At 36.9% G+C, this 60000-nt stretch overlaps 1 protein-coding gene across 1 annotated transcript; it reads left to right on the top strand.

The window, feature by feature from the left end:
* The first annotated feature begins 12961 nt into the window (after positions 1-12961).
* LOC135214753 (phospholipid phosphatase 2-like) lies at positions 12962-53766 on the top strand. The gene is made up of 6 exons (XM_064249102.1): positions 12962-13310; positions 17475-17626; positions 21103-21323; positions 28326-28455; positions 32724-32903; positions 51628-53766. Exons 1-6 carry the CDS (start codon positions 13217-13219, stop codon positions 51715-51717), a joined length of 867 nt encoding a protein of 288 aa, XP_064105172.1. The 5' UTR covers positions 12962-13216; the 3' UTR covers positions 51718-53766.
* Positions 53767-60000: the final 6234 nt, after the last annotated feature.

Below are 60000 nucleotides of genomic sequence, written 5' to 3'. Positions count from 1 at the left end.
GAAGATTGATTGATTTTGAGTGACTAGCGTTACTACTATTATTTAACAATCAACTATATTCAGTTAAAAAGGGTATTCCTGAAGATCAAGGGAAAGTTGAGTTGACAGAGGAGAATTCAAATAGAATATGACTTGCGGTACTATCACTGTCAACTTTCAACCGTCCTCTATGGAAAATGTTTTTCCAAAATACAGGGAAGATGACAGATGAGAATATAAACGGAAAGTGAAGAACTACAAGAGGGAATGACGACGATGATGAATTGGTGGAAAGGAAAACGAGGCAGCTATCAAATTGAATACATGTGAAGTGATGTCAAAGCAGGTCATTTGTATGGTAACTGCTAGGGGATCAAAATTTACAAGCGAGCCATACTCAAGTCTATCCAAGACGTGATCCAAGGATTGGCGTGTTATGTAAATGATGGATCAGCGCATTTCGAAATGGGTTGTTTATTTGGAAAGAATGACGGACGACGGGTTTGTAAAGAGAGCATTATTTAGACATGACGGTTGGAAGGAGGAGGTGACACCAGAAGCAATGTCGTGAAAGAGTTCTCAGAACAGGAGAGGCCTCAGCCTCCAGAAAATGTCAGTGTGTCTCGGTGTATGAGTGTATGCAAGGTACAGGTGCGTGGGACAGTTTGTGTAGAGACTGAAGAAGAGTGGATGACTAGGAGACAAGAAGCCAGTTGACTTACCTGCAGACAATCGTCGCCTTTTAGGGTTGGACGTGTTTTCAAAATATCGTGATTGTGCCCGTCTCGGTCGGTGGCCTAAAGCAAGAAGGAATACATCAAACAAAATTATTATAGACGATATTTTATGCATCAAAGATATTTCTAATGTTCAAGCAAGCTATGATAAAAAAAAAGACATTAACATAAGAACGACGCTACAAGCGTCAGTACGTATCCATATGCAAGCAATCATAACATATATAAAACTGCCTTAGAATGAGGCTAATCTGACAGCCAAAAATGATTGATATGACGGTTTACCTGGCGGGGAAGAACGACTGAGACTTGATTATGGGGCTTTGCTGAAGGCTGAGCAGGAGGCATCTGACCAAAGAGAGAGAGAGAGAGAGACGAGATTGGTCATGTTCCCTGACACAGATTGCTATCGTACATAATAAAATTTATGCTTTGCTTTCACTTGCAAAATATTCTAATAATATATATATATATATATATATATATATATATATATATATATATATATATATATATATATATATATATATATATATATATATATATATGAAAATATACGGAAAGATATGTAAAATCTACAGATAATGGGGATGTAGACAAGGGGTAATGAAAGAAAATAAATCTCAACATTTCATAAAGTGGACCAGTGCTACAAATCGAAAGAATCCAGGTGATAAAGATGATCAGTTATGGGAGAGGCGACGGAAGTAACCATGGGACGATATGAGGTCAGGTAAGTCAGGATTGATAGAGTACCCTATTAATCCTGGGTAAGGTGACCCGGCTACTTAGGATTACCATATATATATATATATATATATATATATATATATATATATATATATATATATATATATATATATATATATATATATATATATAGATATATATGCATATATAACTTTCACGGTACACACATACATATATCAATATTTATATATGTATACACATATGTGTAACACACAGCAGTAGTAGTAGTTGCTGTTGTTGTTGAAATAATCATTAACTAAGCAATTGTTTGCTACTAATATTGATGTATTGAAATAAAACAATGCTCTATTATCATATTCCATGGAGGCAGGGCACGTAACCAGGTGGCGCCCCTCTCTTTGAATTCGACACTGGCGCGAGGTACCGCTCTTAAAGGAGCCTTTGAGTGAAGTTTCAGTCCGTAGAAGAGAAATAAAAGTTTGACTTGAGAAACTGAAACCTTCTGAATGAGAAATAGTACGAGACTCTGCGGGACACTCCCTTCACATTTCACTTAATGGGTCGATAGTTAATTAGATCGATGGTTGTCATTTTCGGTAGTTCAGTCTTCCATACAAGACCTGAAGGGAAAGATTGTGAAGGAATGGAGTTGAATGGAAAGTGGGTGGAAATGGAAAGTCAATTCAATGACTGAACCTAAGGAGATGATGAAGGTAAAAGATGACGAGCTTCGGTCAGAGGAGTAGATGACTGAATTAGGGAAGGTAATGAAATAGAGTTGACGGGAAGAGCAAGATCAGTGATAATACTCACAAACAGCGAATAAAAGCACCTCAGTGGCGTGGTCGGTATGGTGTTTGCCTGCCACCTCGGTGGGGCCGCGATTTCGATTCTCGGGCATTCCATTGAGGTGTGAGAGATGTGTATTTCTAGTGATAGAAGTTCACTCTCGACGCGATTGGGAAGTCACGTAAAAGTCGTTGGTCCCCGTTGCTGAATAACCTCTGGTTCCATGCTACGTAAAAACACCATACAAACAAACAAACAGCGAATAAGATAATGGGATATTTTCGTGGAAAAAAAGCAGATGTTTTGAAGCAATATGAAACGGAAATAATAAAAACAAAGGTAATAAAGGACAAATTTATCAATAAGAATGATAAAGAACTTCATGAATTGGAGAAGTCTGGATCTACCCTTAGTGTGGGGCAAGAGCAACTGTCAGCAGAATATGAAGATATGGTTCAGGAAAAGGCTGCCTGAGGTCAGACGGGCGGAAGGTCATGATGACGTCACATTATGTCAGGGGTCAGTCTGTGACTTTTCTCTTGGCAAAGAAACTTTTGCTTCCAGCTTAATAAAATACAGTTATATATTAACTTTCTAATCAAGATTACGCAACAGAAATGCCCTTGTAATGCGGCAATGTTGCAACCAAACCAAGATTCGTCAGAAAGCAAAGCTATAGCTAAGGAAGGAATATAGAGTTTAGACCAAAGGCCAAGCACTGGGACGTATGAGGTCATTCAGCGCTGGAAAGGAAATTGAGAGTAGGTAGGTTTAGGGTGTAACAGGAGGAAAACCTCAAAGCTATTCCACTATGAAATCATTGTTAGGAGAGGGTGGATAGCAAGATGGAAGAAAGATAATATGAGTGGAGGTACAGTAAAAGGAATGAAAGGGGTTGCAGCTAGGGACCGAAGGGACACTGTAAAGAACCTTTAGTAATGCCCACAGTGCGCCGACGGCACTACCCGCCCCCGACAACCCCCACGGGGACTATAGCCTAAGGATTTGTTCATAAGCCAAACTGATCTTACTTTTGAACTGGACAAAACGTTACTTATTGTCCCACCAACGACAAATCAGCATTGCATTCGAAGTTGGAGAATATTGCTGATTTATACCCTTACGCTCGCATAATCAAAGCAATTTTGCCTTAATCCTCTTCATAATGTCGAATTAATGAACGGTATTTCTCAGTAATTATTACAGAAAATAAAAAGGACCGAAATTATTACCGAATTATAGCTATTTTCAAGTTGAATATAATTTTTAATTTTGTGTAATTCGTCTAAAATAAGATATATTATTCCAACATTTGCTGCTGTCATCACATAGTAACTTCAGCCCCTATGTGATAATATTATTCCTTATGCATTGTCTAATACTTTTCAGATGTTCTGGTACCACAATATTGTGATGAATTATTCATCAGTTTCAACAGATGAGTTTAGGAAGAATCTGTATTTAATCTGTTTTGATGAGTATTAGAATTACATCTTAAGCATCAATAATATGGTGTTATTCTTGCAGAATTTTGTGTATGTATTTATACATTAGTCCCTCTACTGATATGTTTATTTTTGTAGGATTCCCGCCCCCTCCCCAACTAACCCTCTACAAAAGTAATGAAAACTTTGGGGTTTTTTCTTTCTTACTTACATGGACAGTAACGGAAACATTGCCAATCTATGTTGCCTTTAAAGCTGATGGATTAAAGATAATTTACTGTTTAAAAGTAGTCTGTAGTAGGTTCAGAAATCTGAATTTACGTAAACACTTTTAATTCGATTATTCTGTTCTCAGAACTGCAGTATTCCTCTACAAAATACGTCATTAGATTTAATTTCGTTGGTATGCCTGGATTGTCGGAACTGCCAATTTATATTTAGCTTTCAGGGCTGATGAATTAAAGGTAGTTTGTTATTTAAAGTTGTGTATTAAGTTCAGAAACATGAAATTTAAGCAAATAACTTTTTATTTCATTATTTCAAGCTAAGAACTGCAGTATTTTAGTCGAAAATACGGTGTGAAATATGGTATGTTGCTATGCCCTGATCTTCATGTCGTCTATGAAGTGTCACGTCATTTTAGCTATGGGTGATAATTTTAGTGTAACTTTTCCTTTTTATGAATTAATTATTTCTAGTTGATGGTGTATTTAGTTATCTCAAAGCAATTAACACCTTGAATAGTGAAGGAAAGCTTGTAATAAAAATAGTCTAGCTAGCTCTCATGCCCATCTCTGTAGATGCAGTTGGTAAATTTCCTCTGGTTTTCTTAGGTGGCCAATAGATGGCGATAGTGACTTGTTTATAGTCGTAAAATCCTCTAAATTCTTCTGTGGAGAAAGGACTGACTACTTGGCCGCTTTAGACGATACGTAGAATTGAAGACATGATAATCAAAGTACGATTTCATTCATTGATCATTTTGATACTATTTCATAACATAATTAGTGGAAAAATTTCCATTAATCGTATTTCAATTTAGAAGGGTGAAAATGGACTCAAAATGAAACAAAGTATTTAGCCTTCGAAAACATGAGAACTCCCTATAATCACTTGATCTACAGTTTACTTTCCTATGTATAAGACTAAATTAAGACTATAAACAATTGCCATATCAGTACCCATTTCATTAACCTATAAGGATATGAAAATGGCATGCAACATTTCATTCAAGCATAAGTTCTCAGAGGGATATCATAATAAACAACAATAAACATCAAAATAACATGGTAAAATTACGCTATATTAATGGGATATTTATACGTGAACTGAGAGAGAGAGAGGCGGGCCATTTTTTCTGACAATATTGATAATATTTCGGCAAATACCCAGTATCCCATTAATGGCACAGAGATAATGGTCTTATTCATAATTTATATTATCAGTGTCGTAAATTTTTGATAAGTTAACCGGCCATGAAAATACTAAGCACAGATAATTTCCAGAATCACTGGTTACGTTATATTACGCAGTACTACACCATGAAAAACTGTTGTTTTTATGATGTTGTTGTCCTTAATAAGCCAAAAGTAGGCCATGAACATGCTAAACAACATTCAAACTATAACAAAAAGTAATTAAAAAGTGGTGGGATCTGGACTCATTTAAAATGAAAACCAGAATCGTTTGAATTTTGAGAAATTAATAACACAAACGTAAACTAAAAATGACAAAAAGGATATTGGATAAAGCACTGTGTAATTAGGTACCTTGGTAATGAAATGTGTAGCATTTTTAAGCCCTACTACTGTAGCACGCGCTGACAGTATTCAAATACGTAAAGTTGACAATAATTATTCATACTTCTACAAGTGAAATGTTTAACAGAAAATTGTGGTACTAGCCATAGAATAAAACAGAAATAAAACAGGTTTATGCATTAGAAACGAAATTAACTCATACTTAAATTCCGAGATAAATTCCACGATATCACACAATAGAAAACCAGATACTATAATTAGCAGTGTTCTAAAGCGCACGGCGATGACACTCAACTAAACATTTCACGGGGACCAACATTGACATGTGCCTTTTGTAATCTCCAAAGATATAAGGTTGATTTCCGCTAATTTTCTTTTGCTGCCTATCGAGATACACTTCCCAGGGGATAAACAGGATAAATATTTGATACCATCGAAACTGTTGCATTATTCTATCCTTCCAGCGTACAAACAAGATTTTGTGAATGCTGTCCACAACAACATCCATATTTCCCCGAGTAACCTTCTTCATTTAGTTAGTGGAGTTTATAGGGCAGGTTTTCGGAATTCTGTTGTCTCTTATTGTTCCCGTTGCTCCATAGTTGTCTCTGGTAGGTGATTTAATAAAAGGAAACTTGTGATGTAGTTGTCGAAGTAAAATCTCACTGGTATAAGTCTGATATGTCTTGCTAGTTTTTCAAATAAAATCATAAAAGTGCCACCACCTTTTCCAAACATTTCTTCATAGTGACGATTGAACCCGAAGGCTGTCTCTTGGTGTAGCCGTGTAGTACATCAAAAATAGCTAGATATCCAAGTGGAAAATTTAGGTACCAAACTTTGAATTCAAATCTCACAGGTTGATTCCGGATCCCACTGTTTGCATCCATGCCTACCTAAATATTCGAGCATTGTTTCGTCAAGTGATATATGTTGAGCCATAGGGTAGGCCACGGTAAATGTTGTGTTCAAATGGTTCATTAGAGGTCGAATTGTTGCCAGTATGTCATCCTTGTTTACTGCCTGATTATCAGTGAAATGTAGTATTTCTTCAAATCTGTCACGTGACATTGCCTTAGCAACGCGTTCAACTCCAACATCAACATCCAAAGACCAGTATAAATGGCGACTTGGTAAAGGGTGGTATCCTGATAGTATGAGAATGCCAGAGACCGTTCCAAGCTCCATAACAGAGATGGTAAAATGCATTTTTCCCGCAAACATCCTTGCACGATTCCTTCGCAATCATATTCATTATATCTTCGTCAAAGTAATATTCGAATTTCTCCACATGTGACTTTCCCGTCAAATCTATGACAGGTGGCAGTTATCATACTGTGTTTGATTGAATGAAAGTCAAGAATTACTTTCTTTTTTTTTTTTTCAGTTATATTCCAGAAACATCTTTGACTCTTTTTCTTTTCATCTTTGGTCGACTCCTTTCATTCCTTCCTCCAGCTGTACGAATATATATATATATATATATATATATATATATATATATATATATATATATATATATATATATATATATAGATATATATATATATGATATATATATATATATATATATATATATATATATATATATATATATATATATATATATATATATATATATATATATATATACATATATATATATATATATATATATAGATATATATATAGAGATATATATATATATATAGATATATATATATATATATATATATATATATATATATAGATATATCTATATATATATATATATATATATATATATATATATATATATCTATATATATATATATATATATATATATATATATATATATATATCTATATATATATACCATATAGATATAGATATATATAGATATATAATATATATATATATATATATATATACTCTATATCTATATATATATATATATATATATATATATATATATATATATATATATATATATATATTAAGTTGTACGTGATCTTGCACTTTTTCTTTAGACATTTGTATTTTTATGGTTTTTCAGCATGTCAGCTTACTGACCTAATGTTACATGTGTTGATTGCTATTTTTCATTATTTGTAACTAAAACTTCTATAAATTCGTAACTGGAAGGATTACTATGTTGTTTTGTGTCTGGAAGCAAATTAGAAATTTGAAGACTGGATTGCTAAGGAAGCTTTTGTTGTTTTGTATTGATTAAAGTTTAAGAAAAAATACAATTTAGTATTGAACCACAAGCAAAAGATTTGTGTTGGAATCAAAGGACTTCCTCATTCCTGGAGGAAAACCTAAAACCTAAAAATCATACGTCCAATGGTATGGTTGTAGTGTTGGAAATGACCAAATTTCTGGTTCTAAGGGTTACGTGAATGTTAGCGCGCAAGAGTTTTCATGTGCTTGAAGTAAAGTTTCAAGGCTGATGCTTGTATATTAGGATTTACTGGTAATCAAGCTGTACTTTACATGTATGTATATTTTATAGCGTTTGGAGGACCGTGTTTGTCACGAGAATCTTTACTGAAATCCTGTTTGACAAAAATACTTGATGTGTTAGATGGCATTCCAATCAGCCATGGTTCTAAATTTATACTATACGTGTATCAGTATGGTTTAACATCTTATTTTTGAGAATTAGTATATGTGTTTCTGAACACAATTCATGGAGCTGCTCATTAATGCAAAATCTTAGTATTAATTCTGTCAAAAGATATTAAGATTAACCATGGAATGTGTGTACTATAGTTGTGTAAATAAATAAATTGTATTTATAAGCATGCAATGTCTGGAGAAATATAGTTTGTCCTATTTTAGCTATGGCAATGTACATTTTTCAGATAGGTAATTGGTATACAGTACACAAGGTGCTACATTTTATTCTTTCTTTCATAATCTGTTTATATTGTATATTGATAATGTGGCTGTAAATTGGCTTATGAAAAATAAAGTTTATGAAATTTTAGATCGGCTGCTTTTCTTCCATGCTTTGCATGATGAAGTTTCTTGATGACACATATTTCATCAACAGAAGAATGAGTTGAAAGATGATAAGTTTTGATATATGTACTAAGTGATGATATGAGCGATCTAATGTATTTTTTGACCATGTACATATTTAAAATTGTTATAAACAAATGCGAAACCTATTTACAGATGAAGACACCATTATTCCTTATATATTGTCATTAGTAATAAAAAAGAATATCTTTGTTCAGTAGGAAGGTAATTGCTAATCAGTTTATCAGTTGGTGATAACATCAGTTATGGTACAGGTTTTCCTGGGTGCAGAAGCTGTCGTCAGGTAAAGTTTAACAGATGCACAAAAGACGCTGTGGAATTCCTTTGATTCCATAGTGCTTAAGTGTTATCAGGCATCTGCGTACGATTCTAAAGGTTAGTCCTTTAAGAGCAAAGATTGTTCAGCTCTGTAGTGTGGGTAAATTACTACAGTATATATTGATGGATAGCAAATGTATGTCTGGGAATCATATTCCTGTTCGAAGAAGCTGAGCAAAAGACTTGGATGGTTCATTCATCAATTCTGAGGATTTGTCTTAACCTTCATGTTCCCTTTTATGATCCTCAAATTTCATATTCTAAGTCACGCCGTCTTTCAATTGCTGTTACCTGTGAGTGTATGACTACGTCCACAATTACCCGGAATACTGTCGATTATTACTGCCTTTTAATTGGATGATATATACAAAAGCGTCACTCAAAGCATTACAGTTGTTAACAAAATATTGGATAATGTAATGTACATGACCTTGATTCCTGTAAAAATTGGCTCTTCAAGAGCTGAGGTTATTGAACAATGAGAGCATTTTCTTGGCTTATTGTGTTGCAATAGGGGACAGTTGCAGAGTTTCTGTCTTCAACCTTGCCACTGCTTTTTACATGTGCAAACGTTTTGCCCATGAAAACTCATTTTTACATGAATGCTGATATATATATATATATATATATAATATATATATATATATATATATATATATATATATATATATAAAAGATTAAGCCATGAATGCCGAATCGTATGTGAGTAATAACTATTGTAGAGTCTTAGCAGTAGTTATGAAAATGACTAGGAAAAATGTGGACAGATGAAGAGGGACATGTGGAAACAGACCTCAAAAGCACCTTTCAGTCGAGAGAAATGGTATCGTTCCCCCACGCGTTTCCCTCTGTCAGTTTCAGGTGTGCACACATTGGATCCATTTCAATTTTTGCATGCATGGAAGTGCCAGATAAGAAGCCTACTGTAACTGAATATTTGAGCACTGTTAAATAAGAAAAAAAAAATTATTTTCCAGCTCCTGATATTAAGCGCTCACTGGGATATTTACGAGAGGTCCTTGTTTTTGTTTTCTCAACATCTACAGAAGGTTACATTTGTTATTGTCATAGACTAGCAGTAGCTATGCTAAGCAGTAAAAGGGTCGGAGAGTGAGCCGTACCAACGCAAATTGGTCTACTCTGTTGACTGCGGCAGCTGGTTACACGACCCATACTCTAGGAGTCTAGTCACTCGTCCAATGCAGTGTGTCTGTGGCCAACTGCCAGTCTGCCAATGAATAACTCGTGTCGGGCGTTATACTCAGATACAACGGCATTATTCGTGCCGACCATCACATTGGCAGATCGAGTTACTCAGCTTACTAAGTATTATTTTAAATTTTACTCTTCTATCGCTGTTATTTTGAATTTCTGAAATACATGAATTAAAAACCAAAAGGATATAAGCTTATTTCTTCTCTACGCTGACCATTGCTTGTAAACAACTCGAGCTAAGTGTTGCCTTGGTCGTGGAGATTCTGCTATCTGGGAGGATATCCAGCAAACTTGAAAAATATCCATGAATACTTGGCTAAATATAACCATCCGTTACTGACGACCTGAAACATTTTAAAATGATTAAGTACCGATTTTTCATCGATATTTTGAGAGCGTAACTTAGGATACTTATCATCACGGTCTACGTATGTAATATACCTTGACCGTGCTTATCATTGGGGAGAAGGTGGAATTTAGCCTTAGAGGAATTATATAGTTAATATGAGAAAATTCATGTAGTTCATGTCATCACGTTACTGCTGCATAAGATTTAAGATACGCTTCAGGGTTTATGGTTACACTCAAAAAACTAGCACATGATAAATTAACCGAAATTTGGTGCGAAAGTTAATTTTACAAAAAGCAACCCAAGAGAGGTGACTCCTGATGGGTGAAGTGTTGGTTTGAGAGGAAGGGTTGTCGGGCAATTGGTAATACTTGGTTGTTGGCGAATAAAGAGGTGAAATGAGAAGGGAATTCAGCAGTCAATCTAATATTCCTTTTCGTCTTTTGGTAAAGAAGGCAGATAATGGAGCTTTAATCAGTAAAGCACTTACTGCGGGTACAGAAGCGAGGTCAAATGTTCATGCATGGAGATGACGCAATTTTTAAATTAACTGGCATGGGCACAATGCACTGCAATCATCTTGAACAATTATTTCACACTAAAGGAAAAGTTGCCTAATTCCTCAGACTTCAGTTCCAATGAACAAGGAACAAAATCAGTCACGTTTTTGCTAAAGAAATTCCAATATAAAAAAAAATACCCCCAAATAGCAGTTTAAAGGTAAAAGTTATAACTCCTCAGAATGATTTAAACAAATAATTCAGTTTATGGGCAGTGAAGTCTCGTGAATGGTTAAAATTTAGAAAGTTTTGCAACTGAAATGATGTCAAAGGAGAGTGCTGAACAGAAACAACTTTACGTATCTGGATGAAAGCTGAACTCTAAATTTACATTATCTTGTTAATAACTCCTCTCTCATTTTATCAGTATACCCCGTCCATTCACGTTATCCTTAATAAGTAGAGCGAAGTTCACGTGAACCTATATAAGACAAAAGAACACTTGCAGATTTCTAGTGTTAATCAGGATTCGATTCATTCGACATCATGCTGTGCATAGCCCTTACTTGGATGGCACGGCCTATTTTGTACTGAATAAATACTTCTCTAAAGTTTAGATGGCACTGGACACTTAACTCGACTCTCTGGGAACTCTTGGGTTTCAGGAAAGAGGAGTGAATTTATAAGAAACCTCACTTACCATTGATTCGTTTCTAAAGAGAAATCGTCTGCAGAGTACGAGAATTAAACATCTATTATACTACTGAAAAACATTTAACATTTGCTTTGAATGAACTACAAAGAAGAGAAAACACAATGCGCACAGTCAAGTCCTTATGTGAATTTTATAAATCGGTCTATAAAAAAAAAAAAAAAAACTTATTAGCGTTTTAAATCACAAGGAAATCACTATTTACTGTTTATTGTTTTATTATGGTCCCACTCGAAGTCACGGTCTGATTGAATGAGTAAGATCGCCTGGCGTTACAACGTGTAAGTCAACTCCATGGTCAATATGTATACACAGCAGATTGTAGCTATTTGACAGTGTGTATCCTGGAGCAGTGTGTATGACAAGGTGATTTTCAAGAAGTCTGAAGTATGGTGTGAAGCAGATTTATTACCAGAAAATAATAGCGTTGAGTGTTAACCAGACCGGAAAGTGAGTTGTATTCAGTCAACTAAATATCTCATGCAGCTAAATTGTCCATTTATCTATAACGCTTAACCTACTATTAAAACATTGGTGATAAAATTCTTATATGTCAACAAAGCACTTTAAACCATGAAGACATGACCTAGTTTTACGAGAAAATGTTTTAACTTTTTGCACTGTTTTGTCTTAGTCATCTTCCGTTATCAGGTGATAGCATTAGTCTTCTGACTGCTCGAACGGAAAGATAGATGTTTTTGAGTGTCTTTAGGAGTTATGACTGATGAGCATTAAGGATCTCAAAACAATTATAGTATCAAAAAATATATGCTGAACAATCTAACATAGACTTATGAGTTGTTTGTTTCGGAGCTTTAACTGTAACAATTTAGAAGTTTAGACAGTGTTGTTTGTGTTCCACAAAACAACACTGTCAAGAGTTAAACAGATTTATCTAATGGCAGTAACGACTTGGACGAGGCTGGTTCAAAGTCTGAAGTGCCAGAAGATGGGTGCGTCAAGTATTATCGTAACCTGTGTTATCGTGGTTTTGTTGTTGTATCACAACATTGCGTAATCGACAGAACTCCACTTTCTTGCTTCAATGTTTTAACTTCTATTAAATGTGAAAATCTTTCCTTTAATAATTCACTTTAGCAATATCATAAACTTCCTAAGTTTTGTCACTAGCAATGAGCCCTGGTTATCGTACCGTGAAATATGAGAGCCACTTCCAAAGATAATAGTTTATACCTTCTTCATAAGCGGCGGCTACTAAAGTGTGAACTGGCAACTAGCCTGTATTATTGGATCCATTCAGATTTACATGGATTCTACATTCAAGAATTTAATAGTTCCTTAAGGCAATTAATATGTTGAAAACTTACATTTTAACACTCGTAATTTTAAATACGAAACTGGTCTTACCTAATGCAAGAAAAGCCAAGGCCAAGAAATTTATAGTAACTTGCAACTCGGCTTTAGCTTCTCATGATAATCGCTGTATGTAACTCAGTTGGGTTTGGACATTCCCTGCAGAGTTTGTTCTGCCGTTGCCAGATTACTTATCAACGCCTGTTATAGTTTGTCGGTTTTCAATCTATACGATTGTTAGCGAGAGTTGTTTCGGTGGAAGTCATAACTCGCATGACAAGCTACAGGCCGTTATACTTGCGTTAACGTCATTCCGTTCATGATACTAAAGCGTCGAAAGCCAAAGGATATTCACGAGTAAACAATCGCCATCTACCAACATGACGAGTGAAAGCATGGAAGACGAACAAAAGAAAAGGTCCATGTGGATACAACGTCACATTCAGCGGTACAAAGCGAAGCTTGGATTCTTTCGTAAGTATCTTTTTGGTCAGTGATGTTGTTTTGGGCTCATTTTGGGATCAGCTGATTTGACTTACTTGACCCGCACCGCTCCTCCTCAGGAGTTTGCCAACGAGTAAATTTCATCTGGAGGGAAATGCAAAATTGGGAAATTGCATTGAATCCTTTATTTCAGCTGTATGTCATATATACATTAGTAATGAATATGTTACATTTAATTTTACAGGGAATATTGCACGATTAGTGTTTCCTTCACAAAATGTAATTTCACATTTTTTCCTAAATAGTACCTACCTATCGCACGAATAGGTAGGTAGTGTTACCTTCACAGAATTTTCACTTTTCCAAATGTAATAAATTACGTAATTTTTTAAACTAGATATCTAGATATGAATGGTACACTGCTGCAGTTTTATATATTTTGGGGAGTCAAGTGCCAATTGTACCTGGATTGTTATGCGATAAAAAATAAAAAAAAAAAGCCAAGTGGTCGTCAAGACCTTGGTCTATTTTTCTTATCTCGGGATACCACTTCTCTCTCCAATTCCAAGCCATGAATCTAATTGTCTGTGATGAAAACCTTTTATAGTCTCTATTTACTTGTTATTGCCCATGTTCCAGCTGCTCTGAATAGTTTAGGCAATATATTAGATAAATTTTTTAAGTTTTTGCTCTCACTGTAATGTCATTAGTTTAACTTTCTCTCAACATTGTATCCATGTTGGAGTATAATTTTTCCGCACTCTGCTGTCAACTCCTGTTTCACAGAAGCCAGTGCCTCCAAAATAAAGTATATTTCTTCCTAGAACTAACTATCACAACTCTCTCTTCCCCATTTGCTGTGTAATAGGCTACATGTTTGCCATTGAAATCTTATTCTATGCATATTTTGAAGTTTGATAATGTTATTGCTTTAGACATACTATTATAAAACATGTTATTAAAGAGATTTGGTGAATTGGGCTGATGTAGATTTGGTGAGATGAAATTTGAAGTATTCAACAGTTCAGCTTGTAAGGATACGCTATATGGATAATTTTTTTTTTTTTACCCACTGGTAAGTGCAGTATAAACTGTAGTAACGACATTCATGGGGAAAATGGAAATGATGTAGCATACGGCAAATTCAGATTATACTACACTAAGTTTACAGTGAAGGAGCCAGACAACACATGATCAGAAGTGTTGGTAATGTTTACAATAGTTTGCAGTGCCGTGTCATTAGCAGTGAAGGATCCAGAACAATACATGACCACAAGCATTGATGATGTGCTGACACCAGACATATACAAAGTATTTTTTTTTTTTAACTATATAGCCCATATACATATATATGGGACAAGGGCTGCATCACAAGATAGTGTAGCATTAGCAGTTATGACAATTTAAAATTGGGTAAGAATTTTTTTAAAAATGTGAGCGGAAGAAATTTTTACTAATTGCTATAGTATTACATTATGGAAGGCTGTGATTATGTACTTTTAGAATAACAGTTATGGGGCACCAGGTCAGAACTTGTGTGAGGTTCCTTATGACTGTTAAGGGCTCATTGGGTTAGAGAAAAAAAAAACCAAGACGATTGCAGTTCATCCCTGGGTGAATATAGTGTAGATTCTGTAAGTATTATGGCATTAGTATTATTGCTGTTAAGTAGTTTATTCCAGACCACTGAGCTAATTTAGTAGCTCAGACAGGGCTGATCCAAAGGATTTGTATCTATTGTTAAAGTTTAGGTTTTGTGTAATCACAGCATATTACAGTTTTTTATTTGTTTTTGTTTTTTATTTGGTAATGTAAGAACAGTAAGCGCCTCCATGGTGATCACGTTCAGCGATAGATGCAGAAAACATGAGATATAAGAATGACCATTTAGTAACAAACAAGCAGGGACTTTAGCCTTTTTTCTCTTCCTAAAGTGTGCAGGTATTCTCCAAGAATCACAATTGGAGCCTAAAAAGTCATGGTTTGTGCATGGTGCCTTCAGCATTATTACAGATCTTAAATCTGTAAGTGACTGTAACTCAGGTGGGGTTGTAGGTTTTGTAGAATGAAAATCATGGCACACAATTGTAGGGTGGACAGGATGTATTGGTTGCCCAGCATTGAGAAAAATGCACTAATCAACGGGAACCAAGAAAGATGTTTGAATTAGCATTTAAATAAGTTGTCTACAGGAATGTTGATTGTGTGGGTTAATCAGTTGTTGTTTTTGTCTGTTTATAATACTTCATAGTAACAATATAATATCAGTTTTATGGTACATGATGGAAGAGAAAGTTCATTATTTATTATTTTGATATAAGTAATCTTGAGACCACTGAGAGGAGTTTTGTTTTATTTTAAATGAGAACTGAAAAGTAAGAGGAAGGTTAAGATATATATAAAGGAATTGGTTAGGTAGATGGAAAAGGCTGAAGAGAATGAATGGATGCAAAGTAAAATGTGAAAAGAATGCAGATGATGTCCAAAGAGTAAATGCAAGGTTTGTTGTTTACAAAGTTTTTCAGTCACTGGTTATTTTTATAAGGTTTGACACTAATAGCTTTTGGTGACTCCACCCAACCTACCCATTGTTTCGCTTGTGGATAATAAAGCAATGCATTGTAGACATTGTGATTGCAGGCCTCCATCAGCCTTTTACATTTGTTTTAAGTTGTTAAGTACTGAAGCTATTACATTTAGGAGAAAGTAAGCCTGTTTTCAAAAAATCATTGAATATAAGCCAAATTTATTTGTTTGTCTATTGGAAATACAGTCATTGCACACAGGCCAAGAGGAGTTTTACTTTAATACTATACAACGTATGAAGCCATGATAGTTATTTTTTTTTATTGAGAAAATTTAGTATATACTCTATATGGAGAGGGGTTCCCATCTTCTTTTGACATTTACTTTTAGAGTTCTTTATGGTGATGCTATTTTAAGGTAACAGTGATATTATTATTTTTTTTTTGTGGGTCTTCAACTGAAAACCTCTATGGATAATATAAAACCTAATACTACATCAGCATCCAGATTAAACCCTGTTTGTATATCTTGTTGGTTTTCATATGAAGTTTTTTTTATAGGGATTGTCTTGGAAAGGATAATACAACATAATGTGCCGTCTCAGAACAAAATATGCAGTGTGATTCCAAAAATTTACTCTCAGGTGACTGTAAATTGAATCAAATATCAAATATGGTTTAGATTAGTGCATGATGATTGATTTATTTTCTTGTATGTAATAAGAGTAGGATGAACTTTCCAACACTCACCAAGGTGTCCAGTTTGTGGCAACACTGATATGAATAAGTTCTTAGTGTAGGAACACTTTTCAAATGTTACTGACATACGAATTGTTCAGGAAGCAAGTACTTCTTGTACATTTATTTTAGTAATTTCTATTTTGGATTATAGTATTTTATAATAACAGTGTGCTTGGTGATACATGGACCCTAGGAATGTGTGTGCCAAGGCATAGCCTAGTTTACATTATAGACAGAGCCTGGTGACAAGTATTATCCTACTGAGCTTCAAAACAAAGGCTTGGAGAGTGTTAACCTAAATTTCTTCAGTTTGTTTACCAATGCTTTACATAGGTATGTAGGTGTAAGTTACTTCTAAAATTTTATATGGTAGGAAGAGTTACAGGCCCAAGTTAGTGAGTTCCTCTTAGGTTTGTTTAAACAACAGATGAACATGGTTTGCTGTTCTTTTAGGTTAGTCATAACTTGCATCCATAACAAAGACTCGGTTAGCCCACTTGACTCCTCACCGGTCAAGCATGAGTTTAGATGTTTTAAAGCTTCAGTGCCTCAGGTTAGGCCTTTTTACCATTTCCTCAGTGGTTTTTTTTCTGTGTGAAAGAAATCTCTGGAGTTTTCTGTTAATTGAATAAGGGATGTGAATTCTCCAACTCCTCATATATGAGTGGTTGTTTATATTTGTGCAGTAACTCTTCTAAATTTTCTAAACTGATTTAATGTCTAAAGGGTCCCCAATTTCTGTCACTGGTTGTTAAATGATTTTATTTTGCCTTACCCTCTATTCAGTGGCTGATTTACTGATTTGAAATGGGTGTTTGTATGCTAGGAAATTTAATGTTTATAAGGTTCTTATATTTTATGTGTAGTCACAGAAATGTGAAATATAGTATATGATTCACCTTTTATAAAATGTTCATTTCTATTTTAGTGGGAGCTGCCTTAATTACAACAGTATGCTACATACCACCTGACTACACCAGCGTTTCATGTGATGATCCATCTATACGAAGGCCTTATTACCCTGACACAGTTTCTGTTCCAGTACTTCTGTCTGTTGGACTATTTGGTCCATTTTTTATGGTTAGTATGTAGTGTGTAGTCTTAAAGAATTATTGGATGTCATATTTTGTGATGGAAACCTTGTAGATAAGTTGTGCTCATTTAGGAATGTTTTCTCATCCTTTAAATGCCGCTTTGAATGCCACTTTGGTATTCCAGTTTTTGGTTTGGTATATATGTGGTACTTGTGATGGTGCACTACCCCGGAGATCAGTGGGAGATAATTGCCTTAGTTCTTCAGGTTGTATATTATGAATATGTTGACTAAATATTCAAACCTGTGAATCTGTTTCCTTATGATACTAGAATAGTACTTTCTGTGGTTTCCAGTTTCTAGATCTTTCTTGTCTTCAGATTGTATTGATCCAGTCCTGCACTTTGACAGAGATATTCTTTTATAATTAATACAGCATAACCATGTGGATCATTTCCTTGTACTTTATATATACATATTTGAATAATTGTATGGTACTGTATTAATTTATGTTCTCTCTCCTTAAGGGTTTTCTGTTCTTTTGATATTTACTATTCTTGGTAGTTTGGTTTCTCTGCTTTCATTCAGTGTACTGTGTGTGTGTACTATTCTTTATTTTGTAGTTGTAGCATACTTTGCATGTAAGCCAGATTTTGTGTATTATGTGTTTTGTTTGAAGACTGATACAGGCAATGCTGGCCAAGTCAAGTTTGGGTATGGCAGGAACTGTTTTTTTGTTATGGACTTTTTGTGTCAAAATATTAAACCTGCTTTCATTTTCTAGAAGCAAATGGCAATTGCTGCCTTGAATTTTGGTTTGTAACATTCACAAATGTATGTAAGATTTTTCATGTGGATATGACAAAGGAAGGGTACTGTATCTGTATTTAGTGAAAAACATATGAGCATTGTTCAAAATTAGTGTGATGCCTCAGTATTATGCCTTATCACTAATTTTGGGGGTAAACAAATATTTTTTTGGAGGGTGGAGGATATGGCTATCTTATTTTAGCCTCAACAAATCCATTATGTGACCACTTCAGTTGTTTACCTTCAAAACAAATTCAGATCCCCATTCAGTATTATTGCCTACAAGAATGAGTTAATGTGTAAGCTTTTCACAAGTATTGTTCATGTAGTAAATGTCATTGGATTTTGATGAAAATAATTTTTGAGGTTTTTATAATGTTACCGAAACATAAGTCTGCAAAAAACTAGATCCTTTCATATTTAAAACAAGTAGTAATAATACTCAAGCTTTAGTCCTATTGTGTGAACTGTTAATAAAATTAATTGAAAAATAAAGTATAAATTTGTAATTTTGTTCCAACAAAGGGGTTTTAAAATTGATCTGCTTGACCTGGGGATGTGTAACATTGTTATATGGACCAAGGCTTCTGAGCTGCTGTTATTCTTTGTTGTGTAGTATCAGAGGGTCAAAGATGCAATATATATTCTTGCCAAATAAAATCATGCACTTATATTTTGGGTTGTCAGTAGGTATGGGAATTTTTCGTAAACTACAAAACTACCAAATCATGGTATACGTATAGTAATTCACTTTCTCATTTCTACATGTTACATCCTATGTTTTGTGTGTAGGAGAGTTACATGCCTAACTTGTGAGTTCTGATTTGTTTAACAACTGATGAACATGGTTTGTTGTTCTTTTAGTTTGGTCATAATCTGATCCTAAAAAAGACTGTTAACCCACTTGACCCCTTGGTGGTCAAGCATGAACTTAAATGTTTTAAAGCTTCAATGCCTCAGGTTAGGCCTTTTTACCATTTTGTCAGAAGGGTTTTTCTCAGTGTTAAAGATATCTCTGGAGTTTTCTGTTAATTTATTAAGAATTATGGACTCTCCAACTCTTCATATGTGAGTGATTGTTTATATTGAGTTGAATGCAAAATGTGGGTTACTGATGCAATTACAATTTTATATTTTTTATTACAAATAAAGGTATGGAATACAAATCGAGACATTTTATTTACGTAACAAAAGTTCTTCCATTGCTATTTCAGACTATACAGGTACCATAGATTCTTGGCTCTGTATAGAGTATAAGAGATGCTTTATAACGATTGTCATTGCATCTTGTGCTGAAGTATTTAAATAGCCTAGAGAATATACTCTCAATGTATGAAAACTAGGACAGTAAAGGTTCTTGACTTGGCAGTTCTATAACTTTCACAGACATGGGTTTCTATCTGAATTAGCCATGTGTACTTATTCAGTTTCAATGCTTGAATATTTTTAATGACTGTAGGGCATATGATATGACTCATTACTTCTGTCAACGTGAGTAGTCTTCATTGAACTTTTGAGTCTTCATTGAACTTTAGTTAGTTTTAGCCAGATCTAGCTTGATACATTGCATTTGGCTCCTTTGAATCCAAGTTAGTATTCTCTGATACGCTTTAGGAAATACCACTTATTTGAGTGTGTGCCTTATCTAGCAAATTGTAGAGACTAATAACATTCTCTGCAGCAGCCCTTTGATTCTGAGCTTTAATGCCCAGAGGTCTTATGATCTGACTCATTATTATCTCTGTCAGCATGAGTACACCCTATTTTTACATAGTGGTGCAATACTTTTAATGTTTTCTCAAAATGTAAATGTTGACAAGATAATGGTCTTAAAATTTAGGGTAGTCTGGATCAGTTCCTGTCTCCACATTACACCATTTTTGTCATAAACCATTCAAGAAATTGTGGAAAGATGTGCAAGATATTTTGCAAGGGGGTAGAAAATTAATAAGTTTTTTTTATAGCATAGGCACTGTTCATCCCACAGGAGTTACACTCTCATGGTCCTCCCAGCGCTAGGGCTGCATAAGATAGACCAACCAATTACAAAGATTTCTCTTATAGTTGGTCTCATTATTGTTATGTCTAACATCATACATATTTTTCTAGAATATATCAAACTTCTTACATAGTTTTGTAAAATGTATCAGGCTGTACTAATATTCTGCTCTGAGCATGTTCAACAAGTTCTTAAGTAAGTTGCCTAATTTGTTGAAAATTTAAAACTATTGCATTGCATCTGATATGAAGGGGAGATGCCTACTTGACCCAAGGTTTTCTTACATGCAAATTTGGTGAGCTCTTAGCCATTAGCAGTGGAAGAAAAATTGTAAATATACAGTGTCTCTCTTCTCATTGAGGGTTTACCTGGATGTTTTCCATCTACATTGTGTAAATTTAATGGTTTGACTAGAGAAAAATTCTTTATTACAATTTGCAATGAACCATAGTGCAAGTGATTGTCAAGAGATGTGGTACTTTTTAAACAACTTATGGCATATCCTAAGCTGTTCATTTTGTAGAGATATACAGGGCTGTAAATTCACAGACTAGATTTTAAGGTTTGAAATAAAAAAAAATATTTGATTGAAAAGATAAATACATTGATAGTATTTGGTTAACAAGATTTTCATATTTTTTTGTAGTTATTTATTGACTTGTTAGGCACTTCAAGTTTCTCTTAGTAATTTGCATAAACCTTTCAACATTACAGATGATTGTCTTTGAATGGGCTTTCCCACCAGAGGTCAAAGAGCAGGACTGTTCATTTCGTAGGTGTCTTCATAGGTGCTGGTCTTATGTTGGTGACCTTTTTGTTGGAGGCCTACTTATGTTTTTCTTTAATGATCTTGCCAAGATTGCCACTAGTGAACCAAGGCCATCATTTCGGAGCTTGTGTGTGCCAAACATTACTGAAGAACAGTGTCAACAGCCTTGAGTGAATACAAGCAGTTTTTAAAACTTAATGGTAATAATATTGAAGATATTATATTAAATAAAATTTGTTTTACAGAAGCCAATTTTTAGTCTGGGTAAGTTTGACAACCATTTGAGAATGTTTTTAAAATGTTACCTAACCGTTGCAGAGAATTGCAACTGTGTATTAATTATTTCTAACTTCATTCCATTATGAAAATATCAGGTTACCTCTTTCCAGCAATGGTTACTCCAGCAGTTCATGGCACACCAGTGTTAGACTGTAACTCAAGATATTGATGTACTGCAGGTAGAATACACCTCACGTGTTGGCCTATTCACTGAACATTGGCCTACTCCTTACTTATCCACACATGTCCAGCTGTCTGAGGCTAGTTTCCATCCTTGGCTTATTCTTCAGACATTGCTCCCAAATCATCGTCATCTACAATTGAGAGAGTGACAAAGATCATAGGGACATTGTTTGCATCAAGGGTTCTGACAGTGGCTGGTCTCCCCAACTCTAAGTTTTTCAATGGGCAGAATTCTTTGGTGACTTGAGTTTTTGGGATAAAGACAGCATCATTGCCTTTTTTTGGGTGACTTGAGTTTTTGGGATAAAGACAGCATCATTGCCTTTTTTTGGTGACTTGAGTTGACCTCAGGACTTAAGGGAGAACAACTCTTAAGTGGAAACTGTTCACCTGTTTTTAAGTCATTTACCAAGGTGAGGCAAACCACCTGCTCTTTTCTGGAGGGATGGTTTTTTTATCCTTAACCAAGAGGAGTTCAGCTTGTTTCACTTCTTGTCATCCTCTAGTGACATAATCTTGCTAGCAACTTTTACTACATTTCACAGGAAGAAAAGACAGTTCACACTGCTGGAGGTTGGTTAGCTAGATGACCATTGACCTTCTACATTTAAATCTATTTTATTTTGGAAATTAACCATGCTGAAGGTGTCCTTATCCCTGCTAAGAGGACACTTTGCAGCTTTTCAAAGGATTGTGTTATGCTTGTTGAGAATTTGGACATAAAGGACCATGAATTGACCTTACAGTTCGATCCTTCTTTTTCAAAGTACTTGATTGGTTTAAGGTTTTTTTTAGCTGGCAGACCTCTCATAAATCTAAAAAAGAACAAGGCCACCAAATTTATTAGAGACTCGCATGAACGATTCTGCTAACCATGTGTTTAATTTGTCAGTGGCCATGCTGTCTTGGAATGGACTTGTAGCTGTGTGTCTTCTAACCTTACAGTCCCATACTTCCATATCAGAACAGAATTATTGCAGAGCAAACCCCAACTACTTTTTCTCCATCTCCAATAACCTCTACACCAGCTGAGATAAATGTGAAAGAACAGATTCTCAGAGGTCCTTACTATGCCCATCTGTCGGGATTGAGTGCTGGGAACCATTAGTTAATTGTTACTGAGAGGGTCCAAGTCATTGGAGGAGGTTGCTAATGTCAGGTTGGTGCTTTTGCGTGGCTGTTTCCACTGTGCTCATTCACCTGCAAGCAACATTGCTCATAACACATTTGCTAGCAATATTGCTTATATCTCATGTACTAGCAACATTTCATTATTTATATGTTAGCAACATTTTCACTTACTTAAATGTGCCTGAGGTGGCTGCCATGCTTACATCTTTAGTGACTCTTCTTCCATTAATGAGTGTGCTAAAGATTATATTCAGAAACTAAGTGTGCTATTGAAAAAAGAGAGACAAGAAGAATCTGTAGGCCTTCAATCCTCTTTACCTATTCCTGTTCCTAGAAGGCATTGTAAGGAAGCTCTTCAAGTTGACTTTGACAGCAACTAGGTCAGTAATCTTGAACATCAGAAGTGCATTATCAAGACTACTAGACTGACCTAATGTCAAGGTCAAGAAAAGTGGGATGGCTTATGGTGAAGTCTCCCTGTAAAGGGGTGGGAAGAAACAAAGTATTCCCTTATTGACTGTTCTTATGCTAGTGGAAGAATTATCTCCTCAAATATTGGAGATCTTGGCAAAAGATTGGAGCAGAGCCTTGGGTTATTCATGTTATATTTGTTACTGACGTAAGTTTCTGAAGAAAACTCCCTATCATTGCAGCCAGTAGACTATTTGAAAAGAAGCCAAAGCTTTTGAGTAGTTCCAGGTTTTGGAAGAGAGACGAGGTCAGTGATCCTGGAATGGTCACTTGCAGTCATGCTAGACAGATCTTTGCAGTGTCCCTTTGGCCCCTAGCTGCAAACTTCTTTCATTCCTTTTAACTGTACCTTTGTTCATATTCTCTCTTCCATCTTACTTTCTACCCTCTCCTAATCCTAACAATTGACTCACAAGTGCAACTGTGAGATTTTCCTCCTGTTACACCTTTGAAATCTTTCCAATGTTAATATCTGTTTCAGGGCAGTGTGATCTCATAGGTCCCAGTGCTTGGCCTTTTGCCTAAATTATATGCTCTATTCTATTCCAGTGGCAGCATAGACACTAAGTATGAACTTTGAAGGTACCTTAATGACTAGCTAGAGATGTTGTGGCAGCAGTATAACAAAGATCACATTTGTTAGGTTGTTTAATAGTTATAATGACACTGTCTTTGTAACATAATTTTTTTCATACTAAACAGTGTGTTTTATAAGGATTGCCTTCTGTTTTTTTTTAATTTTGCTACCTCGTATGTTAGTTGAATATACCTGTGAATCAGATGGGTATTGTGTTTAAAAATTAGTGTCCGACAAAGACCAGGGAACATTCAGAGCATAAATGATATTTAAGATTACTGGGTTCGTATGAGAAAAATCTGTCATAAAATGAGTGAAGCCATTAATATTTATGAGTTACATAAAGTTTTAACAGTTACAAACAATATTAAGAGTTATCATTTAGTTGATAGCCATTTTGTATCCTTTTGAAATTTTGGATTGAGGCATCTGTTATTATTTTTCAGTGCTAATATATTTAACTTAGTGACCAAATCAGATGGTAGGAACTCAGATTCCACTGGATGAACTTGGCTAGATGAACTGGGTTTTCATTTTTTACTGAATATCATTGGGAATATTATTAAATAAGGATATTGAACGGTGTAGGCCTTTGATGGATATCATCAATTTGTCATGAAATTTAATTTGAGTCTTAATTAGTACCTTGGACTAACCAATAATAAAATGTTTATGTACTCACCACCATTACTGTGGATTGATGTAATCTGTAATAGTTAAGCACTTTTGTGGCCTCAAGATTTTGAAGTGTTTGATGCTGATCATGATAATATTGTTAAGTGTAGACAAGAGCTGTTACTTTTTGCATGTCCATTTGCCAATATAGGCAGAGAACATAATGATAATTATCTGAATAAATGAGGCTGTCACTCGAACAACCGTCTAACTGCAAATTTTCGGATTTTGAGTTATACATACTTTTGAATTCAACAACTCTTCTATATACTAGTGTTTAAGAATTGTAAAAAAAAAAAATTTTTTTGCATTCATAATCTAGGGAGAGTGAGAGTAACTAGAATGATAAGTGCGGTTTTTCAAGAGAAAAGGAACCAGGATAATGTTCTGTCGAACAAAACGCTAACTGCATGTGTCCACCAACAAGGTTCTTTGATGTGGTATGACATCATTATTTAAAGGATCCTTAGTTTGGCTGTCAAGTTCTTGTGTTCCGTGGTTTACCTTGTAATTTTCATGAAGCATTGTATCTGAAAAAATTAACAGTTATTGTGGTCATCAACTATGGGTAGAAAGCATAAGGAATCGAATGAAATGGAAAACAACGCAGTAGAATTTAATACTCAGTGTGAAAAGAAGAATAATGAGTGCACACATAATTACTCCTCGGTATTTTTATGGGAAAAAACCAGTGAAAATACCTTCCAAACAGTATACCTTACTGGATTTTAAAAATCTATTAGCCTATCATTACTGTACCATTATTGGAGAGTCAGATATGTTAAATGGGAAAAAAGTTTGTCAACTTTTTTTTTTGCATAATTAACCCTTTAACGCCGAAGGGGTATAATAAAAATCGTCTCCCGTATGCCGAGGGGGTATCGGAGTGAGCGCCGAAGCAGAAAAATATTTTTTTTTTAAATCACAGCGCGCTTAGTTTTCAAGATTAAGAGTTCATTTTTGGCTCCTTTTTTTGGTCCATTGCCTGAAGTATAGTATGCAACCATCAAAATGAAAAAAGATAATTATCATATATAAATAATGCGATATATGATAGGGCGAAAACAAAATTTCATATGTAATTGTATTCAAATCGCACTGTGAGCAATACGGTTGAAGCTAACGAGTTAATTTTTTCATTGTATTGTACACTAAATTGCGATAATTTGGTATACAACACATTGTAAAACGATCAAAGCAACACAGAGAAAAATATTATCACAAAATGATGCATGAATTCGTAACGCGCGGACGTAAATTTTTTTTTTTTTTTTTTAAATTCACCATAAATCTAAATATTGTTTCTAGAGACTTCCAAATTGTTTCAAAATAAAGATAAATGATTGAATATTACTATACTGTAAGAGTTTTAGCTTTCAGTTGCAGTTGACCATTTCGGACGAGTTAAAGTTGACCGAATGTCTAATTTTTTTTATATATTGTTTTTTTTATATGCAATATTTCAATATTTCGAAAATGAGAAAAGCTACAACCTTCAATTATTATTTTTTTATTCTACATGAAATGCACACACATTCATATATAAAACTCTATGAAACGCCCAATATGAAATGGAGCAAATATCACGAGAATGCGACATACGCATTTCGGAGATTTGCGGCGGAGAATCCGCGCGCGGAGGGAAGAAAAGTTTTTTATTTTAAATTCACTATAAATCTAATATTGTGCTAGAGGCTTCGAATTTGTTTCAAAATGAAGATAAATGACTGAATAATTACTAGACTGTTTAGAGTTGTTTTAGCGCATAATTGTGTTTTTCTACCATTTCGGTAGAGTCAAAGTTGACCGAATGTGTTTTTTTTCTATTTATCGTGATTTATATGCAAATATTTCAAAAATGAAAGAAAAGCTACAAACCTTCATTATTTTCTGCTGTATTCTACATGAAGTTTGCGCACATTTTCATATATAAAACTTTATGTAACGGCTAATTTAAAAATATGCAAAAACATTACGACAATCGGAACGGAAAAAAATTTCTTATTTTTTTTCGAGAGAGTTTTCCACCGCGTGGATTTAAGAAAATGTTTTTTTTCTTTTTTTTTTTATTAAATTCACCAAATAAATCCAAATATTGTACTAGAGACTTCCAAATTTGTTACAAAATGAAGGTGTGAAATGTGAATATTACTAGAATATAAGAGTTTTAGCTTACAATAGCGTTTTTCGACCATTTCGGTAGAGTCAAACGTTAACCAAAGGTTGAAATTTTGGTACATCGTTATTTATATGAAAATATTTCAAAACTGTTAAAAGCTACAAGCATGGGTTGTTTTTAGTTGTATTTGTGCATGAAATTGCACACATTTCCATATATAAAACTTTATGTAACGGCTAATTTAAAATGGTGCAAAAATTATGTTAAAGTGACAAAATAATTTCTGAGATGTGTCACTGATACTTTTTAGTGCGATAAGAAAGAAATTCACGCTTGCTCAATGATTGAAATAAACAAAACCAACGCCTTGATCCGTGAGCTCCCAGTATCCCCCAAGGCGCGTGATTCAAAAATTTTCGCCTGGTAGGTCCTATTTTTAAAAAATTTTCATTGACGTACCATACGTCCAATCGGCACCCGACAGACAATTTATGTCTATGTTTTAATACGTCAAATCGGCGTTAAAGGGTTAAGTGTAATAAAAAAAATGGTGCTGGTAAATCTTGCATCCTAAACCATGTTTAGGAGTACAGTATGCTTAAACACACATTTTTTTAGGTACTATGCAGCTATGTGATTGCACCACGTAGGCCTACTATGAATGATGACCAAAGACTGTGTCATAAGGAGAGCTACATAACTGAATAATTTTACAGAACACCATAAAGTTTTCTTATTTTCTTTTTTTTTATTTCTTCTTCCCATCATTATAGAATTCTGCAAGTTTTTAATGATCTAACCTCTACCAGATCTAGGCTAATATAATGTTGAAGAAAAAAAAAAAATGACATCATCCAACCATTCATAAAACATTTAGAAATTATATTGTCATTCCAATGGTTTTGACAAACTTTGTTTTTTGCAGTTATGGTGTGTTTGATGGTACAGTTTTGATTAGACAGATAATATTTACACATATTTGTAAAGAGCATGCTTTTAGCTTCATTTTGAAAAAGAGAATGATGTCATAGCATGAATATTAACGGAAATATGATAATGTAAACAATGCACAACTTCAATCACTTTTTTCTCCGATATCTGTTTTGTGCAGATAGACGGTTGTTTGAGTGATGGCCTCAAATACTCTATTAGACTACCTTCTTCAGGAAAAAGAATGGAATAACAAAGTTTGAAATAAATCACATAATTTAAGACCAGTAAGGCAACACTGAGGAACCTTTTAGCCATTCAGTGCTTAAGACATTCAAAAGTTATTCAGTACTCAAGATAGTGAAAGAGATGTTGTTGGAGGAGTTAGTGAGTTGGAGAGATCCTAGAAATTAATGAGGTGAAGTACAAAGTGGACATGGAGAAAACTCCATAGTAGAGCTAAGAAGTTATGGTTAAGAGAGGTTTGGACAGCAAAGATGAAGAAAGAAACTGAAATGGAGATGGTCTTAGGAGAGTTTATTTTTATGTGACATTATCTAGAAAAGATTTTTATAGTAAACTATCAACCATACTTTAATGATTTTACACATCTATTTGTTTCAGTGTTAGTGGTTTGTCATTATTTAACATGGAGTACTTGATGCTGATTACAGTCTTTTGTGAAGATTTTTAGAAATTATAATTATTAGGTAGGTTAGCTAAACCACACAGTTAAATGTCCATGCTAGCTTGGATAATGTATTTAGCAGCATGTTTAAAATTTTTTAAATATTGCTTTCCAGATATGTAAGAATCTCTTGGAAGGACTGCACAAACCCCTTAAATTTGCCACAGCGAAAGTTAGTGGATGCAATGAAGTCCTTCCCATCTGGTCATGCATCTGTGTCAGTTTACTCAGCAATGTTTGTGATAGTGAGTATTTGTCTTATATGGGGCTAAATTATTTGAATTATATTGATAGGGTTGAAATTGTTATTATTAAAACTAGCACATACATGAGAAAAAGATTCGTTCTTTATAGCTAGAGTATATATATAGTACTAGCTGTACTAACCACACGTTGCTGTGGCTCAGTCTGATTAAATGGAAAGGAAAGAAAAGAGAAAGCTCCTTTCTCGTACTCTCTCTTTCCTCCCCCAACCTCTCTCTCTCTCTCTCTCTCTCTCTCTCTCTCTCTCTCTCTCAAACAACCACTCTTCTCTATCTCTCTAGTTCCTCATTGGGTGAGTGGTTTTTGCGCTCGGCTATTAATATGGTGGTCCAAAGTTAGATTCCCGGCTTGGCCAACGTGGAATCGGAGGAATTTATTTCTGCTGATAGAAATTAATTTCTTGATATAATGTGGTTTGGATGCCACAGTAAGCTGCAGGTCCCGTTGCTAGGTGACCAATTAGTTCCTAGCCATGTAAAAATATCTAATCCTTCGGGCTAGCCCTAGGAGAGCTGTTAATTAGCTCAGTGGTCTGGTAAAACTAAGATAAACTTAACACACTCTCTCTCTCTCTCTCTCTCTCTCTCTCTCTCTCTCTCTCTCTCTCTCTCTTCTCTCTCATCTCTCTCTCTCTCTCTCTCTCTCTTCCCTAACACTCCGTCTACGCTCTCTCTTTTAAACCCCTTCTCAAACTCCACCCTCTTTGATGTCATTGATGTTTACCCTGTAGTATTCTTTTCCAAATGATAAGTCATATGCAGAAATTAGGTATGATAAATTCATAAAGTAACTAAGTCTACAAGCATAAGCAGCCCTGTTTCTCAGGCAGAACCAGCTCAGTTTCAGGGAATCCCTTCTCACCCCCACCCCCTTCAGTGGGGGGGGGGGGCAGGGGGGGGAGGTAGGATGAAACCCCAATATAAAAACATGTGAGTATTCGATTGCAATGTTGTGTAAAAATTTCAAAACAATTGGAGATTTCAGATTTTGAACAAATGAGCATTTACATTTTTATGTGTAAGTTGACTGATTTATGGAATCACGAGTGTTAAATTTTGTTTTTAGATATCATGGTATAGAGTGCTGCTAAACCAGTTTTACTGAAAGTAAGGTAGAGGTATTGTGCATCTACATATTATGTTAAAGAATGTTAGTAAAAAACTTATTCTGTTTACTTGAGGTATTTGAGACCAATTTCAAGAATTGACCTCAAACATTTGTCACTATCCAACTTGCAAATGAGTTACATTCTGGACAGCCATTCTTATCCTGAATTGTTTGTGAATTAGTTTTCAGTATGGGGTGAATAATTTTTTTGAAAAGTTATTAAAACTGAGCAAGTTATTAAACTTTGAAATACATTTATGTACTTTCTGGAGTTAACTCAGGAGTTTTAGATTATATTATTTTCTCTATATTTTTAAATCATGCAGTACAGTGGGGCCTCGCTTAGTCACGGATCAGCAATCACGGATTCAGTTAATCACAGGTTTTTCTTTGGACCACTTCTCAGTCTATATCGCTGGTATGAATCGCAGCACCGCCGGCTTGTCAGTGGTAGGCTAGCCTCGTCCGGTTCCGATAACCAGCAAATGCATGAACAGATTCACATTATGCTATTAACTGACAATAAAGGTAATAAAACCATTCTCACCTTATATATTAGTGGCATATCTTCACAATATATAGCCTATTCATGGAATAATTCCACATCATTGACATCAACTTATAGTTGAGTGGCCCACCAGATATGTAAACGTTGAGTTACACTTAACACCACCTTTGTCATTCTTAACCTTTTAGAAATGTTAATAGTAGTAGTGTAATTACAGTAGTAATAACATTTAGGAAAACATTAATTTTCAATCGAACCTCATTATTGTTTTGGTATATCAATCAACTTCTCTGAACACTGCAGTCATACAAGCAATAATTGTCATAGATTATCGTACTGTTGTTTGCGATCAGCGACGAAGCGTAAATGTAATAAAACCATTTTTTACCTTATATATTATTGTCGTATATTCATAATAAAACGCAATCTATATTATTGGCATATCTTCATAATAAAAGCCTCTTCAAGGAATAATTCCTTGGGGAATGCATTTTTCAAAAGACAAAAATACAATCTTTACATGTTTACAGCATGCAATGATTACTTTATTTTGAGTGATTACATTAATACTACAGTATGGTACTCTAAGCAGTACAGTAACTATTTTTTTTATCATAAAATGTATATTCATTCACGAAAAAAACAAAATATGTTATGACCACTGTGAAGTCACCAAACCTAGTCTCATTCGTATATACTATTTTTACACAATGTGATAGTGGTTACACCGTTCTACAAACTACCGATGTTATTTTTATGTAAGTTATCCTCTAAATTCTGTCATAAATCACTTTACTTACTTTTTTTTGTGGAGCCCAAATACTAACATATATCCAGGAAAATTAACGAAAACGTGAATTTTATCATAGAGCAAGATTCACTAATTACTGTGTTTCTTCTTCTTTTCATGACTAAATGCATTTTTAGGATACCATCATTTACAAATTTACAAATACTATGAATGTAATAGCAAAATCTCTCTCTCTCTCTCTCTCTCTCTCTCTCTCTCTCTCCTCTCTCTCTCTCTCTCTCTCTCTCTCTCTCTCTCTCACAGAAGAAACTATATACTGATCTATTATTATCATAATAAAAGAACAAAATGGTCCCCGACATTTGCATGTGTTGCCATATTTTATTCTTTCTGTGATTTACGAAACTATGCTTCAATACAACTTTTATAGTTGACTCAATGATTATCACATTATAACAGTATACAAGAGAATATCCTATCACTATCCATGTTTCATTTCTTATCACCATAAAAATATTTAAAATACAAATTTCATTATGTTATTCTCCGAGCTAAGCTAGTAACAGTACTCTCATCCTAAGCTGCTCTCTCAAGATATTCAACAGTTACTCTCATCCCAGCTGCGCTCCTCTCTCTCTCTCTCTCTCTCTCTCTCTCTCTCTCTCTCTCTCTCTCTCTCTCTCTCTCTCTCTCTCTCTCTCTCTCTCTCTCAATGAAATATGAATTACTGCATCATAATATTATAAACTATTTTGTACAAAGTTAAAAAAATAATAATAATTCCATTATAAATTCGTTTCGTTTAGCAACTAAATTGTTTTCCAAAATAATTCTTTCGGTAATAAACGTCCATCAGCAGATTCTAAACGTAAACAAAAGACAAAAATAGATTTTGATTGCTGTATTTTGCTGTTCATACATTAATATTATAGTTGGGTGCTGTAATCTTTACAGTAAATCATGTTTTTTATCATAAATACCTTATTCATTCACAAAATAGATATACTATGTACTTTTAGTTTGGTGCAGCAGCCAAATCATGAATGTAAAGAAAGGAAAATATACTTTTGTTTGCTGATCTGATGAAGGGGAAATTGAAGATAGGAAAGAATAACTTTGAAACTCTTGAATTTAGTTTAAGGTGATAGTTGAAGACATATTTTGATGCTTGAACTAAAGTAGGCATTATAAACATTGAAATAGTGGTCTTGGGTGGGTTATTATTAAGTAGGCAGTTTAAAGCAATTTTTAGACAGGTTACCAGGATAACACGGGCATTTATTTACCACGTGGGTTTCTGGTCCCTATCCCCCACGATTATCGAGGCCCTACTTTATTATAATGTAATGGTAACTTTAGATGTTATAAAGGTAAAAATATTGAAATAAAATTTAGGTTCATGAAAAACAAAAACAAAAAAATGTATGATTTTTTTCCTTGCTTTGAAAGTTATGAGCTGGAGAGAGAATTTTTGCAGGAGCAGGCTCTGACATTGGAAGTCTATAAGGTAATCAATGCTTACTACCTTCCATTGACAAATATGCATACTAAACATTTCCTATGGGAAGAGAAAATATAGAAAATGGGAATTCATCAAAGAACCGAGTATGAATGAGTATTATTTTGATTGTAAGAACACATAGTAGTAAATCACAGGAATACTACTAAGGATAATAAGGGAAGGGGTTAAGGGAACAGGTTCTTCTTCCTTGTGTGGCAAAGATTCTTAATAGGCAGTATAGGTGTGCAGAGCAAAATTTGCACAAAGGGAAATGCTTGAAATACAATTTTGATTTGCAACCCTGTCTGTTCGAATCTGAATGTTCTTCAGTAGGATGGTGACCTAGATTTTTTACACTAAAGCATTTTCGTCACTTTTTCAGGTGTACATCCAACAGCGCATCAGTGTGAGAAACAACTATAGGTATTTGGCTTCTATCCTACAATTAATGTGGGCATTGTGGGCTTTTATTTGTTGCCAGTCAAGAATATGGGATAATAAACATCATTGGTGGGATGTACTTGCTGGTGCACTTCTTGGAGCATGTGGATCATATGTAACGGTATGTATTTTTAAAAATGATGGTATAGTAACATTTCACTTGACTGAATTTGCTATGTAAATTTTGCACCATAAGTCCTGAATGCAGAAGGTATTCAAGCCAGTTTTCACTGTATGCAGAAATTTGACTGTTTCTTGTTCATAACTGTAGAGAACACAAATGAAGTAAAACATCATTGGTTGAGGTGACAGCTTGCTTAAGCAGTTTATAGATAAAATACCTGCTTGAATTACTGTATTCAACTCAGAATTGTAATATAATCATTGAGCATGGAACTGCATCAAACTACTGGCCTAGCATGGTACTGCATCAAACTACTGACCTAAGATTTGTCATGTCCTATTCATGACAATATTACCTGTGGTGCCAGAGAATTTTTTTTTCTCACTTTTGGGGCATCATTAAAGTCAAAAGTAGCTACCATGTTCTTCAAGAAAGCCACCCATGGAAAAGCTAAAGTCAAAGGGTCACTATTGCTGTTCCTGTACAAATCGTTTCTTTTAAGAGGATGGTCGGGTGGGCTGAACCCCCAGCTGGTTCAGGTACTTCTGCCTCCCTCTAAAGTCTGTCCTATTGTTTAAGACCAAGGTTTTGTTCTGCATATGACAAATGGCGAAATTTTTTATGAATTTTCACTTTTCATAGCTTTACAAACCTGAGGGTTCTTAACATTATACTGCCCTCCTTTAGCCCAACCCTCTTGTGTACTGGTTTAGAAGAAAGACTGATGCGTCACAAGCTCCCAAGCTTGGTCAGTGACTAGCTCCACCTTGAATATGTATGTTCCAGATGCCACAGATTCCTAGCTTTTACAATCTTTGATTGTTTTTTAATGAGTTTCCAGCTGGGCACTAGATGATTAGATGTTAAGACCTCAAGGTTTGTAAGCTATGAAAAATGCAAATTGAAGATAAAAATTTGCCATATTAACCAGTTGTTTTCCTGCTATATTGTTACGTGACACCTCAGGAAACAATCTCAGCTTATTAACATTCTGTCTTTATCAGCTTCATTATTATGATTAGTTTGTCCTATCATTTTAGATGTAATACATTTTAGGTAAATCTCTTAAAACTGAATGTCAAGTGTGAAATACAGATTATTTCATAACTGGGAACCATTTAAAATTAGTGTAAGATACAATATACAGGCGGCCCTCGGTTAGCGGCAGGGGTTCCGTTCCTGGCCACCGACGCCAAGCAATTTTCGACGCTGAACGATTTTAAACCTACAGCCGCCGCACACCTTCTTTCGAAACTCTAGAACCAGTCAAAGGCGTCGTAATCCCACAACGGCACAATAAGTAAAATTATATTTACTGTACAGTAAATGTGGGTGTCTAGAGTATGTAAAGATATAATAAAGTTTATACCAGTGTACAGGTAGCTGTAGTGTTCAGGTTACGATCATTAGTCTTACGATAGTTCGATTTTATGAGAGATCAAAATTACAATGGCCTAACTTTATCCATCTTCTAGTTACATAAGTTCAATAACAGCAAAAGAGGATGAAAGTATGGTTTTAATGTTATAACTCGTTGCGTGAACCTGTACAGCCATGAAACAACCGAACGAGAAACGCCTTTCCTTTTTTTTTCTAAGTACAACCGAACTGGATAACATCTGTTTGGCTTGTATTTCGATCATCGTACTACAGTGCAACATTACCGTATTTGTTATAAATGGCGTTATGATAGAATAGAACTGAGATATTTTAATGTAATAACTTTATTCACTATAGGTCCAGAGATCAATATAGATTAAAGATCAATCGGGAAATATACCGTTTAAATTTAAACCTAGTTATAACGGAAGCTGAGAAAACTGTTCAAGCTGCTAATGACTATTGTCGTACATCGGCAACAAGGATAAAACTGCAGTAAACGTCTGCCATCCACACACAACTGTAGATAAAATTGGGATAAAATCATTTTAATCAAAACTGCTGTGCTTGAAAAGAACACATTTTACTGTTGGTTTCACGCCGATATAAGATAATAACGTAAAGTTCGTATTACGATTATATAAAGGATTACGTATTGCGAACGGAATCACATAATTTTTTACGCAATAAACATGCCGCCAACATAATCTGTTAACGAAAAATAGTAGCTCACATTCACAACGACATATCCAATAAAATATTTCCACCTAAAAACACGCTGTATAAGGAAAAATAACTTTGTCTCATATAAGTCAAGTATATAGATATTCGTTTTATGCTAACTAGAAGGAAGAGCATTCGCTCATAATTGCGTTATGGTGGCCAACGAACAGACTCGTATTCATCAGCTGATTTCAAACCACAACATTGGCCGCTCCGCGGAATACGGGCTTAAGTTCGCCGTAGTATTTTAAAATACAATAATATGATGAATACATACAATATTCTTGGATACAGTGAAATAATGTATAACTTTGGTTTTTAAAGGATTTATGGAAAAGATGCATAATTAATAAAATAACACAATGCATTTTTCGGAACTGGTGGACAAGAACGAACATGAAAAACCATCCCCTGACAACGTGGAGCGTAGTTACAAAGGCTGCCTTAAATTTGTATCTTATTTCTGTACAAAAATGAAAATACTTTACGCAATATATTTTTCATACACATTTTAAACATAAAAGCATAAACATTTGAAAAGTCGACACATCGATCGCTAAATTTGCACACTTTTTTTTTTTTTTTTAACTCGATATTTTCGGAAGAGCGGCAGATGGCGGCATACAAGAACGAACTTGAAAAAAACATCGTAGTCGATAACTTGAAGGGGAGTTTCAAAAGCTGCCTTTTATCATATTTCTGCACAGAAATAAAAAATACCCTATTCATAATACATTCTTTTCATACACATTTTAAACATAAAAGCATAAACATTTTTAAAATCGACACTCGATTGCTAATTTGCACTTTTTTTAAATCGATATTTTCGGAAGCAACGGCAGGCAGCGGCTTACAAGAAAGAACATGAAAAAACATCGTATTTGATAACGTGAAGGGCAGTTTCAAAAGCTGCCTTTGTATCATATTTCTGTACAGAAAATAAAAATGCCTTTCACGTAATCCATTTTCATACATATTTTAAACAAAAGCATGAACATTTATGAATCGACACATCCATAGCTAAATTTGCACTTATGTAACTCGATATTTTCAGCATAGAACAGCGTCAGAGCCATATATTTTACCCTAATACCTACGTAATAACTCTCCATAAAATTTGTTAATATAATTTGCATAACCTTTATGGTCTGAACGGCATTTCTACATATGTCAGGCGGTCCCCGGGTTACGACGGTTTCCGGCTTACGACGTTCCGAGGTACGGACCCTTTTTCTTAAATATTCAATGGAAAAATCCGTCCTGGGTTACGACGCTTGTTCCAGGTTACGACGCTGACGCTTCCGACGCTCCGAGTTAACGACGCTTTTAAAAAAACTCCATACTATGATAAAAATCCTTTATAGTTTAGCACAGTATATTAATAAAAATAAGTTTCTGGTTAGATTACAACAAAAATTTTGAGGTTATGATGATTTTTCGACACTTTTTATGTCGTATTTTTCTATGATTTTTAGTGACGCCTCATATGCGGAACTAGTTTCCGAGCGAATGAATACATACTAGCTTGCGGTGCGCAAAGTTTACATATAACAGTCCAAAAGCACAAAATAATGAAAAAAATCATTGCTTGTTTCCAGTAATAATAACAAAACGAAGTTTCTGGTTAGATTACAACGAGAGAGAGAGAGAGAGAAGAGAGAGAGAGAGAGAGGGAGAGAGAGAGACGAGAGAGAGAGAGAGAGAGAGAGAGAGGTGTCTTCCGACGCTCCGAGTTAAGGACAGAGAAGTGTTCGTTTCGTTAAACGGCCTCTGACTCATGCCAGTAAATGTTTTGTTGATACTAAAAATATAAGCCTATTTAAAGATACGTTTACTTTAATTAGTCTATATGATACGTAAATAGTAATCAACTGTTCTTGTAGCCCTCAAGATTTGGCAAAATCGAAGTATCCCAAAGAGAGACATTATCCAGTACACTGGAACCTTGACTACGAATTTAACTTTGTTCGTTACCATCGTCCGTATATCAAAACAGTTGTATCTCAAAGCATTTTTTTCCCTTTAAAAAATAATATAATCTGTATTAATCCGTTCTAGCGGTATGCAACCACACCTAAACACAGCTAAATTACATATAATATCACAATTTATACACAAATAAACGAGTAATACACATAATGATAAAATAACAGCAATGTGATAAATGATAATAAATGTTAATAAAATCAATTAAAAAAAAGAAAGGAATTTTACTTACCACAACGAAAGATGACGTTGGGCCAGCAGGGGGAGGAGGTAGGGAAGGGTGGCAGGGAACGATTTGTTCTCTTTTTATTTACGCATGTACACTAATAACTACGTAATAAACCACAAATGAAATAACATTGCTAAACTAATTTTTATTTTTTATTTTAATCAGTTTGTAGTTTAGAAATAATGGTGATGCCTTTGGAAGGTTTTATGCTTTGCTATAATTTCATGTTTTGCTTCCATCGAAATCATTTTCTTGGGTTTTTTCTTATCACTGCTTTGTCTTTAGCTTTGAGACCCATGGTTAATTATAAAATAGACAGAATAACACGAAAAATAGGCGCAAATACAACAAACTAAACAACGACGTGTTAACACATGCAGCACCAACAAACAAACAGACTGAACGCCATTTATCGGTCGCCTATACAACTAACACTCATCGCAAAATCGTCTCAAATATTTCGTTGTATATCAAAGCTTATATTTTTCGCAAATTTTCTGTTGTATCTCAAAACATTCGTATATTAGGGCAATCATGTCAAAGTTCCAGTGTAATTTGATCAGAGCGAGAGAGAGAGAGAGAGAGAGAGAGATGAGAGATAGAGAGAGAGAGAGAAGAGAGAGAGAGAGAGAGAGAGAGAGAGAGGAGAGAGACGCCTTGGCAAACAATGGTCACCGTCTCGGGGATTGACGTAACATTTATTTTCTGAACAGATAGGACAGAGAAGTGTTCGTTTCATTAAACGGCCTCTGACTCATAGCAGGAAATGTTTTGTTGATACTAATATATAAGCCTATTTAAAGATACGTTTACTTTAATTAGTCTATATGATACGTGAATAGTAATCAGCTGTTCTTGTAGCCCTCAAGATTTGGCAAAATCACTCCAGGTTGTACATAAAACTTCAAGAATGTAGTGTCACCAGAGGATTACAATAGTTTTTACTTCAAGAACCAGCATTCTTTTATGAAAATAACTCCAGGTTGTACATAAAACTACAGGAAACAACATGTAGTGTAACCAAAGGATTACAAGTAAGGTTTTATAACTTTTTATTAGTTTAAGACATATTTCCAAGCGTCGTTCCGGCTTACGACGATTTTCGGCTTACGACGCGTCTCAAGAACGGAACCCCCGTCGTAACCCGGGGACTGCCTGTATGAACTCATTAGACAACGGCGCTAGCGGCGCTGATAACTGAAATTTGTGCCATAAAGATACCTTTAAAATGCCTTATTTTTTTAATGAATATTTTTGACGACCGCCGTAAAACCGATTCGCCGTTGAGTGATTGCGCCGTTAACCGCGGGCCGCCTGTAATGGCACCATAATGAAAACCTGTAAGGTACACTATAATGGCACTATAATGAGCCAGACGAGTAAGAGGCACGTTCGAGGTATCTTGATTTATTGACAAAATTCCTCGTCAAGAACTCTTGCAAGCAGAAAAGTAGAATTTTGTCAGAGGAAAAGCAGAGGGAAGTCTATATACATTCAGATGAGTTTTCTCACACCTGAAGAATGGTTAAAAATTTTATAAAACAAATTAGGAAGCAGTTTCAAATACATATGGTTAGAGAGCTTGCAATGCTTTACATACATCAGTAATTACAGTTCTGATAAGCGCATAAGATATCTTCTGAAAAATGCTAAAAGATCGCTTGAATCAGGAGTGCTGGCTCTGTGTTTTCTTGAGAGTTTTGGTGTGTCTAGATCTATGTCCGAGGGACAACTCTGGACCTCACAGTAACCCCCGCCCCTCAAAAGTAAGCCTAGGAGAGTGGGTCTTAGTTGGATATAAACTGGTTACAATTTGTTGGAGGAGACCCAGATGATCTTCCTATCCACCATCAATTGATAAGCTTTCTCTGTGTTGTAATATGTGTGGTGTGGTCTTGTGTGTAGGCTGGAGAGAGGGGTGGCTTGTACATGTCTATTCTTATGAACGCATACTTTGCTGTTTTAAGGTCTTAAAGGACATATTCTTTTCTTGCTACGTCGTATGTAGTCTTCGCTGGCATGATGTTTTCCAGTGTTCTATGGCGGTTTGGAAAAGTCATGGACTCTGTCATGTCTTGAAAAAGTGTACCAGTATTGTCAATGTTTGGCTGTAGAATGCTTCTGTTGGCAATGCGTCGAATGCTGCATGTGGAGTTGTTCTTAATCCCAGCAAGACCCACAGTAATTCCTTTCTCCAACTCCCACTTTGACATCTGGCGGTGAGTGCTGATTTGAGGGAGCAGTGCAGTCGCTCCACCATGACATTTGCTTCTGGGTTGTATGCTGTTGTGTGATTGAGTTTTGCCCCAAGGCTGGCAGTGAGGGGGCTCCATAACGTGGAGGTGAAATTAGTTCCTCTGTTGCTTGTTATGTACTGCAGTACTCTGCGCCTGCTGATCCAGTCTTATTAGTGCCTTCACACAACTCTGCTGTCTGCTGCCTTACTGTTATTGCTTCTGGCCATCTGGTATTCTTATGTCGATAATCATGGAGAGGTACTCTACCCCTCAGAGTGGAGCAGGGGTCCCACGATGTCAACATGGATCTGGGCCAGTAATCGCTGCCTTGTTTGGAATTATCCTATCCCTGTCTCTGTGTGCCTTGTTATTTTTTAAGTTTTGCATGGGAGGCATTCTCTTGCCCACTTTTTGATGTTCACTTTCATTCTCCACTAGATGTACCGCTCTGACAAGGTTTGGGCAGTTGATCTGCCTGATGGGTGGGATAGGTTGAGAGTGAGGTTGAAGACTTTCTTTCTCAATCCTAATGGTAGGTATGGGCGAGGGCATCCGGAACTCAGCTCGCAGGCGATGGACGTCTCCATTGTCGATGGAGAGGTCACTCCATGTTAAGGGCTGAGTTTTCCCTCTGAAGTCACTGTAGGTCCACATTATCTATCTGGGCCAATGCTATTTTGGGGTATGATATCCCGATCTGGACGTTGTCGATGGAGTATCGGGAAAGGGCGTCTGCCACATCGTTGGAAGGGCCATTTAAGTATCTGATGATGCACGAATGTTCTGATATTGATGCTAGGTGGCACTGGTGTCTAGCTGACCACCCATCCTTCTAGCATGTGTCAAAAGTGGCTGATGGCTCTGTTGACTGCCAGTAACCCTTGACCCTCAGTCGAATGTGGAGTACTTATGTTGTGCTGGCAATAAATTCTTGCTGAAGAATGCCAACAGGTGATGATTGTCATCTGTGTCTTGTAAGAGTACTGCGCCCATCGCTATGCTACTCATGTCCTTCGTTATGGTGATGGAACTTTCGAGGTAAAGGAAATATTAATGTGACAGCATAGGCGATTGCTTTTTTAGCTAGTGTGAAGGCTTTACGTATTGTGTTTTCATACCATCATAGTTTTTTAGGTCTTCCTTTTAAACAATCATATATTGGGGCCATTGTTTCAGCGAGGTTAGGTTGGAAACAGTAGTAATAGTTAATTATACCAGTGAATTCTTGGACTCTTTGATAGTTGTAGGTTTTTGAAGTTGGTGATTGCTTGGACCTTTGTTGTAGGGGCTTGACATGTCAGGGCTTACTTGTTGGCACAGAATTCCACTACTGGTTTTACCCATTTGCATTTGTATTTTAGAACTATAAGTCCATTTTCTTGAAGTATTTGTAGGACCTGCTTGACGTCTTTCATGTGTTGTTTGATGTTGGGGCTGAATATTAGTAGAAAGGTAGGTTGCCCAAGATTTCGTCGATCAGATGTTGAAGGTCACACCTGAGTTCTGAAGGCTGAAACAGCTGTAGTTGGTGTATATGTTGAAGGGGTGATAATGGTTATTTTTTCTATATCCTCCTTTGTGACCGGGACTTGAAAGTATCCCTTCAGCAGGTTGATCTTAAATATTTTGGTAGTTTCCATCTGGTTGATTATGTCAGCAATGTTCGGCAGTGGTTATTTGTCAGGTATGTTGTCTTGATGTCAAGTCTCTGGTCGATTTTGGTATCGTGTAAGGGAGATGCCCAGGGGCTGGAGGCTTTTGGCATATTCCTGCCCATTCTGTGTCCCAGAATACTTGCTAGTGTGGGCGAGTTTTTCTGGGGCCAAACATCTAAAACGGGCGCGTGCACCAGGGGACCTTTGTTGACTATGCGGTGCTTGTGGCTTTGGTCAGGTCGAGCTGCAAGTCAGCCTCCTTAAATGCCTATGGGAACTCCTGTAGGAGGTGACTTATCTCTGGTGCTGGAGTCTGTGTGAGTGGGGCTACGGGGGTGAGTTGTGTGAACAGCTGCTATTTTGCCATGTCTACCAACATGATGTGGGCATTTAGGAAGTCTGCTCCTAAAAATGAGATTTTGTCTGCTGTGATTAATGTCCAGTTGTACTGCTTCCTACTGAACGACACTTTAATGGTCCTTTTTCTTTATATTTGCAGCGATGCTCCGCTGGCAGTGGATGCCTGTAAGGTGCTGGGGTTGGATTGGGACGTTCATGCATGTTGGCTAGCACAAATGATTTAAATGCGCCGGTGTCAACCATGAACTCTGTATTTGATGTCTCATCTATGATGAAAAAATGTATTTTTTTTTCCTGTACTTGGAAGAAAGATAGCGGAAAGCAGGCACGGTATCTCTTAAGAGGCAACTGGTCTGCCCACCGCTGACGGTTATTTTGTTGGGTTACTGCTGTGACCCTTTTACATTAATTTTGAAAGGCAGCAATCATTTTCACATATTCAGGCTTTGCTCTCAAACTTGGGAGGATCTTCTTCTGTTTTAGGCTTGTATTTTGGTTTGTTTTTCCACCTGGAGCTTTTGATAGTGCTGTATGGAACGTCGTGGCTCTCTGGATCATTGTCCCCATCTCTGTTGGTCTGCTGCAGTGGCTGTAGGGCAGCTACTGCTACAGTTGGTTGTGTAGGCTCCGTCAACTTGTGGGCCAGGTGGACAGTGTTGACCATCTTCAGGAAATCATTGAGGTCCATGGTTAATGTGTTAGGGATGGCCATGACTATTTGGCAGGGTAATTTTGTAAGTAGGACCTCTCTCACAAGGTCCAACATAGTCTCTGGGCGGTCTTAGTTGCTCGTAGACGTGCAGTGGGTGTTGGTCTCCTATTGCTGTCCCTATATTGCTATATTGTCTAGGACTTTCCTAACTCTGAGGGTGGATGACATGCTGAAGGATGACCTTAGTTGGGGCTTCAGCACTTCGTAGGTGATGGTTTTTCTTTTGGTCAGCGAGCCATTCTGCGATCTACTCAAAAGACGTCATCTGGCAAGAACTTTTGGACAGTGTCGGCTTTGTGGGATGAAAAGATCTTAGACCTGAAAATGATCTCTGCTCTTTAGAACCAGGCCTCTGGGTTATGGGTGGTGAAGTTCTGCAGGCAGATATTTACCGCTGCAGTTTTGTCATTAGGTGGGCCAGTACTGGCATTGGTGGTGTTGGTCATCTACAGGGTCACTAGTATAACAAGGCAGCGAGTAAGAGACAGGTTCAAGGTATTCTGATTTATCGACATAAAATCTGACAGATCAAGAACTCTTGTGAGTGGAAAAGTAGAATTTGACGAAGGAAAAATATTTAAAAACCGAATTTCATATGTAAGCAACACAAGGTTACTGTATGTTCTCCTCCCAGCCTATCAAGTCAAGTTTTGTCCGCTGCTGTACTGAGACTTCATGTAGTAAACACCACTTTTACACATGCAACTTACCCGGCAGATATATACTTAGCTTATGTCTCTGACGTCCGACAGAATTCAAAACTCGCGGCACACGCTACAGGTAGGGTCAGGTGATCACCCCCTACCGCAGCTGGGTGGCGGTAATAGGAATCATTCCCGTTTTCTGACAGAATTTTTCTGTCGCCGGTGCTGACAACAACTTTGTTGGTAGCTCCTGCTTAGAATTTCTTGCTTGCTTCGCACGAGGATTATTTGGGAAGTATTTGATCTTTGGTTGTTGGCATACGCTTTGTGTTGGATTTAGTTAGTATTATGTCCGATTTAACACCTGGAAACTCTGTTTAGAGTATGTGTAAATGAGGGATGCAAGGTGAGGTTGCCTAAGGCTACTTTGGATCCTCACACTGTTTGTGTAAAATGTAGGGGGAGGGATTGTTCGGTTAAGGACACGTGTGATGTATGTGAGACTTAACTGAATTACAATGAAAGAACTAACTTCGTATGTTATTTGAAAGTTAGGAAAAGGTAGGATTAGAAAAGCTTCAGCTAGAAGTTCAAGTAGATCCTGTTCTGCGGAACAGGATAGTATTTCTAACCCTGCAGTAGCTTCGCCATCTTCCTTTTTGGTTTCAGCTCCTTCCCCCCGCAGCGAACCCGCAGATGTGTCTGCCGAGAGAGCCGCTGTGGAAGCTTCAATCCGCAATTTGCAACAGCAATTGCGAGATATAATCCAAGGTAAGGGTGAAGTGTCTAGTGATAAGTGCAGTGTCCCCAGTGCAGTGGAGGGGGCGTCTGACCGACTCCGCATCGCTCCTAGGCCTAGACCTCTTTCAGACTCCCATGCCCAGGGGAGGAGGAATGTCGAAAGCCGCAAGGTGGATGTAGAGTATACCCCAACGGTCAGGCTTCCCTTCAGGCAGGTCCTGTAGACTCGTCCCTGCTGCTATAGAGAGCTATAGGAAAAGCCTCTTAAGGAAGTGTTTTTCCGCTCTGATTCGTCCTCTCCTAAACGAGGATGGAGCTCTTCTTCCAAATCGCGCCCTCTCAAGAGAGCCTGGAAACCTCCAGGAGTAGGCGCTCTTGACTCCAGCCCGGAGATTTTCCTTTTCGGAGTATTCTCCTGCGCCTAAGAAGGCTATGAAGGATCCGGAATCCTCTCCAGAAGGGATTCGGTCAATCTACTAAGAGATTCCTGTTGGACACCTCCAAGAGAATCTCTCTTCGTTAGTAGGCTCGCTTTCGACTAGTAGGCGCAAGGAGCCTTCTCGCAGGAAGGACGCCTCTCTTCCAGTCAAGAGGTCGGTTAGGAAGGAGGAGTATAATAGGCGATCTTCTCCAGTAAGAAACTTATTCGCCTCCTAGAGTAGACGACTCCTTTGAAACTTCGTCGAGACAGGGAAGATGGTATTCTCCTCGTAGAAGCTCGGAAGCTAGGAGTCATAGCGCTAAAGCGGCAAGAAGTAGGCGCTAGATCCTCTCCTTGTAGGAGTAAGGAAAAAGTCTCCTTGCGAGAAGACGATCGGTTCGTATCTGTCGAACGATCTCCGAGGAGGGTAGGATTCTCCTCTGCAAGTTGGTAGGAAAGAACGAGAGCGCTCTGCTAAGAGAGATAGAAGCGAGAAAGGCTCTCCTTCTAAGGATGATTTTTCTAGAAGGCGCCAACGTTCGATAGGACGCCTGGATGATCGAGTCTCGTTAAGTTACTCGAGACCTTATGATAGGCTCTTCAAGGGAGTCAAGCGCCTCTCCTAGCAGGTTCCAAGACTCTAACGAAGAACCTAAACATGGGTTCGCGCCCTACTCCTGGAAGAGTATCTAGAGCGGACGCTTACCGTTCTCCTAGCAGGCGTCGAGAGCCTGAAAGGAGCCTAATCGAGGATCTGCGCCCTACTCCTGTAAGACGATCAAGAGTAGGCGCAAGCACTTCGCCTCAAAGGCAGCAAGAGCCTAAAAAGAGCCTTGCCAGGGATTTGCGCCCTAATCCTGGTAGATCAGGAGTAGGCTCTGACGCCTCTCCTCGTAAGATTCAGGAGCCTGAAAGAGCCTTTTGTCAGGCGCGCTCCCTACTCCTAAGAGTCACAGAAGAGTAGGCGCAAGCGCCTCTCCTCACAGGCGCCAAGAGCCTGAAAGGATCCTGACTTTGGATTCGCGCCCTACTCATAGTAGGCGCTCGAAATAGAAACGAGTGTTTCTCCGGATAGGCGCCAAGAGCCTAATAAATAAATCAGGCTCTAGATCCTCCTAGTAGGTATCAAGAACCTAGGGAGAGAAGTAAAGCGGAGTTTTGTTCTTTACCGAGGACATATCTCGGGTATTGAAACTGGCGGCTCCTTCGGACGAGCTCTTGAAGGATAAGAGTCGCATACCTGCCAGGACTCCTTCACCGAAGAAGTCTCCCTCTCCGAATGTAACTTTGGAGGAAGTCTCGGAGGAGGAAGAGACGAAAGAAGTAGGGAGTCTCTGATTATAAGAGACTTTCTGCATTACTTCTTCAGGAGTTTGGGGACTCGCTGTGTTCAGCTGATCCTCCTTCTCCGGGATCTTTTGCTATCAAGTACTAAGTTGGCAAAATCCCCCTCTTTTGTCAAGATGCGGTCAACTCTATCTATGAGGAAGGCCATCAAGAATCTGGAGAACTGGCTCCTGGTTAAGAAGGAGGCAGGTAAGACGGTGTTTTTGTGTCCTCCGTCTAGATTGACAGGTAAGCCGGGTGTCTGGTACGACACGAAGGAACCCATGGGGTTAGGCCTTCCGGCTTCCGCAAACGCGGATTTTCTGCTCTAGTAGAATCTTCTAGAAGACGCTCTCTACTGTCGGCTAAAGCGTCTGGGGAATGTGCGAGATGGACCATTTACTCAAGGGGTCTATTTCGCACACTTGAAGTCTTCAACTTCATGATTGGGCCTTAAGAGCTCTAGCAAAAAGAGCGCAAGATCCGGAGTTCGTGACTATGGAGGTGTTATCAAGTGTCCTTTCATGCTTGGACAAGGCAGTCATGGATGGATCCACAGAAGTAAGCATCTCTCTTTGGAGCAGGAGTGCTCAAAAAGAGATCAGTTTATAGCTCGTTTCTCTCCAAGTCTGTTTTCGCCATTACGAGATCCTCTTTGCTTTTTTCTCCACTCTCGGAATACCTTTTTCCTCAGGAGACAGTGAGGACATTTCCAGATCACTGTCGGAGAAAGCTACGCAGGATCTTCTTGCTCAGTCCGCCAAGAGGCTTAACCGGCTGTGTCGATGGCTAAGAGAGAGGGAACAGCGAATAAGGTGTCTTTCCAACAGCCCTTTCGAGGAAGAACAACCTCAAGACCCGCAACTAAGAGTAGAAGGTCCGTTCAAGAGAGGACGATCTTCTCGAAGGCCATTCTCGAAGCCGCAGTGAGACAGGAGTCCTCCAGACTCCAGTTATGGAGCCAGAACTTTTGAGGTTCGCGAAATTCTGGGCTTCAGAGAGGGGCGGACAACTGGTCCCTCTCGATCCTCGAGAGAGGATACCTGATCCCCTTCAGGGAAAACCGCCCTTAACATCCACTCCAAGGGAGTTAGCGGCAAGATACAGAGATCCTTTAAAAAAACCAAGCACTATTACATCTGGTGCAACAGATGCTAGAAAAAGAAGGCTATAGAAAAGGTATTAGACATTCATTCACCAGGATTTTACAATCGCCTCTTTCTGGTACCAAAGCCTCTGGGGAGTGAGACCAGTGCTGGACGTAAGCGCTCTGAATCACTTTGTGATCCAACAACGTTCACGATGGAGACGACGCTGTCAGTTCTTTCAGCGCTAAGAAAAGGAGATTGGATGGTGTTCATTGGATCTCCAAGATGCCTACTTTCATGTACCCATCCATCCCTCGTCCAGAAGGTATCTAAGATTTATGATACAGGGCCAAGTATTTCAGTTTCGCGCCCTTTGTTTCGGTCTTTCCACAGCTCCCCAAGTTTTCACGGGATTGATGAAAAATGTAGCACATTGGCTGCATTTAAAAGGAATAAGGATATCGCTGTATCTCGACGATTGGTTGATTCGCTCGCAATCCAGGGATCAGTGTCTGGAGGACCTAAGATCAACGTTGGACTTGACTCAGTCTCTGGGACTGTTAGTGAACCTCGGGAAATCCCAGATGGATCCCCAGCAAAGCATTGTCTATCTGGGGATTCTGATGGATTCTCGGGGTTTTCAAGTGTTTCCGTCCATAGAAAGACAGGAACGGTGCATTCTAAAGTGAAGACCTTCCTAGAGAAAAGAACAATGGTTCCGCGAGGGAATGGATGAGTCTTCTGGGGACCCTCTCCTCATTGGAACAGTTCGTTTCTCTAGGGAGGCTTCACATAAGACCTCTTCAATTCTTCTTGAAGGAGAATGGGACCAGAAGACAATCAGGATCTGTGGGAATCTTTTCCTCTGTCCAGAGAGATAAAGAAAAACCTCAGCTGGTGCGTTACCGAACCCCTCCCCTCTAGTGTTGGTTTACAGACGCATTGGAGACGGGATGGGGGGCGACGTTGGGCCTGAGAGAAGTGTCAGGCACCTGGAGTGGGGAACAGGTGTCCTGGCACATCAACGAGAAAGAGTTAGTGGCAGTGCATCTGGCTCTCAGGCAGTGGGAAGCCCAAGTCGCAAACTCAGTGTTGCAGGTAAATTCCGACAACACGACAGCTCTAGCCTACATAAGAAAACAGGGGGGACTCACTCCCTCTCACTGTACAAGAAGGCGAAAGAGCTTCTTCTATGGTCAAAGGAGCGGAACATCACACTCTTGACGAGGTTTATACAAGGCGAGAAAAACGTCAGAGCAGACTTGTTGAGCAGGAGAGATCAAGTCATTTCCACGGAGTGGACTCTACACTCAGAGGTCTGCAATCAAATTTAAGGAACTATGGGGAAGGTCAAACATAGACCTGTTTGCAACTCATTGGAATGCCAGGCTGGAGAACTACTGCTCTCCGATTTCAGATCCAAGAGCAGTAGCGATAGAGGCGCCTCCTCCTAAATTGGGAAGGAATAGACGGCTACGCTTTTCCTCCTTTCAAGATCATAGGAAACGTAATAAGAAGTTTTGTTCTGACGAAAGGAGTGAAAATTGACCCTAATCGCCCATTTTGGCCAGCTCAAGAGTGGTTCACAGAGGTACTGGAATGGATGATAGATTTTCCAAGGTACCTTCCTTTACGGAACGATCTTCTCAGACAGCCCCACTTCGACAGATACCACAAAAACCTCCCCGCGCTCGGTCTGACTGCCTTCAGACTGTCGAAGGACTCGTCAGAGCGAAGGGGTTTTCACGCGCTGCTGCAAAGGCAATTGCAAGGGCCAGGTAGACCGTCAACTATACGCATGTACCAGTCGAAGTGGGAAGTGTTCCGAAGGTGGGCCAGGAATCAGAATGTATCCTCTTCCAGTACCTCTGTGACGGAAATAGCAGATTTCCTCTTATATTTGAGACTAAAATGTAACCTTGCAGTCTCGACCATAAAAGGTTATAAAAGTATGCTTTCCTTGGTGTTTAGACATACAGGGCTAAACATCACGGATGACAAAGATTTACACGATTTGATTAAATTATTTGAGACTTCGAAGGTCCAAGACAGCCAGGACCACCCAGCTGGAACCTGATGTGGTACTGAGGTTCTCATGTCAGAGAAATTTGAAACCTCCCAATAACTCATCGTTCAGAGACTTGACTAGAAAATCGATTTTTCTCTTTGCATTAGCATCAGCTAAAAGGATTAGTGAACTCCAGGCTTTAGAAGGCACAGTGGGCTTCAGGAAGAATTCTGCAGTGTGTTCATTTAACCCCTATTTTTAGCAAAAAATGAGAATCCTTCTAAGCCTTGGCCAAGGACGTTTGAAGTTAAAGGATTGACTTCCCTGGTAGGGAGAGAAATAGAGAGAACCTTGTGTCCGTAAGGATCCTCAAGTTCTATCTAGAGAGGAAAAAACAAATGGGAGGAACTCAGAGAGCCTTTGGTGCTCGTAAGAGATCCGAGAAGAACGATGTCAAAGAATGCACAGGCATTCTTTATCAGAAACTATTAAAAGAAGCACATATTGCCTGTGAAGAGGAATACCTCGGGCAGCTGAGAGTGAAAGCGCATGAGGTCAGAGCCGTAGCAACCTCATTAGCTTTCCACAAGAATATGTCGTTAAACGACTTAATTGGATCCACATATTTGGAGATGCAATTCTGTGTTTGCGTCTAACTATTTTGAGAGATGTACGTGACTTATGATAAGTGCTTCTCTCTCGGACCTTACGTGTCTGCGGATTCGGTGCTGGGACAGGGGGCTGAAACCATCTAGCTTAGTTTAGATAGATAAGGAATTTTAATCTTGTGGTGTTGTTTTTATGGTCGATTGAAAGTGGTCAGAAAAATTACCATTTTCAATTCGTAGTGTAGAACAAAGTAGTGTGGTCAGGTGGTCGAGATTGGTTGTTTTCATGCTCCTTGTAATGTTTTGGACCTAGGCTCTGTCTTGTAAGAGGGTTAGTCCCCGTTGATACGACAAAGGTGAAGGCTCTACCATGTAAGTGGGATAGGCCCCATTGGTATGATCCAAATAAGGCTCTGTCGAGTAAGCGGGCTCGCCCCCATTGACATGATCCAGAAGGGTTCTCAGTGACAGGTCTCATCCTCACTGGAACTCTTGAGGCAAGCAGACTCATAGACAGTACTCATGAAGTCTTCTGCCCAATAAGGTAGGAATCAAGGTATTTAAGTTTATTTATAGTACCTACAACAAAAGTTGTTTTCCCTGTTTTTTTGAATTGCTATTCATATTGAGTAACTATCTCTTACCCTCCTCCAAGGGTGCCAATCAGCTAAGTATATATCTGCCGGGTAAGTTGCATGTGTAAAAATGAAATTGTTAAGATACAATAAAGTTTTTACACATACTTACCTGGCAGATATATACTTTTGTTTAATGGCCCACCCATCCTCCCCTCAGGAGACAGGGAAGAAAAATTCTGTCAGAAAAACGGGAATGATTCCTATTACCGCCGCCACCCAGCGGCGGTAGGGGGTGATCACCTGACCTACCTGTAGCGTGTGCCGCGAGTTTTGAATTCTGTCGGACGTCAGAGACATAAGCTAAGTATATATCTGCCAGGTAAGTATGTGTAAAACTTTATTGTATCTTAACAATTTCATTTTACTACATGAACTTAATGCTGATTGTCACTTAACGGTTGTGGTCCCTAACCCCCCATGGTTACAGGGGACATAATGTATTAGCCAAAGATATATTGATAATGAGCTTTTAAAGAAGAGTGGCAACCTGAAATCCAACCTGGGTTACTGTCAGTGCTCCATTCTTGCCAGAAACTGTAGGTCATCGTCTGCTGTTTTAGTGATATTTGTTCTTTAATGGCTAGTAATACCAGGTACGTACACATACGGCTTAGATAGTAGTTATTCTAGTGTCATTTAAACAAAATCAGAGATGCTTCACTCGCAACAGTTATATCCAAAACTGTGTCCAAGCCATACTGATGCCAGGAGCCAAGATGACACGGGTACAAATTATGGTCTAGTTTTCATCGAATAGATCCAGGACTATCAGTAGCCACATCTGAAGGTGCTTAGATCTGTACCAGGGTCAGAGCTGCAGCTTCAGTGTTAACAAGATCCTTTCTTGTCAGTGCCCCTTTCTGGGCTTTGCAGATGATTGAACATAGAGGTGGTATCCAGAATCATAGTAGTGTTATTAACACCTAGCAAAACCAAGAGCCACAATCTTCATGAACTGACGTAGGCCACACCAGCGCCAGAAATGGATCCAGACCAAGTAACTTAGAAACCATGGAATGCCTATAACCAGAGTAGGTGAGCTTACAAGTTTTGCTGGTGACCAAAGCCAAATAAAAAACTTTCTGAACAGAATGTCAATGTAGCTCCAGCTTGGGCCAGAGCTATAGTTGAGCTCTGCAATACAGTTTCATATTTAGTATATGTGTCTTAATAATTACAGCACTGACCTGAACTAGGACCAGAAGAACTACAACATGAACTGCTCTTTTATCCAAAGCCACTCTTCTAATCAGCATTCTAGCCACACCTTTAAAATTCACAGAAGAATCTTAGAGCTTTGGATGCTGCTTACAGATAGGGGAAGTTGGTTATTATACAAAACTGCAAGAATCATAGTGTGGAGTGGTAATCACTAGGGTCTTGTATGCCAGGAAAAGCATCTTTATTTTCTCATTTCCAGTCTGGTTTTTCTGTGGTTAAGGAGGACTACTTGGGTATGCAGATGTACATAAAGCGAGTTAGTTGGCCACAGGTAAACTTCCCCTAAACAGTTCTTTCAACATTAGGCTCCTTTTGGGTTATTGAGCAAAACATGATAAGGTTTCATAAAAGTAATGTGTGATGAAATTGTTATCGCATATTTGTTTATAAGCAACTAGTAAATTTGCTAGTTACACCAGGACCTTTAATAAACTTTTGTAAATTGTAAAAACGTATGTACTGGGGCTGAAAAACTAGTAAACTGTTCAGGCATCTGTAAAAGGACTGCTTTATCATGTTCCAATTCCTGTATGGAAAAATGGAAAAACAGAGAATATTGTAAATAAGACTTTCATAAAATTATTTTTTCTGTAAATGTAAAGTTAAGTGATTTTTCAACATTTTTGAAACTTTCTGAATTTCTAAGTATTGAGCCTTAGTGTTATGCTTCAAGATAAGATAGTTTTAGAATATGATATTACAGTATTTACACGGTGTAATTGTTTTTAATTTATTCATTTTCAGCTGAATTACTTTTCCAATTGGTTCAACAGAGAACTACCAGAAAAAGCAATAAAGTCAAGCCATCAAGAATCCAAAGATGAAGCTAGGTAGTTAAAACTGTGATGTCTTAACCTTTCATCCTAAAAAGTATTTAAGTTTAATTTATATTTAAAGCAATTCAGTGTCTGCATAATGAATTTTTGTTTATGAAATATTTTGTATGGATGTGTCTTACAGGTTATTTTAGTCACGTGCATTTGAAGCGTTTATGTTGAAGGAAACTTAATCAGTAAGTTGGAAAGTTGATGTTTCGCATTTCTTGTTTGTTGAAAGAAGTTGGAGGGTAGATGAGGCCTTACATAGGCGGGAAATTTTATGCTTTCTTTCTGTCAGAGTGCAAGCTTTTGGAATGTATTTTAACTATCTCCAATGGCTCAAAAAGCCTTAAATTACAATGCAAAGTGACATAGTCTCAAGGTGATCTAATTGCAATGTCAGTTTAACTTTTAAACTTGACTCGTGTAATTTTAATTAATCATTGTTATCGATAAACCTTGCTAATCTGAACTGATTGAGGGGAGACATTGTTCAAGACATTGTTCAGAACTGTCAATTGCCCAGATTAACTGATTTTATATTCAGTAGTCTAGCCTGAGCTAATGAACATCCAAACCAAGCTGTTAATTAATCGGCATATTCTAACCAAAGTTTGCTGTAAGGCAGGTAGCACGGGATTGACTTTATTAATTTATGTATGCCAGCGTTGGTTAGCTTAGAATATATGTAAGTGTCTCAAAGTTATTCATCGCAGTACTGAACATTATCATGGCTAAATTAACTGATCGTGTTATCTTTTGGATATTTATAATATGCTTTTTTTAAATAAATCTATATTAGGGAAATTTAATACATTATATTAAAGGCTTTCAATGTTTTGAAACTTTTTATTTTAGTCAATGAAAATTTGCCTTAAAGAGGCAGGAAGCTTATTTTATGAACCTATTTGTAATAGATTTAAGAAACAAGGGGCCTATTTAAACTAAGCTAAACTTTCAAAAATTTTAAATAGAAGTTTATATTTGTGTAATTTGATTCCATATGCTCAGTTCTTTGAACAGTGAGTTACATAAAATAGTCTAAATAATTTTCATGTTTCAATTTTTAATGCATGTATTGATGCTTTATCTTGTTCAAGAACAAGTTTTTAAAATAAAGATGAATGGTGATGTACAGTTAAAGAGACAATAGGTTTTTTTAAATTAAATTACCTTTTCTAACTTGCATTCATATATTACTGAATAGTTTGTATTATTGAAAAGCATAAGTTTATAAAATACAGACTGAATGGTGAAGTACAGTTAGAGACAATGGGCTTATTTAATTAAATTACCATCTCTAACTTGCATTTATTTATTACTGAATAGTTTATTGAAAAACATAGGTTTTTAAAATACAGACTGAATGGTGATGTACAGTTAGAGACAATAGGCTTATTTAATTAAATTACCTTTTCTAACTTGCATTCATATATTGCCGAATAGTTTGTACGTATTATTGAAAAGCATAAGTTTTTAAAATACAGACTGAATGATGATGTACAGTTAAAGAGACAATGGGCTTATTTGATTGAATCACCTCATCTAACTTTCATTCATTTATTACTGAATACGTAGTTATTGTGCTTTTTAACATTCAATCTTGTCTTTATATATTACTTTATTTTATTAGCTTTGTTAAGTGAAAAATTTGCAAAATTTATTGACATCTCAAATATCCCAGAAACTAATCTCTTAATCTAAAATTAATCCAGATATTTAAAACTATGGATAAAGAGGGCCTAGATTAGCAAGGTTTTATTGTATTATTTATTGTTTTGCATGTGTTTGAGATGAATTATCCAATTGTTTTTTGTTATCTATACAGGCCGCATAGGTTTGTTTGTGTTACTTATTGTTATCTGTTGCATCTATATTGGCTGTGTAGAATTACCCTTTCATTTGGAATCCTTCTATATGTAATACGTACATAGCTTCAAGTGTATTGAAGTATATAAATGTTAAATATTTGTAATTATGGTTTCAGGACTTTGGAATCAGTATTTTTATAATAACAGTTACTGTACTGTACTATGCAACAAATGTCATCCGTTAAAACATGAAACCTGTGAATGTTTTTACACTTTTGAAAATGAATTTACTACCTTGAGAATTTCTATTATTTGTTACTTGCAAGAAAAATAATCTAAAATAGTATCTAAATGATTGGCATGTTACATAGTAATGACATATTTAAATTTAAAAAATGCACATTTGAACAGCATTTCTGTAGTTTACAAATGAAATTTTATTTAGTAGGCAAATGTATACTCTTTTGCTCAAAGCAATTAATAAAAGATAAATGCTAAAGGCATACCAGAGTAATTTTCAAATTTATTTTATTTTTTTTTTTAAACTAAAATGTGGTCTTTTGATGGCTTGAATTTCAGTTGTAGAAATTTTTTAAAACTAAAATGTGGTCTTTTGATGGCTTGAATTTCAGTCGTAAAAAATGCTAATTTTTTTTATATACAAATGTCAACCAACTTCATATTGGGAAGTATATAGGAGTAAAAGTTCTTGGTGTCTGAATAAATGAACTTGATTAATGATAAAACTGTCCATTAGTCACTAGATCTGAAGAACTTATGCCTAGGAGTTTGTTTACAGGACTTGGGCAGTAGTAACAATGTATGACTTCTATGTTTGTTGGTGAAAGGGGGGATAGAAAAAAACTGACTACCTAAGTAATTTCTGGGATAAAGTGTAATTTTTAAACAAAACTATAAAGGGCTATCAGCGACTGCAAACCTCTCATGATGAATATTCTGGCATTTAAGTAGACATTGGTAGCAATATCACTAGAGTAGGTAATGAAAAGCTAGACTTGAATCCAAACCAAAACTTAATTGATTATTCTCTGGTACCTTGTTGTATTTTACAACACATTTTATAAAGATTCTCATAGTTTCCGTGTCTTACTAACAGAAAAATCAGACCAAAGATATAACATCCTTGGTGGAGAAATGCTGAAACACAAACTTAATATAAATTTTATATGCTGACTAGTGGAGTAATCTCAGCTTGAGGAATAGCTTAGCAGTCAACTGTCCTGCACAGTGTACGTGTTACTGCTGCTACTCCAGCCTCTACCACTGATGATGCTGTCTTTCCTCTGGTAAGAGGGAAGCCTTTGAGAGACCTGCCGCTTTCTGGCACTACAACAATACTTTTTGCTCTGGAATGTACAAAATCTGTATCCAATATAGCTACAACAAAAGTACTTTTGGCTCTGGAACATAGAAAAACTATCTAATACAGCTACAACAATAGTACTTTTTTATTTGGAACGTAAGATAACTTCAACCAATATAGGTAACTTTCAGTTGCCAGTACTATAATGTACAATATGTTATTAAAATAAGCTTATTAAAAGACAGTTAACAAAATGAGAGGTGGTGTTTATGAATAACCTAAACCGAGTTTCAGACTTGCATTAAAAGCTCAAAGCTTTAAAAAGGGGCGAGTGGCACTGAATAAAGTATGCACTTGTTAAGATTTTAAGAAAAATGAGTACAGGTATGCCCCCGGTTATGATGGGGTTTCACAATGAAACCATTGTTACTTGGAAAAAAAATCATAACTTGAAATTGGCCTAGCCTATACTAGTGGGTATTACAACAATCTAAGTACAACTTACAGTAGCCTAGCCCACACTAAACCAGTACAAAGTACACTCTATGTACATACTATATTGTATAATTACTAAAACTACAGCTGTTCTGGGGGTTTAATGCAGATGGACATTATAATTCTGTACAAAAAGAAAAATTTAATAAGAAACAAGAATCACACATACTGTATAGGCATATCACCAAGATTCGGTCCGTCATCGGCGTATCTGAATGGTGTCAGGCTGTTGATTGGTATGTATAACTAAAAATTGGAAGAGGAGCAGCAGGTACACCAACTTGCCCCTTCTAAAGCTAGAATTTCTTCGGCTGTTAGTTCAGGATTTCGAGGAAAGGCCTGTCAAGAGAAGTAGAGGGTCGAGGCTCACATGTGGGGGAAGGTGATGACACTGGAGTAGTAATTTTCTTAATTAATCCATTGTAGCTTGCACAGTTGATTTTTCTCATTCTTCATAAACAACTCTGTAACATGCAATCAAGGCTTGAAGTGCTCTCTCAACTTCAGCAAATTATTCCATGTTCACAGCCATTTGACAAAGTTTCATTGCATGTTCAGTAGAAGCAAATACCTCTGCCTTTTTTTTTTCTTTTTTTTTTTTTTTTTTTTCTAGCTCTGGCTCCTCTTTAATTTCTTCTCTCTCCTGCAAGTTCAATTTAATCTTCTGTCGTTAGCTCTACATCTTGCACATCTGTGAGTTCTTGGATATCTTTTGCTTCATTTCTAAATCTAGACTTTTCTGAAGTGTCAAGATCTTTTTATTAAGTTCTGCAATTTCTTCATCCTTATCAAAACTTTTAAAGGAGTTCACATACACTTTTAGCACATTTTTCCAAATCCCATTCATACACACTCTACCTCCTTCCACACCCTTCCAATGTTATAATGGTATTCAGAACACTGAATTTCTTCCAGAATGCTCCGAGCTCTTTCTCATTATCTGTAGCCAGAACAGCCTGAGCAAGTGTGCTTTGAAGATTATACATAGGCCTTGAACATAGCCACAGCACCCACATCCATGGGTTGTATGAGAAAAGTTGTTTGGTGGCAGAAACAACTTTTAAGTTATTAATATGTATATCCAATGTGCTTAGGGTGGCCGGGAGCATTGTTAAGAATCGGCAGAATTTTGAAGGGGATGTTTTCACTACAATAATCATTCACTTCTGGAATAAAGCACTGCACAAACCAATCTAAATAGCAGTGCAGTCATCCATGCTTTCTTATTATGCTGGTAATGCACAGGAAGCGTATGTTTGCTAACTTGTTAATACCTTCAGATTTGGTGATAAATCGTGAATGGCTTGAGTTTATACCCAGCCACATTTCCCCAAACAGGAGTCGGTCAATTTTGTATGCCTTAAACCCGGGGCATTGTTGCTTCTTCATGGATGTAGGACCATTGAGGCTTCTTCCAATACAGTCCTGCTAAGTTGACATTTAAAATTTTGCTCTGGCAAGTACTCTTCATCAACAATGTTTCTCATGACAAGGACATCCTTAAAATTTAGCAGCTCCTTCAGCATCAGTGCTTGTTGCTTCACCGCTAATTTTCACACTGAAAATTATGGCGGTTTTTTGAATGATGAAATCATCCTGCACTTGCTGCAAAATCATTGTTTGGTTATCTGTGTCATCATATCCTTTCTTTAGTTCCTTGAAAAGGAAGCATGCCTTTGTTTGAATGGTCAAGAAACTGAGTGGCTCATGCTTTTGTATCTGATCCTCCATTCACGTCACCAGTAACTGCTCCATTTCTTCCATAGGCCCTGATCTCTTCTTTGTAATAATCGTGGAATGAACTGAAGCTGGTGCCTTTATAGCGTCCATATCTGTTTCTTGTCCTTTAAGATGGTGGATACCATTGACTGTGATACTTGCTCATCATGTACGATCACCACAACTTCCTAACCTCTGGCATGCTGATTGATAATTTTCATTTTCTGCTCTAAAGCGATGGAATGCCTCTGCTTGGGTGTTTGGCAGACATACGGATATTACACTAATTTGCCTTTTAAACAGTTTATGTGCAGTCAAACACAAAAATCACACATGAACACTTGACCTAACTTCACTTCGTAGACGGCAAGTGTGAGTGAGGTCTAGGTCAGGGCGAGAGATACCCACATCCCAGCTTCTCTTGCCAATGTATCATACACTGTATGCTGCTGCCTGCACCCATCGCATGCAAAATTAAATTTTGAAATATTGTCGTATCAGTATCACACTATAACTTCGAAATCATTGGAACTGCTAACCCCATTGCAAACTTGAATTAAAGTAAGATGAAACAATGTAACTGAGGGTCTTACAGAGGGAACTGGCCTTTGACAGTGAGAATTATGAAGCACTTATCCTACAAACTATTCACTGAATTGGTGGATCATTTATTGATGTTTTACATAAATTTTTAATTGGCAGAACCAAAAGGGTCTGTCTTGATGGCCAGGTGGGGACTTTAGTAATGCCATTAACAGTGTTCCTCAAGGTAGTGTTCTTGGACCTTTGCTGGTTTATTTTCTGTACTAGTGACATGTGGCATGTTCTGGAAAACAAACCAATTGCACATGCTGATGATGCTACTCCTCTAGTTGTTCCTTCTCCACACCTTAGGTCTGTGGTTGCAGAATTCTTGAATATAGATTCTGATGTGTATTCATGATGTGGAGAAGGCTTTGAGGCATGAAGCATAAGCCTTCTAAAACTCAGTGACTTAAGATTTTAGGTAATGCTTTTGGTAAAAAAATTTTACTTTTGAGAAGCATATACATGATATTGTTTCCGGTTTCTCAAAAGCTGGTATTCTGAGGCACTCTTCTTTACCTGACCTGACTGGTTTTGCCCGCAACACTAAGCAAGCTGCCGCTGCAAACAGAGTGTTGTTTTCAACTATCGGATTTACTATTACGTACTTAGTTTGCTGGAGTTTTATCTTGGCAACAATTCAACGTGGAATAGTTTGCCTAATGCAGCTGTGGAATCTTCTGATCTTCAAAAGTTAAATGAGGAGCAAATCCTTTCCAGCTTTCTCCCGTTGTCCCCTAAATTCATGTGTACTATTGGTTTTAATTGTTTACTTATCACCTTTACCTATAATCTCTCTCTTTGCAGACTGTTTTACTATAAGAGCCTTCATGGGTTTAATAGTTTATTTCGTACAATTCTACAAAGAGCAACACCTTGAGTAGGATAATGTGGTTGGTTCTTGCCATAAATGTGCTCAAGGCTAAGGAGGAAATACTGCCAGGATGATTATAATTAGCTGACCAACTAGTACCTGTCAGTCCACAACTACAGCCTTGCCAAGAATTTTTATTTACTTAAAAGTAACTAAACAAATCGTCAAGTGAAAGTTGATATGCACTCCGGGAACCTGCATCAGCAGCTTGAGTAACAGGATTCTTAAGTACTACATGTACATAAGTAAAACTGATTTAAAGCACAATGACCTTTGCATAAGTTTTTCCTGCTCTAAAGGCTAGCCTGTGGAGTAATAATAACTTTCTTAACTACAAAGCCAAAATAAATGCTTTTTTTTTCTTTTTGGTAATCCTTCTATAGGAAGTATTCATGGAATGAAATAGTCTGCTGAAATTTCAGGTACTATATGCCAAGTGCCAACACTAGGCAAAAAAAAAAGCTTGTCATCCAAAGCCCAGGAAGAGAAATTTACTGCTGTGGTATTCTCTCTTTAGGCCTACACCACATAAATGGTTAAGTTCTCAAGATCTGCCATGAGGTTCTTGAGCTCCCTTGGAAGGCTCAAGAGAACTTGGGTTGGCTCCCACTTTGGAGTTGTAACTCACAGATGTAATATCTTTCCTCAAATTTCTTTAAACAATTCCTCAAATTTCGTTAACAATTCCAATGATTCCTAATTTTCTTTAAAGAGAATCCGGTCTTTTATACTATTTCCTGAGCAAGTGAGATGTTGGCCTACTGAGAGAAAAACCTAGAAATTTTTTTTTGCATTTGACTGACTTGAGGGAAAAGCTAAAGATGATCAATTACAGTAGATTTAAAAGAATTTTAGCATTGAAAAAGCCAATATTTTGAGGGTTGCAAATGACTGAGAAGTCTTATTTGAGAATTATAACATAACCTTTCACATGACAATTGTTTATATATATTTATCTGCAGTAAAGTAGGTTAAAATAGAACTCATTCTTTAGTGCAAATTACCCAGTTATAAGGACTCTGTTGTAAAATATAATTTATAATTTTGCTAAAAGTGAGCATAATAGAAAAGCTCTTGAATTAATCTGCTCAAGTGAGCATTGCTTTAATAAGATCATGTAGCCAACCATGCTGCAAAACTTTCTGGAAAAAATAACAGTAGTACTGTAGTGTGTTTGGTCTACTGTAGTAATTTATATGTAATTGTAATGATAGCTTTCTTGTGAGTAGCTGGGACAATGCTTCTTTCAACTTAATGATATATAATTTCCTTCGACTTCCCTTCAAAGTACTGTATAAACTACAAGAAAATCACCTGGTTAAATAATATAAGCTAAGCTATGAAGTGAAACTACCCAGTTATCACAAGACTGATACGTTAACTGCTTCAATATAGTGAAAGTCACTTTTATCAATTTGTTATACTGGTTTGCTGTTAATTAATTCATGGAACATTACTTATTTATACGTGAGAGAGTAAACTGCTTATAGT

Source organism: Macrobrachium nipponense, chromosome 46 (genome assembly GCF_015104395.2).
Source record: "Macrobrachium nipponense isolate FS-2020 chromosome 46, ASM1510439v2, whole genome shotgun sequence".
NCBI classification, from domain to species: Eukaryota; Metazoa; Arthropoda; class Malacostraca; order Decapoda; family Palaemonidae; genus Macrobrachium; species Macrobrachium nipponense.
This window is presented reverse-complemented; position numbering and strand designations above follow the sequence as displayed.

Bases quoted from the DNA above. Each gene is read 5' to 3' on its own strand.
- LOC135214753 (XM_064249102.1), top strand. From the start codon at position 13,217: ATGACGAGTGAAAGCATGGAAGACGAACAAAAGAAAAGGTCCATGTGG. The intron at 28,456-32,723 runs GTGAGTATTTGT...TCACTTTTTCAG, and splicing joins ACTCAGCAATGTTTGTGATA to GTGTACATCCAACAGCGCAT. The intron at 32,904-51,627 runs GTATGTATTTTT...ATTCATTTTCAG, and splicing joins CATGTGGATCATATGTAACG to CTGAATTACTTTTCCAATTG.